We start from the raw sequence: 69,479 nt of genomic DNA, 5'->3' as shown, positions 1-69,479 counted from the left end.
ATTAAATGGGTGCAGCTGAGGACTGAGAGCATCATTCAGCAGCTGACCCCCAATCCAGCTGAACTGTGGTGTTTGCCTGGTGAGTGGTGAGTGGCAGGGTTCTTACACAAGGATGGGTAGAATGAGATGTAGTTCAGAGGCAATCTGAAAAATGAGCTTTCTGATGGAGTGTTGAGCTTTAGGAAAGGGAGGAATCAGTGATGACTCTTTGGTTTCTGTCTTGAGAAACTGAGAAGGAAACTGGGTGTGGGAACAGGCAGGCTGTGGGGAGCATTAATGGCTCTGCTTGCCACATATCTATTTGTAAGCTATGAGACAGTACAAATCAGCACAGTTCCAATCCGCCGTGTAGTAGAGAGTTCTAGGCCAAAGATCATCTGTTAGCTTACACCTAGAACTTAAGTTCATGGGACAAGTAGTACCACCTAGTGAGATAATATGGAAGAAGAAGCAATGGAGGTGACTCCAGAGCAGCCTCAACCTCTAGAAGTCACACAAGGAGCAATCAGCAAGCAGGATTGGGAACAGACACCTAGTTAGGTTGGGAAAACCAAGGCAGGACTTGGTGCAAAATATTTGGTATATGAGTAAAAGGTGTGAGGGGAGTGGGGCTGTTTCTAGCACTGTCTGAGGTGAAATGCCAGTGTCCTCTGGATTAGGCAACAGACAGAGGTGTTATCAATGATGCTCCAAAAATAGGTTTGGGTGGAAAATCAGACATAGAGTATGCTAAATAGTGAGTGGCTTATTAATAGGTGGTGAACAAATTACAATAACAATAAGATATACATCTGTTATACTGAGCTAACAAAACCCTTATAATCTAAAAGCAAGCATTAGGCAAGCAGGATTAAAGACACCTTGGAAGTGTTTAAATGGGAAAAAGCCATACCTAAGACAGAGAGCTTGAAAATAAAGAATGTACCTACTCCACCGCCCCTCAATTCACTCTTCTATTCTAAAGAAAGCCTTTCATGCATATGCAAGATATGCAGATCTGCAAGGAGGGCTTCAGGAGGATACACATTGCCACTGTTTATGACACAACCTCCCTGTCTATCTCTGAAGGAATGGCCAAGCAACTGACATTGAAACAAGCTTGTTGGAAACTCAGCAGCCACTGTGGAGAGTGGACTAAAGCTGTCCATGCCAGGATAGACATCTATTCAAACATATGGCTGAGTGGGGAAGTACATGTAGTCTATCATACCAACCAGGGAAATACATGGGAATAAGTAACACACAAACTAGAGACACACAACGGCACACAGAGAAATGCACTGAGTATTTTCTTTCTTTTTTTTTTTCTCCCTAGACAGGGTTTCTTTGTGTAGCTTTGGAACCTGTCCTGGAACTCACTCTGTAGACCAGACTAGCCCCAAATTCACAGAGATCCGCCTGCCTCTGCCTCCCGAGTGTTGGGATTAAAGGCGTGAGCCACCACCTGGCAGCATATTTTCATATTGAATGAACCAGAATGATATCAACACATAATAGTGGCTACCTCTGAGTTGAGGAAAAGAGAAATTAGTATTTGGGGGTATACAATTTAGATCTATTTGATGAATGTATTTTTAATAACAACAATATTTTAAAGAGTTACTACAGTTTTTTGTGTGTGTATGTAAGTGTGCATGTGTAGGTGTTCATGCGTGTGTGTGTGAAGGTCAGAAGACAACTTGCAGGCTTCAGTTTTCTCCTTCCACCATGCAGGTACTGGGGGTCAAACTCAGGTCACCAGACTTGGCAGCAAGCACCTTTACCCTCTGAGCCATCTCACTAGCCTGACAACATTTTTAAAGCGAAAAGAATGACTAGTGTAAAAAGAAATTAGCTTTAATAGAAGCTGTGAGTTTTCAAAACCTGAGATCCTTGCCATGTGCTTGGTGACTGAACATCTTCTAGTAAGATAACTGGCACTTGGTTACCTCAGCAAGGTACTGGGCAGTCATTACACACACAAATGACAATAAATGACGATGACAATGTGGAGAGGGGTAAACTAATGATGGAAATGTGAACTAATCCAGCCACTATGGAAATCAGTATGTAGGTTTCTCAAAAAATTAAAAGTAGATCTACCATGTGACTCAGCTCTGCCTCTCCTGGGTATTTACCTGAAAGGCCCAAGTCAACATGTCACAGAGATACTTGCACATCAGTATTTGATGCAGCAATATTCACAATAACTAAGTGAGGGAACAAGCCTAGGTGTCCATCCACAAAAGAATGGACAAAACAAGTGTAATAGACACACACATACACATATATGAATTTTCGAGACATCAAAGATAATGTTCTGTAACTTGCAGAAAAACTTGAGATACAACTTGAGATAATCATATTAAGCAAATGAAGTCTGTTTCAGAAAGACAAATATTCCTCTAGTTTGTGGCTCCTAGATTTTTTTATAGCTACATAAAGCATGTTGAGATATACATCATGAAAGCAGAAGTGAAATGGCCCTTTGAGACAAAGGTCCAGGAGGGGGTTGTTAAGCAACAGGAAGGCAAGCGGGTAGAGGCAGCATATGACCAAAGTACGTTATATACTTGAGTGCAAGTGTCCTTTTGTATGAAGTGCTGTGAGTAATGAATGTCTGCCAGTAAGAAGGAGAGGGAAGCTGTCACTTCTCCCTTATGCTAGGACTGGAAGATCTTGCCTTAGAGAAATAGCATTTTGTTACCACACATTTTAAGTTGACATGCACTAATATTCATCTTTATGGGAACACACTGTGATGCCTATGTGCATTTGTGCCTTGTGTGATGCCCACTTGTTTCTGTGGCTACTTCCCATCCCTAAAGGTGACCCAAAGGTGGCTTTTACTTCTTCAGCATGTCCACTTTTCCTCCTTCGTCATCGTCAATAGCGCAAATGGTTTCATTGCCTGCTGTTTATATTATATTATAAACAAAATCAAGATACTCTTCTTGACCCAAGTCAGTGACAGGGGTTGTAGAGACTTTAAAATGGATTTTCCAAATAACAAAGGAAATCGGATGTGAGGAAAGGGAAAGGTATAGATGTTATCTCAAACATATGGGAGGAAAGAAAAGAATAAAAGCCTATGGAACGGATTAAACGGCTTTGTAGTCAGGTTGCTGGATGGAAGAAATTCAGGAGGAAACTGGAACACAAGGGTGAATCTCCTCTCTAGACACACTCAGCAGTCCTAGGCTTGAATATGGTCACCATGCCTCCAGTTTAAGAAGGCAAAATAGCATCAGCATCTTTGCAGTATTAGACTATTTCATAAACTACAGGAAAAGTCATCAGGACATGTGAGTCAGAGATTAGAACCGGAGAAATGACACCATGCTGCATCCTTCCTCCATCTGTTTTTTCTTGTGCACAAGTGCGCATACACCAGTTCTCTTCAGGCTACAGACAGACAAGTAATTTGTCTTTCTCCTGCAAAGCTGAGGGCATGGCTTTATGGAATTGCTTTCAGACATTGACCATGCAGAAATCCATTACTCTTGAGCCTCCTTCTCTGGTCCCTAGCTTAAGCTCAAGTGACAAATACTGTATACATCAATCCAGTAAGGCAAAGGGGTTATCTGGACACTTCCTGAGTCTGGTGCTGCTCCCTTCTTTTTCCTCCTTCACCATGGCACCACCCTCCCCTCCTGTATCAAACACCGAAGATAGTTCAGGTGGACGGGTTGTCTCTCTCCTACTCATGTCCAGTGTCTATGACACTTCTGGACTGTTTATGGACACAACCCAGGACTACATTGTGTTTTCAATACCACTGGCCATTCTTTCTATGCACCCCTGGGCTTAGAGAACTCAAAATCTTTGTAGCCTGCCCTGCTGTGTGTTGGCCTTCATTGTTGGAAGTCCCTCCTGGTCATCCTTGGAGTCATCTTATTCTTAGTCCTTGCTCCATCCTAGAAAAACATTGTCTCAACGAATTCTTTGGACTCTTCCCCCATATCACTCGGATATTGTGCATGTACCTAAAGGTAAGTGACGGAGGGCTTGGACAAAGTACAAACCCTCAGACTATACCCAGAACACTCTGAGAGGCAGGCAGTGAACACTGTTTTCCAGGGAGGGAGCGGCTCCAGGAACAGTCAGTTCTGTTCCATCTGCACCCACCCACCCCTTCCTGGGTGGACATCCTTTCATGGCCACAGTTCCCTGGGGTCACAAGTACCATATGAAAAAGAAGATGAGGAAATGAAATGAGATGTTACTAAGCAGCCTTTCTGTGCTTTTCAGCTCTATGTTCCTTGAGGAGCTTAATATCTACTTAGACGTTTCTTGGAGTTGGATGCTGCCCCTGCCTGACATTACAATGTAAGATCTTGCCAACACACTTTGGTATTGAAGCAAGATGCACACTATGCCGTGATAATTTATTTTAGCGACATTTCTTGAGGAATTGTTGTGCAGCAGTCAAGAACAGTATAAAGCCAAACAAAAGAAATCTTCCATGAGAAAGTAAAATTGTTGTGACTTCAAAGAAGAAAAGGTGTTGCCTTTGGCTGGAGAGATGAAGTGTGGCCTCCAAACACTTCAGATTTGGCATGTTAAGAAGACCCTAAATAACAGGCATTGCAGGACAAAGCAAACAAAAGGAGCTGGCCATCTCTATGAAGAAGCACAGGGTAGGAGTCTCTCCCACATCCCCCAGCTCTGGGAATTCTGCACCAGGCCACAGTTGATGACCTGAAGCAGCTATATGGGGCTCGGTGCACAGATGAGAAGCTGCTGCTGAACCAGTGCCCCTTCCCTCTTGCTGTCACCCCTGCAGCCACCAGGAGGAGCCACAGTTGCTGGGCCACCACTCAAGCCCCAGCCAGAGCACTGTCCTGCAGCAAGAAACTCAGAGAAGAGCATCAGGACCATGAAGCAGCTTCTAGGAAGGGTTCTCAGTCCCAACCTTGGGTTAACAGACCCAGCCTACAGCATAGAGCCTCTATTGCTGTGGAGCTGCCTGAGGGCTGAAGGCACGTTGGTCATACCACGTGAGCCAGCAGCAGCCTGGAGCTCTAGCAGATCCTGTCCACAGTTGACCTGTCTAGCTGAAGGATCACCCTGACTCTGGGAAACAATAGGATATCCAAGAAGAGTCTTGGTAATAGTCCAGTATTTATGGTGTTTCAGAAACCAGAGACCTTGAACCAGACCAAAGACTAGTTACAATGACTATTTGCATGGGAAGCTCTTTGAACAATGCACACACACACACACACACACACACACACACACATATATATATGTTAATGTTCATGATGCATGCTAGGATTGTGTTAATGTCTGTGGTACATACTGCCTCTGGAGGTCAGAATGAGGTCCATGGTCTGTGATGCCACCAGAGACTGTCTGAATATGTGGCATACTGTGTGACACACTATAGTTTTCACTGCCACCTCAATAAATAATGGTGTGATGAGGAGATGGGGAGAGTGGAAGAACGGAGCTGTGTGTGTGTGTGTGTGTGTGTGTGTGTGTGTGTGTGTGTGTGTGTGACAGAACTAGAGATACAGCAGTGACAGGTGTTGGGAGCACAGCTGCTGTGGACCAGGGAGCATGTAGTTCCCAAGTAGGACAGTAGGACAGGCAGGGGGTGAGCAGCAGCCTGGAGCCCTCATAGGCTCTGCCCCTGAACACACTCTCCCTTGTGGTCACCCTGCCTCTGAGCAACAGCAGGATGTCCAAGATGGAGAATGGTTCATTTTCTGGATTGGGTCTTCTCAAAAAGCCCCTGTGGTCCATGCTGCCACCAGAGGCCAGGTTGTTGTACATGGTCCAGGCTAAAGCCCAGGCTGTGCTGCTATCTATGGTCTGGGCTGCCACAGCAGGCTATGTTGATGCCCGTTGTTGCTACCCAAGGCCATGTTAGTGTCTTTAGTCCAAGATGCCACCTGGTGCCATGTTGATGTTCATGGTCCCTGTTACTGTCAGAGGCCACATCAGCCTCTGTGGCCTGTGCTACTGCGGGAGACCTTATTGATGTCTGTAGCTAGAAGTTTTCCTGTGTCCCGGCTGGGCCAGCCAGTGGTCAGGACAAATTTCTCCCACTCACATCCCCCAAGTAAACACACAGAGGCTTATATTAATTATAACTGCTTGGCCATTAGCTCAGGATTATTACTAACTAGCTCTTTTTATTTTTTTAAAGATTTATTATGTATACAGTGTTATGCCTGCATGTATGTCTGCAGGCCAGAAGAGGGCACCATATCTCATTACAGACAGTTGTGAGCCACCATGTGGTTGCTGGGAATTGGACTCAGGACCTCTGGAAGAGCAGTCAGTGCTCTTAACCTCTGAGCCATCTTTCCAGCCCTGCTAACTAGCTCTTACACTTAAATTAACCCATAATTCTTATCTATTTTTAGCCACATGGCTTGGTACCTTTTCTCAGTTCTGCCTTGTCATCTTGCTTCCTCTGTATCTGGCTGGTGACTCCTAACTCAGCCCTTCCTCTTCCCAGAATTCTCCTTGTCTGCTCACCCCACCTATACTTCCTGCCGGGCTACTGGCCAATCAGCGTTTTATCTATCAGCCAATCAGAGCAACACATATGCACAGCATACAGAATGACATCCCACAGCAGATGTCAGTGGTCTGTGTTGCTGCCAGAGGTCGTGTTGCTGTCCAAAGTCCACGCTGCCATCAAGGGCCATGTTGATATTTGTGGTTTGTGTTCCTGCTGGAGGCCATATTGATGTCCTTGGTCTGTGCTGCCACCTGAGGCCATATTGGTATCCCTCATCAGTGATGCCTCTGGGGGCCATTCTGATGTCTGTGGTTTGCATTACTGCAGGGAGCCATGTTGATGTCAGTGACCACTGCTACTGCCAAGAGGCCTTGTTGATGTCCATGGTAGGTGCTCCCACCAGAAACCATATTGGTGCTCATGATTCATGCTAGGACTGTATTAATGTCTGTGGTACATGCTGCCTCCGGAGGTCAGAATGAGGTCCATGATCCATTATGCCACTGGAGACTGTATGGATGTCTATGGTCCATGCACATGTGGGAAACCATGTGCAAGTCCATGATCCATGCTGCCACTGGTTGTAATGAGCAAGGAAGCATCTGTTGCAGTGGTATTGATGACTGCAGACTCATAACTGAGAATGAAAGACATTGAAATCTTCTACAACAACCTCTACCCCTCCTCTGCCCCCAAAAAGAAACAGTCTAGACAGGAAACCAGTGAGGAGAGTTCTTAAAAATTGTGATAAAGATGCTGAGGCATTGCTCTTCACAGCTGTTGGCTGCTAGTGGGGGGATGGGAAAGGACTCAGTTATCTTTGAGGGCTGGCCACTAAGAGTTTGACCATGTTCCGATGGGCACATGGGCAACACAAATTGTATTTGGTGTATTTTGGGGGGCGGGGCACAAGGGTAGAAGAGTAGACCTAGTTGGAATGGGAAGTAAGTGTGATTGGATGCATTGTACGAAGTTACCAAATGATCCATAAAACTAACATGATGGGGACAAAGAAAGAAGAAGAGATAACAGGCCAGATGGTAGTGATGCGCATCTTTAGTCCCAGCACTTGGGAGACAGAGGTAGGCAGATCTCTGTGAGTTCGAGGCCAGCCTGATTTACAGAGCAAGTTACAGAATTTGCCAGGGCTACACAGAAAAAACCCTGTCCTGAAAAACCGAGAGAGAGAGAGAGAGAGAGAGAGAGAGAGAGGGAGAGAAGTCATAACAGTTGGGCTATGCAGCGGTGTATATGTTAGAGTCACATGTGAAGGCATTAGCTTCTGTTAATTTCTATACAGAGGGAAGAAATCCAACACGGGTATGGACAGTAGAAAAGAAAAATAAAATCTCCCTTTCCAGAGCAGATCCTGAGGTAAAGATATGTGAAGGCAAAGAAAAGTTATTCCAGGGATCCAAAAAGCCAGCTCACGCACCAGAGATGGATCCTGATCCTACTGCCAGGGGGCCCCTTAAGCAGATCAAGCCACACAACTATCCCACTTATGCAGAGGACCTAGTCCAGTCCCAGGGAGGCTCCACAGCTGCTGATCTAAAGTTCATGAGTTCCCACTAGTTTGGTTTGGTTGTTTCTGTATGTTTCCCCATCATGATCTTGATGCCCCTTGCTCACAGAATCCCTCTTTTCTCTCTTCGACCGGACTCCTGGTGCCACTACCTATGGTGGGACACCTTGCACAGCCTTGATGCAGGAGGACAGGCTTGGACTTGCCTCTACTGAATGTACCAGCCTCTGCTGACTCCCCATGGGAGGCCATACCTTGTTGGAAAGAGGGAATGGGGGATGGGCTGGAGGAGGGAGACTGGAGGGGCAAGAGGAGGGAAGAGAAGGGGATCTGTGGTTGGTATGTAAAATGAATTTTAAAATTCCTTCAATAAATAAATAAGGAAAGAAAGAGAGGGAGAGAGAGAGGGAGGAAGGAAGGAAGGAAGGAAGGAAGGAAGGAAGGAAGGAAAGAAGGAAAAAAAAGAAAGAAAGAAAGAAAGAAAGAAAGAAAGAAAGGAAAGAAAGAAAGAAAGAAAGAAAGAAAGAAAGAAAGAAAGAAAGAAGGAAAGAAAAGAAAGAAAGAAAGAAAGAAAAGTTACTCCAGGGAAGAAGAGTTGGAGCTAGGGAATTGAAAAGGAAAATGAGGGAGATCAATGAAGGGAGTTCTTCAGTTCAGTGTTTGGGACTCCACCTAACTCCTGCTGAGACCTGCTGAGGGACAACATAGTGAACATCACAGAACTGTGCTAGAGAGGAAGAGAGTAGCTATCCCTGACCTGTTCCCACATACATTGGTCAAGGGTTCTTCATAGAACACATCTGCATTTGTGCATGTGTGAGCATCAAGCAGGACCTGCAGCTGTCCTTCCCTAGATGTCCTAGGGAACAGGAAGAGATGACCAATGTGACTGAGATAGCAAGCTTCTGTGGTAGGTAATGTGAATATAATTGGCCCCCATAAGTTCATAGGGAGTAGCACTACTAGGAGTTGTGGCTTTGTTGGAGTAGGTGTGGTCTTATTGGAGGAAGTGTGTCACTGTAGGGGCGTGCTTTGAGGTCTATTTTGCTCAAGCTACACCTAGTTCAGTTCACTTTCTGCAGATCAAAGATGTAGAATTCTCAGTTCCTTCTCCAGCACCATGTCTGCCTGCACACTACCATGTCCCACCATGATGATAATGAACTGAACCTCTGAACTGTAAGCCAGTCCCAATTAAATGTTTTCCTATAAAAGAATTGCTGTGATCATGGTCTCTTCACAGAAATAGAAACCCTAACTAAGACACTGTCATATAATGCCTTCTTGAAGCTTGTTGCATAGAAATGACAGGACTAAGAGGTAAGCTATGAGATGTAAGGCAGGATTCAAGGAACATCCCAAACAGAATCACTGGTGATGCTGTTACAGGAGATAATGCCAACACAGGTTTTGGAACGTATTTCTCCTGGCCAAGAACATTGAGCTCAGCAGTGGGTTTGCAGCATGACAAGGCCTAAGGCACTGCTTTGCATATTGGGGTCTGAAAAAAGAGATGCCCACGCTCATGCTCATGTTTGTATTCAGGATTTCATAGTCTACTGCAATCCATGTGGCTTCTAGCTAAAGTAACCCTCTATCTTAGTCACTCACTGTTCTATTGTTGTGAAGAAACATCATGACCTTGCCAACTCTTATAAAAGAAAATGTTTAATCGGGGGCTTGCTTACAGTTTCAGAGGTTAGTCCATCATCAATCATCATGGCAGGGATCATGGTAGCATACAGGCAAATATGGTGCTGGAGAAGGGGCTGAGAGTTGTGTATCCTGATCCATACATAGGCAGAGAGAAAGACTCTGGGCCTGGCAATGGGCTTTTGAAACCTCAAAGTCTACTCCCAGTGACATGCTTTCTCCAACAAGGCCACACCTCCTAATTCTTGCAATCCTTTCAAACAGTTCCACTCCCTGGTAACTATACATTCATTCAAAGTCTATAGGGGTCATTATTATTCAAACCACCACACCCTCACACAACAGGCAACTGACTTTAAACTAGCCCACAGACACTCCTGAGATTCAAGAAAATATCAGAGCTGACCCTTCAACTTCCAATCACTTTACAAAGTTAAATAAAGACAGTATAATTAGTTTGAAATCCAAATAGATGTGAATTACTCTTTGAAATTTGGACTCAGTTTATATTCAGTTTGGTTAACAGTTATCATAATAAAAGTGTACATTGTGTGTCAAATTATTAGCTGATGATGTTCTGAATCTATTGTGATCATCAAGACACAGAAAATATTCTTTTATATTGCCTCATTCTTGATATTTACCTTTTAGGTATTTGTCATATTTACAACAAACATACATAAAGTTAAGAAGGAAGACTCTTGCATTGACTGCTTGGAATCCACATCTCTGCACCATGGGCTGCTGTGAGCACAAGGAGGGAGAGTTGCATGTAAGAAGACAGTGACTTGTCTGTACTTGGTAGCTGAACAGATGGTGGGGCAAGATCAGGAAAGGATGCAAGTGATTCTTGGGCTTCACGATGTTCAGATGAGTGGCATTTCAGAAATGGATGTCTGGAGAAGAGGTGACATGGTGGTCTTTTAAGATGCCTTGCTGTGTTTTCAAGTAAAAGATTCTCCAACCGTTTGAGTCTTTGTCCTGGGCTCAGCCACATATGTCCCATGCTGGATTCTAATTCTCAGGCTCTAAGTAGAAATTAGTGTTATTAACTTCACCCCTCTGCTGTGTGAGAATGATTGCCTGTCTTGCTGTGGAAGGGGTGGCTATGAACCAGCCAGGATAGGCGACTGACTGAAAGGCAGAAGTGGAGCCCTCTGTGCTGTGGTAGAAAAGAAAGGCTTTCTGTGCTTTACTCTCATTGTAGATGTCCATGATGTCTACATCCTAGGATAAGAAAGAGGCTTGTTAGTGAGGAGGACCAGGAAGGGGCTACAGTAACTGAGCACTAAGTGCACATCATGGGAGTAAATGCTATGCCCAATAGGAGGGACATGGGTTAGGGATGCAGCAAATGAAAAGACAGCAAGCTTTCAGAACAGGCACCTAATAGTTTCCAAATAGCCTGGCTTTTTCCAACCATCCCATGATACAAGGGGGTATGGATTCTTTGAGACATAGTGTTCCCTGGAAGAGAATGGGGTAGCAGTGGAGAGCTTCGGATATGCATCCATCTACAGTTTTGCGCCAGCCAGCCTGAATTCCCAACCTCTGAGTGAATTTATGCATTGCAATTTCCATCATTAGCAAGGGATGAGACTTTTATCTATAAATCTTTTCTTTTAGCACACAGATACAAATATGCATTATGAAAACTCCAGATTAGCAATCTTTTGCCTAAGTGTGGCATATTAGCATCTCTGAGGATGTCTAGGAGAAAGTTATTCATGACTAAGGATGGAGAAGCCACTGTTCCTTCACTTTTCAGAAACATTTCCATGGTTTGATGCTCTGCTTTTCACATTTAAATCCTGTTCTCTGGGGTTAGAAAAAAAAAGTGCTGTATCTACTCAGTGGCGTTGTTACTTATTTGGGGACCAGCCAGGTGAGAGTTCCTTTCCTACTCTGAAGAGTGCAAACTTGCAGGGATATCATTTTTATTCTGTAACCTGGTAAGCCACCTTAAATAAAAGTCTATTTGATATGCCTCCCTCGCCAGCTGCAGTTACTCACCTTAAGCTGCAAAGTTGGTGTGCCCCCGATTTCAGCGCAGAAGAGACTTTTGCTCTCGATTCCCAGGAAAACTAGATTACCTTTTTCATTGTCTTGGAATTCTGTATCTCTACATGCTATCACGCTAAGGATGACTAGAAACACAAGGAAAATGGGGAAGATGTCAGGCTCCCTGATAGGAATTCTAGCCACGCCCCCATGTTCACGCATGCCCCGATGAGACACTTAGTCATTTCCACCTGGTCATTTCTGGGTCATATGTCCTATGTAATCCATAAGCTGCATGGTCATGTAAATTGCATGCAGCGTGACCACGTGATCTATGTGCATGCGTGGAGTAGCCACGTGGGCCCATGTGTACATGTGCAGGGTAGTCCTTAAAAGGCAGATCCCAAGTACCCTCCCTCTCCTCTTCATATGTCTTCCAGCAGGCCTGATCACACCCTGTCCTTTTCTCCTTTTCTTAAAAAACTCTTGTTAGTGGGTTTTTGCTGTGTTCCGTGACTTTTCCTCAAAACAGGCCCTCCCGGTTTTGTGCCTGGGAACCTGTGCGGGGATTCTTCTCCATCCACAACTGCCCACTTTCCATTTGCCTGGTCACTGGATTCCTACACACACCACCAGCTACATCAATTGGTGAGTCCCCCACTTTTCAGCCAGCATTAACAGTCTCCTGGACCCGTAGTAACAACTATTGAGAGTCTGGCACCCCTCTGGTGTCCCTGAGACTGGGGGTACCCCTGGCCATGGCCTTCACTGGCTATGGTCGGTCCCTATCACAGGCTAAAATTTCTAGCCATCTCCCCTGTCTGCAGTTTGAGATATAATTCTTGAGGTCAGACCCCCATCCTCGGGCTGCATCCTCAGGCTGCGTAAGGCGGACACATTTTTCTGGCTTGACAAAGCAGTAAGTGCTGTCAGACTCCGGGGGAGTCCCCGCCTTCACACGCCTTGGCCCCCACCCTATGTCTGACGAAATGTCATGGTGGCTTGTGCCTGTTTGCAGATCTATCCTTAGCCTTAGAGACGCCTGAGGCTTTGGCTTTGGATCACGTTTGTTGTTGTTGTTTTCTCTCTCTCTCTCTCTCTCTCTCTCTCTCTCTCTCTCTCTCTCTCTCTCTCTCTCTCTCTCTGCTGCAGACATGGGAAATAAGGTTTCCAATCCCATCAGTCCCACCTCTCCCCTAGGATGCCTTCCAGAAGCTCTAAAACCTCTCAGCTTAATGCCTTACTTAAAGATTCCTAAGGTTGTCCACCTCTGTACTATGAGATGGCCCAAATGTGCCTTAGAAAGTAACAAAAAATGGTGACCAAGTGGTTCCTTACACCCCGACATTTTATGGGAATTATCTAACTACTGCCAGCAAACAGGCAAATAGAAGGAGTTGCCGTATACTATGGCTTTTTTCTATCTAAGCTCGAAACCTTCTCTTCTTGATTCATTCTCTCCTGCTCACATGCTCTTAGCTATGTACCCTGAACAGAGGAATCTCTGACTCCAGAATCTCTGACTCTGGGTCCTGCAAATGAACCTCTGCCTATCCAACCTCCTGCTCCCACTCCTGCTCCCAGGGTGCCTGACCCTTTGGCTCCTCCTCTGGCTTCCTCCTCCTCTTCAGCACCGGGCATTTCCAAAGGTCTGGCTCTGGCTCCAACTTTCATACCTCCTACTACCCACTCTCAGACAGCTAAAGGGTCTGACCCAGTCGTTCAAATCCACCAATCATTCTCCCTTTGTGAGAGGTGGCCGGGGTGGATGGACTGGTTAAGGTCCACATCCCATTCTCTCTCACAGAACTCTCTCAGATAGAAAAGAGAACGAGTTCCTATGCTTCTAATTTTGCTTCCTTTATTAAACAATTCCAATATATTACCCAATCTTATAGTCTCACCTTTCATAATTTGTATATGATACTTGCTGATAACCTACTTCATGAGAAGTGCAGGCAAGTTTGGAAGCAGGCAAGAATACATGCAGATGAGGTTCACCAAACTAACCCTGAACACCCTCCAGGGGCTGAGGTGGTTCCCAATCAGGACCCACATTGGGATTATAACACCCAGGGTGGATCTCTAGCCAGGGATAGGTTTATAACCTGCCTCCTGGCAGGCCTCCATAAGGCTGCCCTAAAACCAGTAAACTACAAAAAACTAAAAAATGTAATTCAAGATAAGGACAAAAATCCATCTCATTTCTTAGAAGAGCTTACTAAGGCTCTTCTTCAATATACTAGCTTAGTTTCTGAGAGCCCAGAGGGCAGGTAGCTCCTTACGACCCACTTTGTCTCACAGAGTTTCCCTGACATAAGGGCTAAACTTGGAGAGAGGCCCTCTGCCCCCACAGGCAGAAGTGTTAGTGGTGGCATTTAAGAAGTACCATGGGAGAGATGAAAAAGCCCAAAAAAGAAACTGCCAAATGCTGGCACACGCTATCTGACCAGCTCCCCGAAAGCTGCCGGGTCCCTGTTTTAAGTGTGGGAAAGAAGGCCACTGGATTCAGGCTTGCACCACCGCCCCACAGGGGGGCACCAATAGGGCCTTATCCGAAGTGCCACCAGGAGGGTCACTGGTCAGCTGACTGCCCTCGTGCACCTCGTGGCATGGGGACATCAAATCAGGACCACCCTTCGGCTGACTTCCTAGGCTTGACCTTCAGCAATGACTGAAGCTGCCTAGTTCCCAGCCCGGCCACTCCCATCTCACACAGGGAACCCAGGGTAGTAATAATAATATCTGGGTGACCCATCTCCTTCCTTTTGGATACCAGAGACACTTACTCAATCCTGAGGAAGTATTGGGGTCCTCTCGTTCTCATCTCCCTATTATCGGGATAGGGGGACAGCCTTACCTACCTCATCAGATCCCACCACTTAATTGTATTTTCAGGGGCATCCCTCTTATATTCTTATCCTCTTACATTCTTAGTGGTGCCAACCTGCCCTGTGCCTCTAATGGGAAGGGATTTTCTAGCTAGGGTAGGAGCATCTATTTCATTCGCTCCCCACATTTGCCTCACCCCACACTCACCAGGAGCTCTTTTCCTTCTCCTCCTAACCACCCACCCTACTAACTCTAACAGTTCATTTCCCATGCCAGTCTCTCAGGTGGACCCTAAAGTCTGGGGTACCCAGAACCCTTATATGGCCAGGCACCATCTGCCTATTACTATCCAGTTACAGGACCCTACCAGATATATTACCCAAGCTCAGTACCCTCTCTCATTACAGAGCCTAAGAGGACTTAAGCCTATTATTTCTAACCTCAGGAAAAAGCTGCTCCACCCAACCTCTTTGCCTTTTAACACCCCCATACTTGCAGTTAAAAAGTCTAATGGAACCTACCTCCCGGTTTAAGACTTCTGACTCATTAATTCTGCAGTGGTTCCCCCTCCATCCTGTAGTGCCTAACCCTTATACTCTCCTGTCCACTATCCCTTCAGGAACCTCTCACGTCTCAGTTCTAGACCTCAAGGATGCCTTCTTTTCTATTCCTCTCAGCCCTCAGTCTCAAAATATCTTTGCTTTCACCTAAACTGACACTGACACTCCTGTCTACACAGCTGACCTGGACTGTCTTGCCACAAGGATTCAGGGACAGTCCAGACCTGTTTGGTCAGGCTCTGGCCTCTGACCTGCTCTCTCTGTCCCTCCCTGACTCTAAACTAATACAGTATGTAGATAACATTCTGCTCTGCAGCCTGTCCTAACAAGTTAGCCAAACTAACACCTCTGCTCTCCTAAGTTTCTTATCCAGCCGAGGTTACAGGGTATCCCCTTCCAAAGTTCAGCTGTTCACTCCCCAGGTCACCTATTTGGTTCTAACTATTACTCCAACCCACAAGGCTATTACTGTAGATAGAAAGCATCTAATCCAGTCTCTTACAGTCCCTTCTACTAAACAGGAGATTCTGTCTTTCCTAGGAATAGCTGGCTTCCTACGGTCTTGGGTTCCATCTTTTTCTCTCCTTGCTTGCCCCTTACACGAGGTGTCTCGGGGCTCTCCACATGAGCCCCTCCTTCACCCTGTTACTAAACCTTTCCAGAAGCTCCAACAGGCTCTCCTGCAGGCCCCAGAGCTTCACCTCCCAGACCTAACCCATCCTTTCTCCCTCTATGTAGCAGAGAAGGAGGGATTTGCCCTCAGAACACTAGGACATCAGCTGGGACCCTCCTTTGCACCTGTAGCCTATCTGTCAAAGAAGCTAGATCTTACCACTCAGGGATGCACACCCTGCATTTGTGCCTCAGCAGCTGCTGAGCTCCTTTTTGGGAACCAAAGAAGCTCACCTTTGGATTACCTATTACTGTCTTCTCTCACCACAACCTGTCCCCTCTCTTAACTTACAAAGGCTTACAAACTTTACCTTCTTCCCGGGTTCTTTCTCTCCAGGTGGCATTACTAGAGGATGCCACACTTACTTTCCAGACCTGTCCACCCCTTAATATTTCAAGCCTCCTCCCTCAACCTAATGCTATTTTCCCTCTCATTCTTGCACTGAAACCTTGGAGGAAATTTACCCCACCCTTCACACATACAGGAGGGCACATTGCCTTAGGCAGATGATTAGCACCTTTTTACATGAGGGGACCCGTAAAGCAGGCTATGCCATAGTGTCAGATACTGAGGTGACAGAAGCACAGGCATTACCCATACACACCACTAACCAACAGGCTGCGCTGATAGCTTTTACCTGTGCCTTCCAATGGCACAGGGGCAATCCCTAAATGTTCACACAGACTCCAAATATGCTTTTATATCCTCCTGTCCCATACTGCTATCTGGAGAGGGCATGGGCTACTTACAGCAAAGGGAGGATCCAAATCTAACTCAGGCCAAATATTGGCCATGCTGAAAGCCTCCCATCTTCCCAAGGCTATAGGAATTGTCCACTGCTGGTCTCATCAGACTGATAGCGCCATCATCTCTAAGGGAAACAACCAGGCTGACCAGGCAGTCCAGGGCCAAGTCTCACCCCATCCACCTCAGGGAATCCATACAGTGCAGCTCACACCTTCACAGGGAACTCCTGACACTAGACAAATTCTTTTCTATCTACACCAGCTCTTTTACCCTAATAGTCTTGCTCTGTCTCAATTCGTAAAAGCCCACCTCTGAGGACTTACAGTTCTTAAGAACTATTACTGCCTCTTGTGAGATTTACCAAAGGACAGACCCCAATATCAGGTATAGAAGTCAGCCTTTTCCCACCCACCAGGCTAGAGGTTCCCTTCCAGGGACTGACTGACAGCTCTATTTTACCCATACGGCCTCTGTCAGGAGAATTAAATATCTCCTCATGATGGTGGGCTCATTTTCAAATTGGGTGGAGGCATACGCTGTTTCTAATAAGTGGACTCAGACAGTTGCAGATCTCCTTCTCTGAGAAATTATTCCTCCATTTGGGATTCCTGCCTCTCTTCAGTCTCACAATGGTCTGGAGTTCACCTCCCAGGTTTCCCAGACACTAGCTAAGACTCTTAACATTCCTTGGCATTTTCATATCCCATACCATCCTCAGTCCTCAGGAAAGGTAGAGCGTACCAAAGCTTTAAAATCTATTTTTACTAAGATGTCACAGGAACTTCACCTTGACTGGGTGAAATTATTGCCTCTAGCTCTTTTCAGGCTCAGGGCTCTTCCTAAGAAGCCTCTTTCAATGTCTCCATTTGAACTAATGTATGGAAGACCGGCTCTAACACCAAGTCTTCTATCCAACCCTCCAACTGTTCCAGACAGCCTGTTAACACCCCTGCTGTGTCACCTAAGGTCTATCCTGTGGAACTTCTCAGACCACTCCTTTTACCTCAGCCATGTGACAGTCCTTGCCCACCCCCAATCCACATTGGGGATCAGGTTCTTCTTTCCCCTCCAGGCCAGTGCCCTTCATCCCTTTCCCTTAAATGGCAGGGACCCTTCAAGGTAATTCTTGTAACCCCCACAGCTGCTAAGCTCGAGGGCTTTCCTCACTGGGTCCACCTGTCTCATCTGAAACCTTTTATCTCACCTCCATCCCAGAAAAATCTCTCTTCGTACACAGTGACACAGACAAGGCCCTGTACTCTAAAGTTCCAGAGGACACAAGGATCCACTGCCTTGTCACCAATTTCAGAAGAATGAGGTATCACCTCACAAGCTCTTCCTTTCTGGTTCCCATTCCTAATTAACTACTCAGCTAATTGTTACAGGATCATCATAGAGCTGGAGGCCAAGGACCATCAGACATATACAGGCGGTAAGGAACAATAACAGTCAAAAGGTATTTATACCCCCAGACCAAAAAAGATCTGGGCTCTGCAAAAACAGACTATAGCATAACAATCTATTACTGTTAAATGCTCTCAGCAATTGATCACCTGTGTCTCCTGGATGCTAAACTAATAAAGGAAACAGGTGCCTTAAAATAATCTGTCTCTGATAAAGCTTATCTCGGGTCTCTCTCTCTCACTAACACTAACCAATATAAGAAGAGTACTAAACACTACAATATCATGTCATGGTCACCAGCCCAAGACCTTAATTTTCTCATGACTGCTTCTTAATATGTTTAAATTTTTTTCAAAGCTCCAGTAACCAGCTTAAATCTATCTGGAGAGGTCGGATCTACTTCAGATAAGTGCCAAACCCAAACTTTCCTGGTCTTGGGACCTCGTCTCTCACCCTGGGAACCCCCCCCCCAAAGGAAAAATACAAATAATAATAATAATTCTTTTTTATAAACTTTTCTCTGTCTTACCAGCACTCTCCCAGATTCAAGCAACCAGAGTCCCAAGCCAAGAAAGATGGATGACTACAGGGCAGCAAATGACAGCCCACCATCCCAGGATGCCTAACTACCTCAGAAGCCCCCTTCCCTATCCCCCCAAGAGCCAACCAATGACCATCAAGTAAGCTGGAAGCAGTTTTCAGGAGAAACAAAGCTCCATACCTGCTCATCTGCCATCTTTTACAAAAACAAAGAGTCTGTGATGATAGGAATTCCAGCCACACCCCATGATCACAGATGCCCCAGCGAGACAGTCATTTCCACCTGGTCATTTCAGGGTCATATATCCTATGTAATCCATGTGCTGCATGGTCATGCAAATTGTGTGCAGTGGGACCATGTGATCTATGTGCATGCATGGAGTAGTCACACGGGCCCCTGTGCGCATGTGCAGGGTAGTCCTTAAAAGGCAGATCCCATGTACCCTCCCTCTCCTCTTCACATGTCTTTCCAGCAGGCCTGATCACACCCTGTCCTTTTCTCCTTTTCTTAATAAAACTCTTGTTAGTGGGTTTTTGCTGTGTTCTGTGACTTTTCCTCACAGGGTAAGAGTGCTGCTAAAACCAACATTCCCCCCCACAAAAAAAAAATTCAGTCCTTTGACCCACACCCTGTTAACCCTCCCAATCATCATCATCTTTATCATCATCATCATCATCATCATTATCATCATCATTTTCTCCATCAAAGCTCCCCACATTAGCCACATAATGATGATTATTAGTTGCTTTTTTGAGACCAATTTCCTTTTTCTTCTTGACACCAGAACCTTAGTTGTCACCTGGGCACATTGTTCTCAAAAATAAAAATAAGGTATTTTACTATCGTTGCATCTAAATATAGTCATGCACTTAATGTGGCCCCTGATATATGAGTGGAAGTATCCTTCTAGGGTTTCTAAAATTGTTTCTTCAGAGATTAGACTCACCTGGAAATACTTCATGTGTCACATCTTGTCACCTAGATCAAGTGATAACTTAAGTAAACTTAAGATTGGTGAAGCAGAAAGATAGAATACTTGGCCTCTGGTGGCATCATGGAACCAACATGGAACCCAGCCTGGCCTGACCCACTGGTTTCATATATGGAAGAAATAAAGCACTATCTTATTTAAGTTCCCATTGTGTGAGTTTTCTATCAGTCTTGGTGAATTTAATTATCTAATGATTTAGGAAGAGATTCCCAAGAGTTTGGGCATTCTGTATCTACTTCTTGACAGAGGACAGGAAACAAATCCATTCAAAAATTACTTACTAACTACCCACCTAGGATGAAGTACTATGTGGACATTGGAGATTTGGCTTAGGGCAAGATATGAAATACTCACCTCAAAGTCTCATATAATGAAGACTTGCACATAACCTGGTGGCACTATTGAGACATGATCAGATCATGAGAGTTCTAACTCCATCAATGTATTAATCCATTAATAAGTTCACAGTTGAATGAGTTATTAGATGCAGGACATAATTGGTCTCTGGTGATGTTCCTTTAAAGCAGCAAGGTTGGAACCTCCCCCCAACTTCCTGTCCACCATGAGGAGAGTAGTTCTTTTCTACCGTACCATGTGTCTGTCTTGGCACAGGCCTAAAAAGGCAATGAAGCCAGCAGAAGGCTCTGAAAACTCTGAATTTATTAGCCCAAATCAACCTCTAAGTATTTTTTAAATTATTTTTGGTGATGGTGAGGATAGGCTGTCCTATTAATGAAAAACCAACTATTATAAATGGTAGAAGGAATAGAAAGTGGGAATGAAGAGGAAGTTTTAGTATTAAGACTGGGGATATGGTATGAGAGGCCTCTCTGTGATGGGCAAGGTTAAGAGAGGAATTAAATAAAACATGGAAGTTTTTTTTTTTTTTTTTTTTTTTTTTGGTTTTTCGAGACAGGGTTTCTCTGTGTAGCTTTGCGCCTTTCCTGGAACTCACTTGGTAGCCCAGGCTGGCCTCGAACTCACAGAGATCCTCCTGGCTCTGCCTCCCGAGTGCTGGGATTAAAGGCGTGCGCCACCACCGCCCGGCCAACATGGAAGTTTTAAAGACGTGAGACAAGGCCGGGCGGTGGTGGCGCACGCCTTTAATCCCAGCACTTGGGAGGCAGAGCCAGGCAGATCTCTGTGAGTTCGAGGCCAGCCTGGGCTACCAAGTGAGTCCCAGGAAAGGCGCAAAGCTACACAGAGAAACCCTGTCTCGAAAAACCAAAAAAAAAAAAAAAAAAAGACGTGTGACAAGGCTAAAATGGATTTCCTTTTGATGGGAAGAGGGAATGTTTCACCATTATTAGAAGCAGAGATGCCAAGAGAGAAGAGCATGTAACTTTGACAGTGGAAAGATGAGAGAGTTTGAATCTATGGATGTGGGTAGTTGTGTAGTATGTATGTAGTATGTGTGTGCTAGTTGGAATGTAAAGGAACGCCATTCTAAAAAGAAACAGGGATTGTGAACACAAATCTTTCCTATTTGAAGACACTTTAGTGAGGGGAGTTTTTGGCCCGTGCACTGTCATTTCTATGTCTGCTTTCCTTTGTAGCAGGGGGACAATCTTTTTCTCCTTGCCTTGCCTTTCCTCTGAACATCAGATTGGTGACCAAGTAAGGAACGGCAGAAGGCTTGTGCAGGCTCATGTCCACTCGCAGTGGACCTGATGGGTTTTCAGGAGTAACAGTACCGTCGCATGTCACTTACCAGGCTTGACGTTGTTGCTAGCAGGCACTGCTATTAAAGAATTTCCTGTCAGGACCCACACCATATGTTGGGAGTCATGGATCTTGTAGGTTTGGGGATATAGTTGACCTGCCAGATAACAGAAAAGCACAAGACACAGGTGTGAGTATAATTAGCTTTAAGATTTGGGCTCCATTCTAATAACAATGAATTATGAATTTCTGTCATAGATATTGTTTTGAGAAGAAATGCCCATAAAAACAAAGGAAGGGAAACAGGGCAGGGCTGGTTTATGGATCAAGGCACAGAAAAGAACTGAATACATTCCTGGTTGCAAGAGATGTTCAACTCTTGCCAGTTCTTCTGAAGTTATTTTTTCCTGATTTACAAAGTCTCTGCATAGCAACAACAACCAAAACTACTTAAACCAGTCATCAGTATGTGTGTAATCCCCTTCTTTATCGCTTTAATCAAAATGAACATGCAATTCTTTTTTTACATAATCCTTTGTTGATTCTTTGGAAACTTCATATCATGCACCCCAATCCTGCTCTCCTCCCAGTCCCTCCATATCTGCACCTCACCCCTGCAGCATGCCCCTTCAAACTTAATTCAAAACAGACAAAAAACTCACTTCGCTCCTCCATCTTTCCGACACCTTCTTCATCCTAGTGGCAATGGGAGCTGCAGTGTGTCACACAGTACACCCTTTTGTCCAATCAGCCCCAGCAACAAAACGTTCATTGCAATGAGTCTGGTTCAAGACTTCTGGCCTCTGGCACACTATCATCACTGGGCCCTCACTGAAACTCCTCTCGGATATCCTGTTGTTGCCCCGAGTCATGGAGATCCTGTGGTTATCATTCCACAGGACCAGTCCCACATGGATGCCCAGGGTCTAGGCCACATCCTGTGGCCATGTTGGTGTCCTAGGGCCATGCTGCCGCTGGGGCCATGGTGTGGTCTGTGCCAGAGCTGCTGCAGAAGGCCATGACTTGGTCTGTGTGGCCCTACAGCAGCCAGGTCTGTGTTGATGTCTGTGACTCCTGATACCATCAAAGCCATTGCTAGAGGTCTAGGCTGCAGCCTGTGGCCTTATTGGTGTCCGAGGACCTCACTGCAACAGGGGCCATGCCAATCTGACATATACTGCCACCTGGAGCTATGGTGACATCCAAGTCCAAGCTGCTACCAAGGACCATGTCTGGGTCTGTGGTCCTACCACAGTCGAGGTCTGTGTTGATGTCTGTGGCCCAAGTAACCATCAAAGGCCACATGGATACCCGAGGTCTGGGCAGCAATTTGTGGCCATGTTGGTGTTTGAGAGCTGTGCCTCCACCAGGGCCAGGTTGATCTGGGTGGCCTACACAGCCACACAGGGCCATGGCGTCATCCAGGCCCAGGCTACTTCAGTGGGTCATGTCTGCATCATGTTCATTGCTCATGTTACCACAGAGGGTCATAGAAACTGTGTGTGTTGAAATCTGAAGGCTGTGCTGAGCCAGCTCTGCCCCTCACTGGTCCTGGGATAGCTGGCCCTGGCCCTTGCTGGACACTGCAGCAGGAAAGCTGATCCCATCCACCACGAGAGAAGGGACACTGTCCCCTCCTCGCCCCACCCCCTCACCACAGGCATGGGAGAGTAGGCCCCAATAGCATGGGCCTAGGAGAGCTGGCTCTGCCTCTCGCCTGAGGGGGTGGGATCCCAGTGGCCAGGACCAACCAGCTCAGCTACCACCCAGACCCACATCCCGGGCCTTGGATTGGCCCACCTTAGCATCTGCCCCATCTATGGCTTGCTGTAATGCGTGAAGGAACAATTCTACATATAACTAATAAGAAAAGAACTAAGTGCCTTGAGATTTCAATATGTAGGTTTCTGGGTATTTCAGCCAGAGCAAATAGATTTGTAGTTAAGAAAGTAAAACAGGCCAGGCGGTGGTAATGCACGCCTTACTTAATCCCAGCACTCGGGAAGCAGAGGCAGGAGGATCTTGGTGAGTTCCAGGCCAGCCTGGTCTACAGAGTGAGTTCCAGGACAGCCAGGGCTCCACAGAGAAACCCCGTCTCAGGGAGTGGGGAGGGAGAAAGAAAGTGAAACAGGGCCCTTCAACCCTATTGTCTTTGGCGAGAGTAAATGGAGATTGGTCCGAACTGGTTTGTGATTCACACTTACTTTCTTTGTGCATCTCACCCGCTTCAGAGTTTTCATGAGGAGGATAAAGTTCACTAAAGGGTGGACAGGAAGCCATCATTGCCTGGCCCTGAGAAAGAAAGAGAAAAGAAAAAAATATTCCTCTCTTATAGGCTCCTAGAATTGTATGAAAATTCTTTAGTAAGAGTTTCCCTAAGCCCTCACCCCATATTCACATTAAAATGTTTTAATGACTTATCTATTGTATTTATGTATATGAGTGTTTTGCTTGCCTGGATGTATGTGCACCAAGTATGTGCCAGGTGCCTGTGGAGATCAGAAGAGGAAGTGTGATCATCTGGAACCGGAATTATAGACAGTTGTGAGCTGCCCAGTGTGGGTGAACCCTGGTCCTCTGCAAGAGCAGCAAGTACTCTTAAGCACTGAGCCATCTTTCTAGTCCCCAGATTAATGTTTTAAAGTGTACCTAGACAGAACAAATTTCAAGGCCAGCAAGCCCTGAATAGACGCTCCCATCCCTTTAGTGACTGGTGTGGTCCTAGGTCTCCAGGCTGTGATGGCTTTGAAATGCCATCCACTGCCACATCTCGATGGTGAGGAAGTTCCATCACCCCAGGTTCCTTTTGTGCACCAGGCTTAGAGGAAAGCAGAGTGTGCATGTCCATCTGTGTTCTAGCTCTCCTCACAGCTAGTGAATGACTACACTTCCTGCTTTTAAGCTGAGAATTCCTGAGCATCTTTCAGCAAACCTGCCTCTCTGACTTGTGGTATTCCTTTACTCTTCATCCAGAGAGGTACCACCAAGGATTCTACAAGTGGACCAGGCAGGACCAGGAGATAACCCCAGCTACAGTTAATATTCCGATCCCGCCCCTTGGCACCACCCTATGCCCTGATGTATCTTAAGGGAAAACTCCACCCATTTCCCTCTCTCCCCTTCCGCTTGCCTCCCACAAGGTGTGCGCACCCTCGAACTCCCCCTCTCTCTCTTCCGCTCTCTCTCTCTCCCCCTCTCCTCTCCCTCTCCCTCTCTCTCTCCCTCTCTCTTCCTTTTTCTCTCACACCCCCCCCCAACTAAATACCTCTTCACTGAGCACTGTCTACATGGTGTTTCTGTGCTGGACACCTTGGCTCTCTACCCATCAGAGCCTTCTTTATACAATCATAACATCCATGGCAAGGTCTCCAGATGCACACAGGGCTAGATAAAAAGCAGTGAAAGGTTTCCCTCAGAAGGCTCAAATAGCAAAAATTACCTTTGTCCAAAGAGGTTCTTGTCTCTGGAATCAAAGCTTTGGCTGCAGCTGTATCTACAGGCACTGAGAACCAGTCTGGGACTCCAGGACTTTAAATTAGCAAGACCACAACCCTGGGTGTGCCTGCTTTAGCAAGAAACCTGCATTGGCAAGGAGGGCCTGTGAGACCTTGGAGGGGAAGCAGGGAGGCAATACAGGTGGAACTGGTCTGGGCTCCTGGAGAAACAAAAGCAGAGCACACACCAGAAAACAACAGTGAGGAAATGCATAGGCTAGAAGTTAAGTCAGGGTAGAGAACACAGGCTCTGGACTGCCTTGAAGCAGAGGTGTGGCTGTCTTGACTCAGTGAACAGCATGACACCAGAGCGCTATTTACAAGGCATATGTAAATGTAAATATGGCAAATCTCAGTCCTGATCTCAGGAGTTTTACATATTTAATATGCCACAGCTCCTGAGAGCTTATTGTCTCTGGTAAAGTTGTAAGGGCTCTCCTTTCCCAAGTAATCTTTTAACCCTCACAAAAGTCCCTTACAGGCCCTTGGTCTTTCTCACAGAAGAAACCAAGCCCCGAGAGATGACAAAAAAGCCACATAAGTCCCAGTCACACTGTCCAGCCAATGTGCAGGCAAGTGTTTCCTCTTGGGTACCGTATGATGTGTTCACTGAGGGGCTTGATCTTCTGTGTACTGTACTAGAAACACCAAGGAGGCCTTGGGCTTCACTTTGTGTCCAAGGGAGCAGATGAAGATGCTATGAAAGAGTTTCGGGCTTGTGAGTTCCTAACTCCGCGGCACAAGTCAGATGCAGCCTGGACATTGACGACAGAAGGAAACTTTCAGTCCTGGAATAATATTGTGGATCAGTGCTAAACACTAAAAGAACCCCACTCATTCTGCTCCAAAATTTGCCCTCAGGGAACTTCCAAATGTGGGTCATGGTTGTATTCTCTGAAATCTATCATTAAGTTTTCTTTTTGGAATCTCTCCATAGTCCCTAACTACTGTCCCTATCTGGCCCTAGGTCTACCCACTGAACCAAGAAACCTGGGCTGGCACAGAGGACCTGTGAAGATCTTAAGGGGAGGCAGGGAAGCGGGAAGCGGGAAGGTGTGACTGGTCTGGGCTCCTGGAGAACGAAAGCAGAGCACACACCAGGAAAGCGCTTTTCCCTGGATTTAAATGGCCACCCAGCCAGCACCAGGATAAGGTAGAAACATGGTCACATTGCTTCCGTGCTCAAAACTCACTAATAGTGTCCCTTCATCGAGGGTACTCAGAGCTCTTCCTGTGGCCGCCCCAGCCCACAGAACTCATCCCTGCTTCCTTCCCTTGCTGCTTCGGCTCCTACGCTAGGATTTCCCTGGCTTTAGTTCACACTGGACTGATGCTGATTCTCCCAGATTGTTCCTGGGTGTTTGTGTTTAGCTCTTGCTTTCTTTGAAAACAAACTCACCATTACAAAGTTTTTAAAATAACAGGTCATTGTTTTCTGTCTAGGATGATGGAGACTAGTCTGTTTATTTCTTGCCAACTGTTTTCCAGAGGTGCTGGATATTTTTGTTATCACTATGATTATTTGGAGGGTACAATTTATTCTGGCCTACAACTAAGGTATTTGGAAAGAACTTTATCCTTGTGACCTTTCTGTTAAGATTTGATAGGTGGACCTGGGAGCATTTGATTTAGGCCTGTTTTCTATTTCTTAAATAAGTCCTTCTAAACAATGTATCCCATGCTTTCTGAATTATGAGTTTTCCAGGCATTATGCTTTCTAAGCTTTTAGAATACTTGTATCTCCTTAGAGACAAGAGAGATTAGAACCAGACCATTATACAAAATCCTTATAAGACAATTTTAAATGACTTGAAACAATTTAAACTTAACCTTATTAATTAAGGACACATAAAACTAAGGGTAACCAATAAAAAAGGTAAAGATATAAGTAATAAGTGAATTGGTAAATTGAATCATAAAACAATGTTTACACAAAAAAGGCAGAAGATAATAAGAGTGGAATAAACAGAAAATAGCAAGATGGTAGATATTAATCCAGCCACATCAATATGCAAATTAAATGAGGATGCTGTAAACACACTAATTCAAAGACTGGGTTTTTCAGATGGCATAAAATGCAAGATGTAGTGGGGTGGTGGTGGTGCACACCTTTAATCACAGCACTCGAGAGGCAGAGGCAGATGGATCTCTGAGTTGAAGGCCAGCCTGGTCTACAGAGTGAGTTCCAGGTCAGCCAGGGCTACACAGAGAAACCCTGTGTCAAAAAGAAAACAAAACAACAACAAAAATTCAAGATCTAGTTGAGCATGGTGGTTTGTGTCCGTTATACCAGCATTTGGGGAGGTTGAGGCAGGTTTGAGGCTAGCCTGGGAGGATAGATAGCAAATTCCAGGCCAGACTAAGCCAGAAGAAAACCCTGTCTTTAAAAAAAAAAAAAAAAAAAAAATGCATATCTCCAAGAAACCTAATTAAAAATCTAAAATATAAAGACAGATTAGAGTGAATATCACGTAAATGCTAAACAAAAGAAAGTTGTGCCGACTCTATGGATGCTAGAGAGAACAGATGAGCAAGGAATGAAGAGGAACGGTCCATGGTGCTGAATGTGTCAGATCTCCCAGGCACAGAACAATTCGGAATGTTGTATTTGCCCAATAATGCAGCTGCAAATCATGTGATTCAAAAACCGGTGGGGCTAAAAGAACAAATAGACGTCACCCCCCACTTCTTTGGTGAACCGAGCACTCCTTTCTCCATGTTAATAAAACAAGCAGACAGGTAGTAAGGGATGCTGATGAGAAAAGATACAGAGCTGAGCAATGCTTTTTGCTGCACCAAAGTGGTATTAGACAACATTTCACCTGACGACGACGGGAAAAAGCATCCCAGACCTGGGAGTGGGGAGCAAGGGCAACACAGAGGGGGAGGGGAAGAGGAGGGATGAAAAATAGTGAGGATATTTGAAAAATCCAGAGGGAATCATATTGGTTTATGGTTATACAAATCACATGTACTATGTAGGTCTGTGTATATATGTGTGTGTATACATAATTTAATTGAGGTTATACTTAGGGTGACAGTATTCCCCCCAAAACTATAGACTATCTAACAAAAACCCCAATGCCAGGTGTGGGAAGCCTTCTTTCAAGTTGTTGGTCAGAAGAATCAAAGAAACTCCCAAAACATAGGCTATTGCCATAGCTTGGTGCCTTCCAGAGAAAGAAGGAAAGATGCCATTGCTGAAGGTACCACACACTTCAGCCATAGGACTTGGAGGAATCTACCTAGACCTGGCCTGAAGCTTCCTCCCTTAGAACTGGCTCTCAGCTTTGGAAGGAGTCATGTAAGCTGCTGAGGGAGAAAAGAAACCAATAGTCCTTCCTGGCTGTAACACCGACGAACCACAATGACCAGCATGGCAAGGTATTCCAAAAGGTGCAATAGTAGTGCTTACACCCTGGGAGCAACCAGCAGCCACCAAATTGGACTTAAGATCTGCTCAATAGGAAGCAATTCATGCCTGATACTGTAAATTTAACCAACTACCTGTGATTGGTTGATGCCATGGACACTATAGTCGCTAACTGCATTCTAAATATCTATCCTTATATCCACAGATAAGTGCCTCACCTCTCACCAAAGCAGACCATCACAGAAAGCCATAACTGGTCAAAAGGCAGAGAACAAATGACTGTGAGTACCAGTCCTCAATTAACAAATTTACAACAGAACCCTTACACTTGCCGCTCAGGGGACATCACAGAAGAGAGAGGCAGAAAGAGTGTAAGAGCCAGGGAACCAGGACATCTGCTTCAAGACAGTCTCTCTAAACAACCTGAGGGGCTGAGGAGAAGGGTGGATCTGGGAGGAATTCGGGGGGAGTGGGCATTGAATATGAGCAACACATGTTGTATTAAATCTTCAAAAATTAATTAAAATATATTATTAAAATAAAAATTTTAAGCCAGGTGGTGGTGGCCCACGCCTTTGATCCCAGCACTGGAGAGGCAGAGAAAGGTGGATCTCTGAGTTAGAGGCCAGCCTGATTTACAGAGCTAGTTCCAGGACAGCCAAGGCTACACAAAGAATCCCTGGCTCGATAGATAGATAGATAGATAGATAGATAGATAGATAGATAGATAGATAGATAGATAGATAAACAAACTTTTTAAGTTTAAATAAAAATGTACCATAGGCTCTAACAATTCTGTTTCTGTTTCTGGGTATATATTAGAAAGAATACAGAGCAGAGACTGAAAAGTCAAATCTTCATGTTTGTAGCAGGATTCTTTACAACAGCCGCTAACTGACAGAAGAATGACGCGGACTTGGTGTACACATTGAGATACCTCCAGACTCGAGAAGGAATGACAGTGTGATATTATCTGCAGCATGGAAGAACCTTGAGAACATGAACTTGGTGTACACATTGAGATACCTCCAGACTCAAGAAGGAATGACAGTGTGATATTATCTGCAACACGGAAGAACCTTGAGAACATGAACTTGGTGTACACATTGAGATACCTCCAGACTCGAGAAGGAATGACAGTGTGATATTATCTGCAGCATGGAAGAACCTTGAGAACACGACATTAAGGAAACAAGCCAATTCCAAAGGACAAACCGAGAGTCCACTTGCCTGAGGTACCCAGATAGCCAAATTCAGAGAGGAGAAGTATAGTGATGACTGTCGGGAGCTGAGGGTGAGGAAGAGGAGTGTGGGTGTTTGTTGAATGAGTGTCAGCGTTGTGAGAAAAAAATTCTGGGCTCAGATAACGGTGATGGTTTCAGAACAATGTGGATGAAAATGTAATACCTTTGTACATATAAGATGGTTAAAATAGCAACTCCGGTGATGTGTCTGTTTTGTTACAACTTAAAACTAACTTTGATGAGTTATATACGGCAATGCTGAGCATGTTTCTGACAGTGGAACCTGGAAACATGTGATACTGTGGTTCTCCAGAGGAACAGAATAAATATAATGTATATCATTATAAAAAGTATTATTATTTTGAAATGCATGAAGAAGTCAAGTGTTCAGACACCTACATAAAATACCAAAGAGCAAGTGAGCAAATGAGTGAGCAAGAGATGGAGAACATTAGTAATAGTGTAATCTTACCAGCCTAGATGACCACCAACAGATGAGTAGATAATGAAAACGTGAAATATATTCACAGTGGAATTTTATTAAGCTGTAAAGAAAAGTGATATTTGTAGGGAAATGAAAGGATTCCGGATGTATAATATTAAGTAAGATGATCCAAACTCATAAAGACAAAATTTGCATATTCTCTCTCATATATGGACCCTTCCTTGTAATATACATACATACATACATATATACCTATATATACCTACATATGATAATCTTATATATGTTTATGGGGTAAAATGGGTACTGAGGAAGGATTGAGAGAGGGCAAAAAGAGGTGATATGAAAGAAGAAAAGAAACTTTGGAGAAGATTATAAAAAGGAACATGGGTTGGGGTAAGCATTCAAGGGAGAAAAATATTAAAATATTTTGTTCAATAATGCCATAATAATGTCTAATACCTTGCATGATAATTAAAATTTGTTTTATTAAAAAATAATCTGTCATGGGGAGTTCATAGGAAGTGATGCTCCCATACTCCTCCCTTAGGGCCAGGCCTCGCTGATGAAGTCAAGGGGAGACGAAGCACCCTCAGGCACACCCCCATGATCCCAGGCTGAGTCTTTGTGTCCGTGGGTGTTCCCTGTCTGGGTGAGCTGTTCTGATCTTTTGCAGAAAGAAATGGAAAATTAGGTAAGTGAAGAATCATCATGTGGCTGTTGGGATGTGCACTAAACACAGCCTATCTAGTTTATACTGGATGACAGCGCCCTCTCCTGTCCAGTGTGAGACTGGCAGCTCAACATGCCTTCTGGTCCGGCCAGCAGAGCCAGCCTAGACAAGAGTGAATGAAGCCAGACTCAGGCTTTTCCTGACCCAGCAGCTTTTGCCTTTCACTTAAGGCTTATTTCAATTTAATATTAGGTTCCTCCCCAAAATGGACAAACCTTACAATCCACAGAAGGGTCCTCAAGGTCTGGAGACTGCTGAGATATTTATTACAAGGAAGTGCCTGGACTTCCTTACCATCTGACCTGGATCTCCAGTGGGGACCTTAGGATGGCCCTTTCCCTCGGTGACTCAATCAGGAGAAACTGCCTGTGGGTGTTGCAGACACCGGAGCCTCACCCACCCTGTGGGTTGTCTGCAGGTTCTGCCCAATCCTAGCCGGTAGAACTGGCTGTTCCCCTCACCACTTCCCTCCACCTACATCCCCTACGTGGTCACGATCGTAACAGCTGAAGTGCTGTGACACCACCCACCAGCTTCCCTATTTTTCATGGTCACCCTATCTTTCTCAAGTCTGTTCTCTAAAGCTGTTCCCTCACCCCCATCCCCATTGCCCCACAGGATGATTTTATGGTACAGCTCAATGGAAGAGGAGTCGTGGTGATAAGACATCCTCTTCTGCTCACATCTCCATGCTCTGTGCCTCAGCAACATCTCTTCTGTGCCTTTATTCACCAAAGCTGCCCCAATGAGGAGTCTCCCTACCCACAAGATAGCATGTTGCTGTGCTGGGTAGAGTCTTCTTTCTCTAAACCAGCTGAGTTGTTTTGCTATTGTTTCGGAAACCCCATTGTTTTCAAGTAGTCCATTGGTCCTTAGGGCAGTCATATTCCTGCCAGTGATGTGCCTTGGTTCATAGTTCTGCCCTTTATCCATCTCCATTCTGTTTATAATCTACAAAGTTTTTCTATTTTAAGGAATATAGGCTAGATGGCATGAAACTGAACTGCCACAGCAGCAGATCTTACATCCTACTAAATTTACGGCCTTAGGAGAGTCTTTTCAACTAAATGGGAATAAAAATAGCTCTTGCCGTCTATGACTGATGTGACTAGGACATAAGACAAGAGCTGGCTGTCCTTTAACACAGTGCCTGGCACAGTAAATATGTAGCAAAAGTTAACCCTTCTTGTCAGAGCTTTGAAGACCCACTAGCAAATCCTGTGGTCACTAAACAGGGAGAGTTGGGTGGAGAAATTGCCCAGGCACATGCAAGGTGGCATTTAGTCTTGAAACCTGCCTCAGATGTAGGTCAAAGTAATCTAGGCCTCTGCTATGTTCTCTTTAATACTTGGGGTGAGTGCAGAAGAGGTGGGGGAAACCTAAGGGGCAAGAAGTTTGTGACCAGGATCTGTACTACCTGCTGATCTAGTTCTTCACAGGCTCTGCCTCGTTCAGTCCTCTAAAGATCTCAGTGAAGAGGAAATTACCATCCTCTTCAAATAAAAACATGCGAGAGAGATGAAACAAATCTCCCAAGACTATGATGGAAATAGTGAAGGCTTATACTGGTGGTGAGGATGCTGGCGGTGATGACAAGGTTGGAGGTGATGCTGTTGCTCTTGGCAATAATGGTCCAGCTGTCATTCAAGTTCTTGCTATGTGCCAGGCACTAAGCACATGTATTGACTCACTCAACAATAATATTGTTATCATTTTAATTTGATTCTCAATTTATATATAAAAATTCTAAAATGTATAAAGACTAAGTAACTTGGCCAATATTCTAGGAAGTGACAGATTTAGACCTGATCTGAGGTAGCCTATAAATGGCCATGCAGTAGATACTTTTTTTTTGCAGATCACAAATATTTACATCTGTCTTCATAGGCAATATTTCAGCAAATAAACTTCACTGTATCACAGTAAAACTTTACTCATAAAGCAAGAGGTGGGCTGATCTTGACCCAAAAGCCAAAGTTTTCTAATCCATGCTCTTTTAAATTTGGTGGTGTGGGGCAGGGGACATGGTGGTGTAAGTCCTCAATCCCAGCACTTGGGAGGCAGAGGCAGTCAGATCTCTGTGAGTTTGAGGCCAGCCTAGTCCAAGAGAACTTTTGACGAGCCAGAGCTATACAACAAAACTCTGTCTCAAACAAACAAAAGGGATTTTTTTAAATTTGTGTTCCTGAATGTAGGTATGTACATCATGTTAGTGCTGTCCCCGTGGATTCCAGAAGTCAGCACTGGGTTCCAAGGAACTGGAATTACAGATGGTTATGAGCTGCCCTATAGTGCTAGAAACTGAACCCTGATCCTCTGTAAGAGCAGCAAGTGTTCCTAACCACCAAGACATCTCTCGAGTCCCCCAATCCATGTTTTTAACTACCACATGAAGAAAATGCATACCTATCAGCACTGAATCTCTCTGGGAAGTAAAATAACAATGATGAAATAATAGACAACTCTTTAGCCTTTGTAATGTGAGAAAGTACACAATTCATCCTGGTACAATATCTGTTTTATAGAAACACATTCCATACTAGGACCATCCAAAGGGCTTGGGTTTCATCCATCCACAGAATTGACAGGCAAACCTCTCCTAATGTGAGTTTAGCATCCAGCAGTATTAGGCAGGGGAATCTGATACTCACCATCGCATTTGATGGATTATACAATATGCTAAATGGTGGTGAGTACCACAGGAAAAAATGAAGAATGATGGGAGCGTGGGAGCACAAAACAGAGGCATACAGTGGCAACAGCAGATGGAGAAGGCGGCACTGAATCAGAGATCTAGAAGAGGCAGGCTAGGGAAGGCGCATACTAATGCGTTGGTGCAGAGTTAGCTGGGCAGGGAGATAAGTGGGTGCAAAGGTCTTGGGTGGAACATCCCTGGCTTGTTCAACAAAGAGAAAAAGGTCCATGTTGGTGACTCTTACTCTTCTTGATGAGGAAAGGAGGGGCTAATGTTTTACGGGAGCCTTGCTTTGTAGGGTCTTATAATCATAGTGAGGATTTATCTTGTGTTCACAGTGCTATGGGGACCAGAAAAATAATAAGGGTTGACTTGTGTAGTAAAAGGACTACTCTGACACTGCTTGGAGTCAATAGCTTCAGGTTCAGGTTTCTTAGTCTCAATTTTTGCTTTATTACATATCAGTAAATGGAATGAATCCTTCCGTGTCTGATTCTACACTCATAAAACAGATAAAGTAGTAGCCACACAAGAATGAGAATATGAAACGTCAGGCAAACCATTAGCCTAACTCCAGGGAACCCTGGACTGTTTGTGCTCACATGCTCAGAAAGTGAATGCACTATCTTACTACTTTATGTCTATCCCTTCAAAGACACTGCCATTCTCACGAAGGTGGTAATGAGTCACCTGGGAAACTTTGCCCCGTTTCCAAATCTGACACGATGTAGGACGTATGAAGACCATGAATAATTGAGATGTTTGCTGAGAAGGGGAGAAACCCACTGACTACTGTGGATAACGAAAAAACCAACAGTGACACAACTTCCAGTCATCGTGACAAGGTGTACCAGTTAGTATTTCTGTTTAACAAATGAGCCCCAAACCTAAAGCAAGAAACGTGTGACTCTGGAATCAGACGGCTCCTTCACCAGGTTCTCACAAGGTATCAGCTGGGGCTGCAGGCACTGGAAACTGTGGTGAAGGATCTGCCTCTGAGCTTGGTCCTCACAGAGTGATGGCTTGAGACCTCTGTTCTGCACTGTGTGGTGCTCTAACCTGCAACACTTGGGGACTGACCTGACTAGGCAACAGGGAATGGAGAAGCAAAAGACATGTATACAGAAAAGTTGGCAAAGAGTGGGCCATGGACTCTGATGGAGATGAGCCAGCAGGTGGGAAATTTAGAACATTTATTATATACAGCTGAACAAGGAGGCAGGTTTACAGTACACAGCCGAAGGAGGAGGGTTAGTTAGCTAGTCTTGGCATGGGTCTCTGTAGAGGAGCAATCCCAGGCTGCAGTCTTCCGAGACAAGGAAGCTATGCTTGATACTTCCTGAACATAGTGGTTTTTAGCTAAAAGTCAACTGTCCACCAACATCCAGGCCAGGGAAAGGACTTGCCATTGCCATGAGTCTGAGGCTTTGGGTCCTTGACATGGCTGTGTTTATGTCAACAATACACCTTCACTCAGGACATCACCTCTCCACAGTGTGAGGTCACTTGAGTGTCTTTGTCATGTGGCAGCTGACTTCCCCCAGGTGAATAATCCAGGAACAAACTAGGAGGAAGCTGCTGTGCCTCTTATGCCCTGGATTCAGAAGTGACACACTGTCATTTCCCACCACAGACCATATTTACTGAAGTCTCCGGGTTTAGCCTACTCTCAAGAGAAAGCAAATGAAGCATCATCTCTTGTAGGATTATTTTCTTTGTTAATTTTATTTGGCATACAAAATAATAGATTTCCATATGACATGTTCATGCATGTATGCTGTTCTGCTTTTTTCATGCCCACTTTCTTAAGTTGCCCCTCCCCCTGTGAGAAGCGCTCTCTGAAATTTCCAAGAATCCGTGGATATATTTTCTTTTGTTGCCTTGAATTATATGGAAAAGAGGATTATTTAACTCAATGACAAAGCCTAGAAAGTCAAGCTCAGCACGTGCATCTGGTGAAGCCCCACCCCCCCCCCCCCCCCCCCCCCCCCCCCCCCCCCGTGCTGGTGAAGATTCTTCAGGAACCCAAGAAGGTAGGTTAGGGCACTGCCAGGGAGAGAGGTCTACACACGAGATAGGGCCAAACTGGCTTGTATACCAGATCCACACCCTAGATAATCCAGCACCTTATGAACCTGTAATTCTTAACTAGATTAACTCATTCCTCTGCCTTCAGGACTCAATAACTTCTCAAAGGTCCCAACTATTCCCACTTCTTAATACTCACGATGAGGATTAAATTTCATCAGGAGTTTGCTCTCCATGTGCGTTCATTTGTTATGTGAAGTGATGGGTTTCGTCACGGCATTTCCACAATGCGTATAATGTGCTTGGATTGTAATCCTCCTTTCCATAACCCTTTATGGTCTCTTCTCCCTCTTCTCTGCTTCCATATCTCTAATAACCCCTCTTTTCCCTTCGTGTTCTTTCCATCTAGCTAGATTTCACAAGTGAGCAAAATCATGCATAATTTGTCTTTATAAGATTGGCTTATTCCATTCATTTTTTTTCCTGAAGTAACACAATCTTATTATTGTTTATGGCATAATAAGACTCCATAGTATGTGTACACATTTTCTTCACCCATTCATTCACTGATGAGTACCTAGGCTGATTCTATAGCTTGGACATTGTGAATGGTGTAGAAATCAACACCAGCATGTGTTTCAGTGGATATGCTGAACCATAGGCATACGCCGGGACCTAATCCATAGTAATTAACAACTCAAACCAGGCGATGTGTCCTAGAGAGAGCTAATTGTTAGTGGAGTCTGTTTCATGTTGTGCCAGAAGGAGATCCAAACCTCGTACTGACATCACTTTCTTTTTACATCAGCACATTTCACCGCAGCAACACGGGCAGAGACATCCCCCACTTGCACACCCAGCAAGCTTGCCACATCCCTGCAGGCCAGAAACATAGGCATCATTCTGTCTCAGGCAGAAAGTAGAGACAGCTGCGTTAGGGCCTCATGACACTGTTCACTGGACACTTGGGCACAGTTCACCGAAGCAAGGAGTCAGGGAAGGTGGCCTTAGCAGATGGTATTCTGGCTTTTTAAACTTTTTAACTGTGTATATTTTTGAGAATTTCATACATGAGTACTGTATTTACATCATGTCTGCTCCTCCTGCTCCTCCTTGTGACTGCTCCTATATACCTTCTATTCTCTCTCAAATTGAAGACTGCTTCTTCTATAATTATTATTGCTACACACACACACACACACACACACACATACACACACATGTATATATATCTAGTGTTACTTGTGTGTACATGCATTTAGAGCTGAGCATTTGGGACTGAATAACCTATTAGGGAGCTCATCCCTAGAAAAGCTAAATTCTCCATCTTTCAGCAGGCATGACTGCCTATAGTTCTTCATCTAGGAAAGAGGGCCTTGTGAATTTCCTCATCCACAATGACATGTCAGCTGGTATAGTCATTAAGCAGGTCTTGTTTAGGCAACCACATCATAGAGATTTCTCGGGTGCAGTATCCCTGTCATGTCTAGAAGACACTATCTGGCAACAGATGTCCTGGCTCTCTAGCTTTTTTAGGTGAAACAATGTTGTATTCTCTGACAGATAAGAACAATCTTGCTTAAAGCTCTGCTTTGCCTATGGGCTGCTTCTTCCTGGAATTGTTTTGTTTTTATATATTAGAGTGTAGTTCCTACTTAGTCAACTAGTAGTTCATCCGACAATTTTGCATAAGACCGCTTCTACATTAAATTTACTTTCCTGAGAGATGTTTGGCACAATAACAACCGATATTTCTCAGTAGTACTCAAAACGTCCAACTTTTTTGTTATGCAGTCATCTTTAGCTCTAATTCTGTCACAATTTGTGGAGGTATTAAAAACATATTCATTATTTTATAACTACATATTGTTTTACTAACCAAGTATTTAAGACAGACAAAGCATAGGATCATAGAGGTTTATCATAACATAGTATTGAATAGCAAAATCAAGTAAGCAAACAAACCCAGTTGTAGGAGGGACCAATGATAAGTAGATGAATGTACATGAATGATGCTACAACTATACATAAAATACTATCTAGCTATTCAGACTTATGATGTCATGTTTGGTATAGAAAGATATTCTGCTATGTTCCTACATAAAAATGGAGGTTGAAAAAAAGTACAGTTTCTATGGCATTGTCATATGGAAAGCTGCCTGTGGTTAAATGTGTACAAAAGAAAAGGTGTTGACATTTGTTTTTTGTTAATGTATTCAAAGACGAGTGAGCATGCATATTTTTTCTTTTTTTTTTTCTTTTTGCATGTCTGGATTTTCTGGTTTTTCTACAACTGTTGCCTAAACATTCCTAAACAGATCTCCGCCTCCACCAGTTCTATAGGTCTGGCAAAGGCAGGAAGGAGGGACTGGAGGAAGGGAGAGAGAGAGAGACAGAAGAAAGAAGGTTGCTCTGGCTTCCCGGATCTGCTACCTGAAGCAGCCGAGTGTTCCTGGAGAGCTGGGAAGACCAGAGGAAGTCCTTCAGAATCCTAGGAAGAAGACTGTCTATAGAAGCTTCCTTCATTGAGGGAGAAGGTGCAGCAGGAGGTGCTTTGGGGAGTTTGGGATGGTGTGAAATCATTCTGGGAAACCCTGCTCCTCCCTAGTGAGTTTCAGGGCTCCTCCCCGATCATTAGTGTGCTTCATGTACTTAAAGGACCAAGGCATCTTGGAAGAGCAGGTAACCACAGGTTCCTGCCTGGAGGAAGGAGAGATCTGAGGGTCACTTCGTGGGGTCTGTCCTGACTTCCAGATCCAGAATTTCCTGCTACAGACAGGCTCTTCACATGTTGACCGTCTTTGGAGCCTGCTTTTTCTCAGGCCTCTAATTCCCCAGCCTTTTCTTTGCCTAAAATTTCCCACTGTTTATTTTGAAATAGGGTCTACACACTGTGGCGCTCATTATGGTCCTGAGTGGGGCACTGTGCTTCCGGTGAGTATTTGTTCATCTGATTTGGTGGTGTTCTCAAAAAAACGAGTTCCGGGTAGGCAAGAAGGGTCCTTCTCCCAGCTGGGCTGTCACAGGTAGCTGGGAAGACAGGACCAATACTGCCCTTGGGGCTCTTCTGACTTCCTTCACACGGGGGAAGGACTGAGCGGGATTCTCACAGGTTCCCAATTCTAAATTTACTGGGTGGGACAAGGAACTAGGAAGTCTAGAGTCATTTTGGGTGAAAAGGAGAGTTGGGTGTCCCTTACAGAGCTCCACTATTGCCTCCCATGGCCATGAATTGCCATCGGGCCAGCCACTGTACTAATTCCTCCATGATCCTCTCTGGGGGTGGGAATAACACAAAAGCTCGTCCATCTGTTGCTCCCTGGTATGCACTGAGTCAGGCACCCTACTATAGATTTTACAGCATCAGATGAGGATGGTCCTTACTCTCACTGGACTCAGTTTAAAACTTGTCAACCCTCCGTATCTGTGGTTTCTTCAATTACAGATTCAACAAACTGAATTGAAAATATTAGGAAAAATTTGCATATGTGGTGAACATATGCAGGCTTCCTAGTTATTACTTCCTTAAATAACAGCTTACCTATTTATGTGCTGTTTGCCTGGTGTTAGATATTACAATAATGTAGAGATGTAAATGTAATGTAAAGTATTCAGGAGGATGAACACCAGTTAGATGTGAATACTACAGCCATTTTATATAACAACCTTAGCATCTGTGGGTTTGGCTAGCTGTAGGGGTCCCAGAACCAATCCCTGTGCTACCAAGGGGTTGGAGGATTTCTCCAAGTGTGTTCTCTGAGAAGCTTAGTCCCATGAGATAGTTCATGCAACAGTGTTCTCTGACTGACTAAGGTGTAGAATGCTGTTTCCTCGTCATATTTGGGGCTAGGGAGATGGCTCAGGGGATAAAGTTCATGTTAGGAAATGTGACTTCCAGAGTTCATATCCCCAGACTCTGCATAAAAGCCTAGTGGGTGTCTGAAGCCAGCCTCTAATCTCAGTACCTGGGATGGAGAGACAGGAGAACCCTGGGGCAAGATGGCTAGACTAGTCAACTTGGCAAGCTCCAGGTTCAGCAAGAGACCCTGCCTCAGGAAATAAAGTGATGCAAGATTAAGAAAGACACTCAAGGTGGAGTCGTGGCCCCCATGTACATGCTCAAACTTGTGGGCATGCACACCACATACACACACACACACACACACACACACACACACACACACCACACCACACCACACCAGATACACATACACGTGCAAAAAATAAATGTTTGGCCAGACATTAAAACAATTTTTACACTGCAAAGTTTTCCCCATATGACATCAGCAGAGGTCTACTTAAGTCTACTGAAGGTCTACTTAAACATATTTCACCCTACAGAGTGTCAAAAAAGCAGCTGAAAAGTAACTTTGAAAAATAAAATAGAGCTTTAAAGAAAGTCCTCAGGATGGAATATATGGTCCAGTGGAAGCAAATGTGATTTGAAATGCTCAGTAAGAATGGAGGGAGCCGAGAAGAAGAGTCAGGCAGAACTATGAGTCTGAGGCCAATCTGGTCTACATAGTGAGTTCCAGGCCATTCAGGGCTACACAGTGCGATCCTGTCTCAAACAACAAAACAAAACCAAAAAACCAAGCATCAGATTTTAATTCGGAAGAGTTCTAGGTGTTATTTAACCCACTGTCATGGTTTAGCAATGAAGAGAGTCATACCCAGAGAGGGCAAGTATTTAGTTTGCTGTAGCTCATTCCCAAGCCTTCCTGTGCAGAGTTAGCTCAGGTAAAACCCTCTTCTGCTCACAGGGATCCCACAGGGCTAAAAATGTCTAAACAACTTGAGGCTCATCAATACAGGTTTAATAAAAAGAAATCCGTGTGTCAAAGACATCAGAGAAGGTTAGAGAAGTGGTCTCCTGGCTTTGAAGAGCCCAGGGCTCCAAATCATAGACTCTTCCAACCTAGCAGAGAGGCGATTTTCTGGGATATGAAAGGTTTAATATGGGGAGAGAGCAGACCTCAGATACAGATAGGTGGCAGAGGGGTGATCTTGCAGAGCTAGGACTGAACGCTGGTGGTTGTGTCTGGCACAGTGGAAACAGAAGAAGAGAAGACACCTGAGTTTGGGGAGACCTTGTGGAGCCAGGGCAAGGGAGAGTGCTCATCCCTGCTCTTATGGAGTCTTGTCCCTTCCTGGTGTTTCAGAATGAAGGATTCAGCCTTGAAGGTACTTTACCTGCACGATAACCAGCTGCTGGCAGGAGGGCTGCATGCGGGGAAGGTCATTAAAGGTTGGTATCTATGAGTCCCAGGCCTCTGGACTCTCTGAGGAATGTGTTTAGAAGCCTTGAATGGCTCTGTAAACCAACGGTAGGCTTGCAGACCCAATAATTGCCATGTCAGATAGGGCAGCATAAAACAGGCTTCAAGGAAAGTGGGAACCCCGGGGAAGCCTCTGTGTAGAAGTGGGATATTGTCCAGGACAAACGACTTATGTTTCCATCACAGACCATTTTAGGTATTCTATCACCTTTGGAGACTGTACTGTGCAAAGGGCTGAAATAGTTCTTCATTCCCGAGTGAGTGGGCTCTGCTCCTCCATCCTTCCCTCTAGCAATCCTCAGTTACCTTCAATGCTGAGATCCGGATGGGGTTGAGGGGGAGCTCTGGCCTCTTGCTTACTCACTGTGCCCTCATACTTTGACAGGCCTTTCCACATTGGTGCATACATGTTTACTTGGGCACCCTCATGAGGTACTAGATCCATTTGCTGCGTTGTGTGTACACATGTGCATGTGGGAACATCACACAAGGGTACAGCTATATGTGAATGCACAAGTTCATGTACATAAGTGTGGTTATGTGCTTAAGTATGTATATGCATAGCATTTGCATATAAGCATTGTATGTGTGCCTATCGATATGTACATGTTTTGATTATGTGTAATATGTGTGGGAGTGCACACTTATGTGATTATAGCTATGTACATATGCATGTATTGATGTAATATGTGTGTGATTGTCTGTGCATGTATATGATGATGAGTGATGTACAGAGTGAAATCCTCTTCTGCAGAAATCCCACAGGGGATAAAGACACTACATAACTCTAACAGGATAAGACAAGGTCCAGAAAAGAGGCCTGGGAGTCAAGGGAGTTAAAGGGGGTGGTGGAAGGGGTAATCTCTTGGAATTTAGAGAATCTATCAAAGTTTAGCCCTGAGCAAGAAGGATGGGGTAGGAGGTCATACCTGGAGTTCCTGTGCTTTGGTTTACAACCTGGGCCAGGTGGCAGGAGATTAGCCTTATCCCTGTGTTGGAAGACAGGATGCCTCACACTGGTTCTAAGCCCTTTAAGGCCCTACTCCTGGGGGAGAGTGGGCAGAAGGACGAGCAAGTTCCCAAATCTTGCCTTTTTCCTCTAGGTGAGGAGATCAGTGTCGTCCCAAATCGGTCACTGGATGCCAGTCTGTCCCCTGTCATCCTGGGTGTTCAGGGAGGAAGCCAGTGCCTGTCCTGTGGGACAGAGAAAGAGCCAATTCTGAAACTTGAGGTGAGTCTTACTGCCGTGTCTTCACCTTCTGGGCCTGAGACAGAAGAGGCGAGCACACTCTGCCACACTACAGCCTAGGTACCTTCGGATGCTGGCGAGGGCATGCTGACGCAGCGCTGCCCCCTCTCTGGGGACCTTTCCCTTGCCCAGCTTAGCCCTCTCTCTTTCGCACTCCTGTGTCTCATCCCTCATGCCCCTTTTCTACAGCCAGTGAACATTATGGAGCTTTACCTCGGGACTAAGGAATCCAAGAGCTTCACCTTCTACCGGCGGGATATGGGCCTCACCTCCAGCTTCGAGTCAGCTGCCTACCCTGGCTGGTTCCTCTGCACTGCTCCCGAAGCTGACCAGCCTGTCAGGCTCACCCAGATCCCTGAGGATGCCGCCTGGGACGCTCCCATCACAGACTTCTACTTTCAGCAGTGTGACTAGGACTGCACGGTCCCCCAAACTCCCTAGGCAGAGGCAGAGTAGGCAATGCTGGGGGGGGGGGCAGGTAGTGATAGAGGAGCTCCCTGGTGGGTGACGTACTCCTCTCCCTCCCCTCCTCCTCCTCGGGACTCCCATTCTGACTTAGGAGGCACACAGCCATTCTCTTCTCCCGGTTCCCAACAAATTCTTCGGGTATCCGGAGCTCAGTGTGTGGGCTCCTTCTGCACTGGGTGGTACTACCTCTGGTGTGGAACCTATACAAACCACATAGGACAAACAAAGAATAGCATAAAAAGATTCTCGGGTGAGAGAGCGGTGGGGTGGTTCATGCATTGTGAAATCCGACACAGTGCCTCAGAAGCTCTGCCATCCCCTACTGGGCAGGAGAAGGAGGTATCACGGAGATCTTTGGCTGGCTGGGCCCCTTCCCTCAATCCTGCAGCTCACATCCACTGCCTCTTTTAACCCTGCCTTCATTCTCTGGCCCTGGACTGAGAGGGCGATGTCAGGATAGAGGACAGAAGGTGGCCAGGCACACTGTCCTGGTTTGAAACCAGAGGTACAATAAAAATCCCTGATTCTGATCTCTACTCACACAGAAAGATTCTCGTGAACATTGGGTGGGAAGAGCTTGCTACAAAGTAATGTATCTTGTATTTTCACCTTAATTAAAATATACTTATCTGTATTATATGTTTTAAAAGGGGTCTGGAAGTGTTTACATCAATTGTAGCAATGTCCAGGTGGGGGCAGTATAGGTGACGTTTCTTTTTATTTGTGTTTATTAACTTTTCCATTATGGAGATGCATTACTTACATAATACTAAGAAAAGGAACCAATATGGTGGGAACTGGAGCAGACATAACTTCTCATTGTCCTCACCCTCTCCTGCCCTGAAGTGAAATCCAAATAGAGCTCAGCTGCTCTGAGTGGCAGGAGCAGAACATAAGAGGCAAATCCCAGAAAAGTTAGGAAGAATGTAAAGCATTTGTGCTGGAAAATAAAAGAGGGAAGGAGTGGAGGGAGAGAGGGAGGGAGAAAGGAAGAAGGAACAGAAGAGAAGGGAAAAAGCTACCCTGTACTTTGACCTGGGATGATCGAAACCCCTGGGATTCTGAGTGACAGCCAGCTTCTGAGGAGGCCACTGTGCTGGTTAGAAAGTTCCCTCCTCAAATTCATGTCCTTCCCCAATCTATGAGGATCTTCCCTGGGAAGGGGCTTTACAGTTAAAGTGCTGGACTCAATCTCACTTGACTGGTGTCCTTCAAAAATGAGGACTTGACACAGAAGAGGCACGGGGGACAGACCCGTGTGACACAGAGGCAAAGGTTGACATGATGTTGCTGCCACCAGCAGGAGAGGGCCACGGACTGTGTGGACCACCAGAAGCAAGGAAGAGAGGAGTAAGGGTTCCTCCCCTGAGCCTCAGAGGGACTGCCACCTTGCTGATGTCTTGATTTCAGGCTTCTAGTCCCCTGTCACACTGTCCGCTTCTAGTCTGCACTATTTCTGCTGTTTTAAGTGACCAAGTGTGTGGAAATGGTCTCCAGCAGCTGGAGGGAGTGGATGGAGCTGCTAGCGATCCCTGCTTCCTCATGCTCATTCCCTCTAACCCTCTGCCAGAGTCATGGCTGGACTCTGGAGTACAGCAGAGGTGGTAGCGGGTTACTGCAGAGAGTGGATTGGATTATAAAAGACACCTTAGTGAGTTCTTTGGGGGCCTGCTCTTTCTCTGTACCCTGGGGGAAGCCAGATTCTATGCTGTAAGCTGCCCTAAAGAGAGGCCGTATGGGACATGGACAACAGCTCCCGCGGACAACAGCTGCATGTGTGAGCCCAGAAGCAGAGCCTGACCGACAGCCTTGCAACCCAGCTGCTGGCTTGAGTACAGTCTCATGAGAGACTGGAACAGAACTGCCCAACCAAGCTCCTCCAGATTCCTGCCTCATAAAAACACTGTAAAACGCCGGGCGGTGGTGGCGCACGCCTATAATCCCAGCACTCGGGAGGCAGAGCCAGGCGGATCTCTGTGAGTTCGAGGCCAGCCTGGGCTACCAAGTGAGTTCCAGGAAAGGCGCAAAGCTACACAGAGAAACCCTGTCTCGAAAAACCAAAAAAAAAAAAACACTGTAAAACAATCAATCTAGATTCTGGAGTGAGTTGATAAGCTGCAGTAAGTAATATTCAATGAAAAAGAATCATGTGCATTTACTTTATTATGATTAAACCTTTTTTCTCCAGTATTTTCATTTTCCTTCTCAAAATGAACACCAGACCTTTATTAACCCAAATAGCCTATTTAAAAGCTGAGCATGCTTCACTTGTTAATTGTTACCTGTTGCCATAAGGTTTCATTCATCTTTGACCATCTCTGCACCTCCCACCTCTAATATTCCTGTCTAAAACATTGGGGACTAAGAGTGAAAGCAAAAGAAGGGGTCCATATCTGAGCCCCAAGTATTCAGCTATAGCTCACTTGTCAAGCCAGCTTGGCAGGTTTAGAGTTGGCAGGCTAGTAGAAGGAACAGCAAAGAGGTGGCCAGGACAGAAGAGACAGCCTCCATTGTCCTAGAATCTTCAGTCCAGATGCATTTAGATTTCCTGAGCAACAGGCAGCACCATTTCTACCACAGGCCCTTGGGGATACTGAGGACACCGGCCTCGGATGCCAGGCTGTCTTTCTGCATCCCCCATTCACAATGTCTGTCTGTGAGTCAGAGAATCTCATGGTGCATTTTCTATGTGAGGACATTACACCCATCCCATCTGCCCATAGAAATCACTCACTTTTCAATACCCTGCTAAGATATCACCTCCTGTAAGAAGTATTTGAAGAGATGAGCTCCCTGATCATTTGCTATGACGACACTCAGTGCTTATCACAGCATAAAAAGTTGGCTTGGGGTCTGTGGAACCCAGATGACCTTAAGGTTGGAGCTGGATCAATATGTTTTTGAGCACCTAGAATAATACTTGGCAAACTTTTGAAACATGGTGTGTACAGAATGTAGAAACTCACAATTCGGGAAATCCTCTCCCTTTCCTCCACCCATCTAAACCCTTATGAAAGAGTAGCTCAAATCCCACCTATTCTCAAAGGTCAGAGTGGTTGATTCATCCTTTGTAGGGTGGCAGAATTCAAAAAGACTTTGGCCTAGATGAGCTGACACTTCCTTCTGAAGCCGGAGGGGAAGAAGGAATAGAAACACGTTTGTTTTGTCATTGCTACAACGGTAACAGAAAAGAGAGGCATGTACGGCCTGAGAGAGTCTGGCGTCATGGCTGTTCAGATGAAAACAACCTAGTGTTTTAAGATTTCTGTAATTTTGGTAGAAGCCTTATCTTCTTGTAGGAAGGAATGGGGGTGGGTGGGAGGAGGGAAGAGGGGGGAATCTGTGACTGGTATGTAAAATGAACAAAAAAATTTCTTAATAAAAAGAAAACTGAACAAGGCAACCCAGTATGACCAAGCTGTACAACTGTAACACAGATGCAGAGGACCTAGGTGAGTCCCATGCAGGCTCCCTGGTTGTCAATTCAGTCTCTGTGATCCCAGGCTAGTTGATTCTGTGGGTTTTCTTGTGATGTCCTTGACCCCTCTGGTTCCTAAAATCATTCTTCCCTCTCTTCAGAAGGAGTCCCCCAAACTCTGCCTAATGATTGGCTGTGGGTCTGCATCTGTTCCCACCAGGTGCTTGATGAAGCCTCTCTGATGACAATTGGGGTAGTCACCAATCTATGAGTATAGCAGAATATTGTTAGGCATCACTACATTGGCATTATAGTTTTCCTCCAGTCATGTTTGGTTCTATCCTAGGTCTCTGGGTCATCCAGCCTGTGGGCTCTGGTATTCCAGGCAGTGTCAGGGATAAGCTTACTCTCTGGCATGGGTTTTAGGCTAGGCCATTCCCTCAGTCTCTAGGTCACCCTCACCCCAGCACATTCCATAGGCAGGACAGACTGTAAGTCGAAGGTCATGTGGCTGGGTTGATTTCCCACTCCCTCCACTTGAAGTCTTGCCTGGTCACAGGAGATGGCCAGTTCAGGCTATGGATCGCTATTGCTAGGAGTCTTAGCTGGAGTCATCCTTGTAGATTCCTGGGAGATTCTCTTGCGCCAGGTTTTGACCTGACCCCAAAATTCCCCCCTTTCCAGTAGTCTCTTTCAGTACTCTCTCCCTCTGCCCCCCAAACCTGATCACTCATGTACCCATCCCCACCTCCCCTCAGTACACCATGAAATCTCTTCTATTTCCCCTTCCCAGGGAGATCTGGGTGTTTTCCCTTGAATCCTCCTTGTTACCTAGTGGATTGTAGCATAGTTTTCCTTTATTTTATAGCTAATATCCACTTATGAATGAGTACATACCATGTTTGTCTTTCTGAATCTGGATTACCTCACTCAGAATGAATTTTTTCTAGTTCCATTTGCCTGAAAATTTCATGATGTCATTGTTTTTAACAGCTGAGTAATGTTCCATTATGTAAATGTACCACATTTTCTTTATCCACTCTTCTGTTGAAGGACATCTAAATTCTTTCCAGGTTCTGGCTATTATGAATAAAGCTTCTATGAACATAGTTGGGTAATTGTCCTTGTGGTATGATAAACAGGATGAGAAAGAAATCAGGAAAACAACACCTTTCACAATAGCCTCAAATAACCAAGCAAGTGAAAGACCTGTATGACATGAACTTCAAGTCTTTGAAGAGAGAAATTGGAAAAGATATCAGAAAATGACAAGATCTCCCATGTTCATGGATTGGTAGGATTCATACAGTAAAAATGGTCATCTTACCAAAAGCAATCTACATATTCAATGCAATCCCCATTAAAATCCAAACACAATTAGTCACAGACCTTGAAAGAAAAATACTCAACCTCATGTGGAAAAACAACAAACAAACAAACAAACAAAAACCATGATAGCTAAAACAATCATGTACAATAAAAGAACTTCCAAATAAAAGATCACCATGCCCGATCTCAAGCTGTGCTACAGAGCTATAGTATTAAAAACCAATTGGTACTGGAATAAAAACAGACAAGCAGACCAATGGAATCTAATCGAAGACCCTGACATAAATCTACACACCTTTTGGACACCTGGCTTTTGACAAAGAAGCTAAAATTATACAATGGAAAAAAGAAATCATCTTCAACAAATGGTGCTGGTCTAACTGGATGTCTGCATGTAGAAGAATGTAAATAGATCCATATTTATCACCCTCCACAAAACTCAAGTCCAAGTGGATAAAAGACCTCAACATAAATCCAGATACACTGAATCTGATAGAAGAGAAAGTGGGAAAAGCCTTGAATGCATTGGCACAGGAGACAATTTCCTGAGCAGGGCACCAATAGAGCAGACACTAAGGTCAACAATTAATAAATGGGACCTCAGTAAACTGAAAAGTTTCTTTAAGGCAAAAGACACTATCAAAGAAATAAAATGGCAGCCTACAGAATGGGGAAAGATCTTCACCAACCCCACATCTGACAGAGGGCAAATTACCAAAATATATAAAGAACTCAAGAAGCTAGACATCAAAAAACCAAATAGTCCAACTCTCTAAACAGAGAATTCTCAATAGAGGAATTTGAAATAGTGGAGAAATACTTGAAGAAATGTTCAACATCCTTAGCCATCAGGGAAATGCAAATCAAAATGACTCTAAGATTCCATCTTACACCTGTCAGAATGGCTAAGATCAAAACCACAAGTGATAGCTCATGGTGGAGAGGATGTGGAGTAAAGGAAACACTCCTCCATAGCTGGTGGGAGTGCCAACTTACACAGTCACTTTGGAAATCAATATGGCAGTTTCTCAAAAATCTGGGAATCAATCTACCCCAAGACCCAGCTCTACCACTATGCCAGTCATATCATTCTTGGGCATATACCAAAGGATGCTCAATCATACATTAAACACTTTATCTCCTCAGAACAACACAGTACATGGAAATGAATGGTTGCGAAATATAATTCAAGGAAAAAGTGAAATTTTTTAACAAGGAATAAGGATTTTGTTTCTCCAAAAATGCTTAAGATAGTGGAAAACATTAATTGGGTTCTAAAAGAATAATGAAAACCTATCAAAGTTCTATAGTAGCTTCCATTACCTCACACAAAATAAATGTTTCTAGACATAAATGTCATTGACAAATTGTTAACTCAAAACAGCAACAATAGTAACAGCAACAAAAAAAATGAAACTTAATAATATTTGAGATCTTATCTTTTCTCATTTCTTATTCTATGGTCATCTGGGTCTTCCTCATCAAGTCCTTTGTGGAAATTTGCAAATGAACCAAAAAGAAAAATTTCAATAAGGCAGTTAATCTCCAGAGAACATTCTGTCCAATTTTTTACCCCTAGTGGCAGATATATAAAAGATGGACAAATGGTTTGATGTACAGATGGATAAATGAATATGTAGATGGTTGGATGGATAGAAAATTAACTGGGTAGGTGAGTGGATAAATTGGGGAAATGGATGGACAGATGGACAGAGTTATGTAATGTCAACTAGAGAATTGAGTCTATTGACCCTGCACTGTTCACATTCTCATACTCCCTAATAATCCAGGGCACATGGCTCCTATACAATCTCCATACAAATCTAAGACCAATATCTTCTACAGCTGTGTTTCCTTAGATACTCTGTCTGAGTAAGTTTGCATCAACTAATTAAATCTGAAAAGCAAAGGGTTCCTTCTCATCTTCCCAAAGAGAGCCACACTCATGATATAATCAGCACCTGCTTTATTATGGCTCTCTGGATGCTGCTGGCATCCAGCAAGCAGTAGACTTTCTATTCTTGGTCCTTCAGACCTCTCCAAGTCTCAGATGGAGCATCAAAGATGTTTGACCCCAGCATTGTTTATCTAGCAGCAAAACCACTAATAACACAGTCAATGACAGTAGCTACAAAGACAGGAGGTCACTGTCTGGCCTCTGTCAAGGCTTTATGGGTGACTCTCTCCCCTTCCAACAAACACTCATTAATCTCCCCACCTCCTTATTATTCGTACTGTGTTAAAGATATTATGAAATCTCTGGCCTCTTCTTTCCTGATCTGGAGTCAATTACAGATTGCTGTAGGCCTGACCCACCCTGACCAGACATTATAAACACAGTGTTGATTCCCTGAAGAAATCAGTTGAAGGTTCCAGGCATCAGAGGTCCAGACACCAGGATCTACAGGTCAGTGGTGACAGATAGACACTCTCTCTCTCTCTCTCTCTCTCTCTCTCTCTCTCTCTCTCTCTCTCTCTCTCTCTCTCTCTCTCTTTTCTCTCGGTCTTTCACACACACACACACACACACACACACACACACACACACACACACACACACATTTTGTTAATGCCTTCAGAATGCCTAGGCTCTCTAAGGAGCAAGGAATGCCTTTTATAGAAGGTTCTGTGATGCTCTACAAGTCTAGGAGCACTTGGTAGAATTTAAGAAGTATAGATTGGGTCAAAGCAAGGTTATTATATATATATGGAACCACAGAGTTTTGAAAATCATCTTGAAAAAAATCATCTAGGTCAGTGGTATTCAGTGTTTTGTTTGTGACATATGGACATTCCTTAGAGATATCCTGTGACAACTTCAGTAGACAATAGGAATGCCACCAAGGTGCTAGTGTCTCCATTACCTCCTCTGAAGCCGTCTCCATCAGCCTTTATCTATCATATGTCCAACTAGTTTCTTTGTTAAAAAAGAAATAAAGAAGGAAGGAAGGAAGGAAAAGGAAAGGAAAGAAAAGAAAGAAATCTTGTGAAATTTAAAACAGTTTTGAAAAAGTAATAATCTCACCCAACATCTCATTCCAATGGGAATAGATTGGAGACCCAGGGACAAAAAGAATCGAGATGAATTGGTAGAAGAGTTACTTCTGGAATCCAGCCTTGCAGTCAAAGCCTGATCCAGTCTTAAGTCTTAAGTTCCTGTGTGTGTCAATCATGTGGTTGGATAGAGCTTCAGATGAGCTATTTACACCATGCTTCATGATTTCAAGATCTTATCAATTTTTATAAGACAAACAATTGCCTTAATGTGCACTAATAAACAATATAGCAAAGTTTAATAGGAGCTCGGGGTAGTGTTACAACAGTAAACAGGAGAATTGTTAAATTTTGAGTCATGGAACCTTAGTTTGACCTAGAAAGAACCTTGACAACCACGTAATCTAATGCCGTGAACCTGAGGGGTCATGACCCTGTGTGCTCGAGCTCTCATTCTCAACTACTGTGTAACTGGACGACAAGATACTGAGCCCATGTGTGTTGAAGCCATGTCCAGTGACCTTAGTATGAGTGATGTGAATGGTCAGTGATGAAGGGGGTGGCTTTTGAGCAGGGAAACCAAAGGCAACTCGGTGTATGCCCTTGGAGAGGATGAGGAAGGAGTCCTGGAAAGAGAAATGAGATACTATTGCACAAGCAAACTAGGGCCAGATGGTATCAAAATAGGTGACCATTGTGGATTCTAGAACTGGGCAGGAATGTGGTCAAAGATGTATTTTAAAAAATTAATTCCATATGCTTTACATAGGTTGGGTTGAAGGTACAGCAACCAGGAGTGCTAACATGTTTACAGTAGTGACTGAAAACAAAAACAAAGTTACATTTGAAAGGAAGAATTCCCGAAGAGGAGGAGAGGCAGATTTTCAGCTTCCCAGGGTTTGAGGTTCACTGTTGAGAGGAGTGTTATGAAAGTGAGACAAGCAGACTTGAGAGAGATAAGTGGGTTGAGAGGAGAAGATAGCTAACTCAACCTTCCTGTGACTGTCGACCCTGGGATGACCTGATGAAAGGGACTCTACCATGTGCCTGTGACAGATAGAAGGAGAAAGGTGAAGAAATCAACTGATGTCAGATTCCAAGGAGGTAGTGAGAAATAGAAAAATAATGCTTAAGATGCTTTTGGTTTGGCTCCATGAAAGTTGATGTCCTTGGGGACAACAGGCTTCGTATAGACAACGTACAGGAGAAAGAGGAGAATGTTGAGGGATCTCAGCACTATCTGTTGGTGGCACTTGATCCAGGACAGGAGAATTAGAGAAGTTTGAGTCAGCCAAGGTTCACGGCCAGGAATAGATTAGAAAAAGGAAAGGGGGCACGGGCCCAAATGGAGTGAACGGCTGTTTGGGGTTAACAAGGAAGGGAAAACTTTGGGAATCCAGTGTGTGGCACATTGGGAAGAATATCAGGCCCCCAGGCTTCCTGTGTGACCACAAACTAGCACAAGCAAGTAACTTCTTACTCTTTTAACACAGTCTAGCCATAACCTAGGCAGAGAGACGCTACATGGGTGTCTATAGGAAACTTTGGAAGTCTGGGCTGTGCCAAGATGTTGAGTTCTCGAGCCCCGAGGATCCAGCTTGACTAGATCAACACTGGACTTCTGTTGCCTGTTTGAGCCGACGCTGACCAAGAGTTGAAGCCCTCAGCCTGGATATGCAGCTTCACACACACCTACCTACTTCATTGGTCCCTCTTGGACCTCAGTCTAGCTTCCTGGCTGCTCAGACTTCTTCTGCCACAGCCAGAGGAGCCTCGGTGGTCTGGCTCAGAGGGAGCATGTCATCAAATAGGCTGGCCTTGAGGCTGTGCTGTTATTAGTCTACCTGGGCTAGAGGAATTCACTGTTCTTTCCTGCTCCAAGTGTGGTCTGGGGACCAGCAGCATTATCAAGACCTGGCTGAATGTTTAAAAAGCAGTCTCAGGCTTCATGCCAGACCTGGAGAACAAGACTCACTATTTCAGCAAAAATGCAGGATATAGAAATATGCGTTAGAGAGTGAGCACTGAGGAAATGACTTAATGGGTGAAGCACTTGCCATGCAAATGTGAGGGTCTGAGTTCGGATCCCCAGAACCCACACAAAGCTGGACACAGTAGAACACATCTATAATCACAGTGGTCCTATGGTGAAATGGGAAGTGAATCCAGAGATGCTCTAGATGCTATGGGCTAGCTAGCCTGGCATGCGTAGCAGTAAATAAGAGACCCTGTCTTAAATGGCGTGAAAAGCAAGAACCAATACCCAAGGTTCCCATGACCTTCACATGCACAGCATGGCACATGTGTGCCCGTACTCACACACACAAACACATTACACACATGCACACATATGAAACCCACAGAGTGAGGATGACTGATCTGATGTATCAGTTCCTAAGCCTGGCTCATTATTTGAATCACTTCAAGCACTAGAGACTAAGGACAGGGGAAAAAATACTTACCGAGTGATTCAGATGTGCAGGCATGTTTTGGCATCTATGACTTTAACTAAACACTTCATATTTTTAAAGAATAATACTTACATTACAAAAGGAATCCAATCTACTGCAGGAAAAATGTTAAGGAATGTTAGCAATCATTGACAATGCTGTCAGTCATGAATGAGCGCTGTGAGAGCACCAACAGTCTTTGTTCCCATGTGTGTGTCTCTATACAGCTATGAATTTAGTTGTAATTATAATGAGCACATTATTTATAACCTACACTTTTCACTTCATATATTTGGAAATTTTGTGCCATAAATGTCATCATTAACGAGCATATACTTCTTATTTACTGAATGTGTTGTTCCCTTTCAGCCAATTACCTATTATTAGACGTTGAGGGTATTTCCAACATCCCAACCTTGTAAAAATATTCAGTTGAACTCTTTTATAACTAGACATTTGGGCGATCCCTTACTTCTCCCTGGAACATGGGCAACAACACATGCAATCACAGAATAGACAGAGTGCTTGGTGCCTGACTCACAACACCAGCATTTGTGCAGAATCGGCACTGTTATCAGTGCTCTGTTATCCTTCACTCTCAACAGGTCTTAAACTTTTGCCCAATTACTTCCCATGGTGACAGAATCATAATACCAGTAATAAAAGCCACTTGGGCTACAGTCCCATTTCTTATCATATCAGACCATGGATCTCAGTGACACCAAGGTGTCAATTCCTGCAATCAGCATCCACCTTGTCTTCCTTACCTGGCTTCCTCAGTATCACTTCTTCCATCTCCAAGTCTCCTTACTCCCCACATTCTTCTTTTCTATCTCATTTTCTACTTTCTTACATAATTACTTCTTTTTTTTTTTTTTTTTTTTTTTTTTTTTTGGTTTTTCAAGACAGGGTTTCTCTGTGTAGTTTTGCGCCTTTCCTGGAACTCACTTGGTAGCCCAGGCTGGCCTCGAACTCATAGAGATCCGCCTGGCTCTGCCTCCCGAGTGCTGGGATTAAAGGCGTGTGCCACCACCGCCCGGCAATTACTTCTTTTTTATCCCCCTTCCTGCTTGGCATGAATCAGATCTACTCAGTAAGCCTCAGGCCCAGGCATCCCTGCATTCACTCTTGGGAGCTGTTCTGCTTAGATCTGTTCTGAGTTTCTTGTGTGCTATTCTGGATTGGACTTTCTGGGTGATCATTTTAGCTGGAAACTCTGGGATAGGATACTCCTCCAGGAAAGAACACAGTCCTGGGAATCTTCTGTGGCTTGGGGTTTATATAGGTCACTCTCTTCACATCACAGTGCTCATTTTCAAAAGCACAAGTCTCGGTTTATCAACCCTGTTCTGATTTTCACCTGGGGAAAAAAAAAAAAAGAGAGGCATTTGGACAGACTCTTCACACATGTCAGCAGCTCCAGTTCCCAGGAATGATGCTTCCTAACCTTCAAACCCTGCTTATCCTCCCCGGCTGAGTTGTTCTTCCCTAGGCTAAGTGTTTTACTCCCTGCTGGGTGACTGGGACAGAGCAGGATGACTGTCCAGCCAGGCTGGGAAATGGGACTGGATCTGCACTGAGGTTATCCCCAATCTGTGGAGCACCCACCTCTGAGCCTGGGAAGTGAGATGGTAGGCTATTCAGGTGAATCTGCTCTCTAGATTCTAAGAGCTGGCATCAGCAGACGGATGAGTCCTAGGCTCACACCTCTGCCGGCAAAACCTGCTCTAATGGCCAGGAATAAGGAAAAGGCAGAGCTGCCTAGAGCTGGGAGGGTGGGGAGACCATAGTGGATTCCGTAATGCCTAGGGGTGGGGACGGCTTGTGGCTGGGTAACTCTGAGCCTCGGGATGGCTGCCCCCAAATACGCACCTCTGCTTTTCTGACAGCTTTTTTCTTCTTTTCCGCAGTAAAGACCAGACACTCTCACTAAAGGAATGTGCTCCCTTCCCATGGCAAGATACTACATGTAAGTAATTTTTCTCAGTCAAGGGGTCGGGGGAATCACACGAGAAGGGAAAAGGCTGAGTCAAAGGAACGAAGCTCCCTCTGGCCGCAAAAACTCAAGCATTGAATAATCACTCTTCATCCTTCGTCATTCTTGGTGGCAGACTAAGAAATTTGTAAGGAGAGTATTGCTAAGTCCATTTCACAGATCTGGAAATTGAGGCTCCAAGAGGTTGCATAATTTTCCTCCATGCCATACAACTACCCAGAAGCCGAGGGTGGGCTCAGACTCCATGTTCTCTGAACTGATATATCTAGCTTTAGAAAGCTCAAACAATCTTGAGTTCCAGTGGCAGCATTTTTAAGGTGACCTTAACTGATGCCTGGATCTTAAAAAAAAAAAAAAAAAAGTTTCACTATAGCCCTGGCTAGCCTGGAACTTGCTATGTGCATTCGGGTGACCTCAAACTCACAGAGCTCTGCTCACCTCTGCCTTCCAAGTGCTGGGATTAAAGAATTTACCACCACACTGCTCCCTTGACACACTTAGTGGTGTCTAAATAGAATGCTCCAGCAGGTGAACTATTAAGTCCCACCCAGTTCCCCAAGTCTGCAAAGAATGCCAGGTGGCAAGGTCTTCACTGACCTTTGTTCTTAATGAACAAGTGAGCCTGCTTTAAAAACAATAGTGTTCTTAAACAGCCATTACCAGCTGCGGCAGAGTCAGAAGGGCTCCTGGAGGTGGTGGCATTGTTCCAGATGTTCTGCTCTCAAAGGTATTGGGAGCTCCCTGGGCTCTGAGAGCAATTGATGGGCATCTCTGGAACCAGCTGGGCAACTAGGCTAATAACAGGCATGGTTTTGATGTTTCACGTGCGTGACAGTTTCTCCCCAGCTTCCCTGATGCATACTTACCCTCCCAGGCAGGTCATTAGATACACAGCCATCCCCAATGACTAATCAGGCCCTGATCTAGTTCTGGTTCGGCCTCCTATATTTGGTCCACCCAGAGTTTACCTCACCATGGCCAGAATGGGGTCAGAATCTAGTGACATAGACTTTATTTTCAGATTTCTCTTTTCTTTAAGTTTACAAAGCAAATCACACTTATTACATCCTCAATTCCTTCATTAATGAGTGGTTCTGTCAAAAAACAAAACAAAAAAGCAGGCCCAGAAATCTGGGATAAGACGCACTGTGTTCCCAGGATACCTGAGTCTCAAAGCAACTACTCAGACAGCCATAAAAACATCCTCTATCTCTTCACCTAGAAGGCACTGGCCACTGTCACTTACGGGAGCCTCTGACTATCATGAGCCTAGGAACTGTTTCTGCCCTTATTGGAGCAGTGTCTCTCTCCTCTCTGGAAATGGTGAACTTACCAAAGGCTCAGTGTGGTGGTCCAGAGTGCAGGGATTGAAAGACACAATGATCCCTGAAGACAGTAGGCCATTAACCTTGCCCTCCTATTTCAGAATCAAAGATGCGCATCAAAAGGTTTTGTACACACGGAATGGCCAGCTCCTGGTGGGAGACCCTGATTCAGACAACTGTAGCCCAGGTGAGCCTCCGGGGGGCCTCTCTTCTGGGACTTGCCCAATCTCTGCCTGTTACAGGCCCTTGACTCATTTCTTCTCTCATGTCTTTAGAGACATGAGAATGCTGTCCCCATGGTAATGAGAAGAGGTGAGGGGCAGCTTCAGCCTGTCCTGGTGAGTTCTGCTCACCCTACTGTCTCCATGCAGAAACAGGCCGGCTGTTCCCGGGCCCAGCTGCTCCTTGCTGAGTCCTATCTTGCTAAAAGCCTTCCGTCTGCGGTCCCTTCACTGCCTGAATTGAACTCTCTCTTACCTCCCAGAGAAGATCTGTATCCTTCCTAACCGAGGCCTGGACCGCTCCAAGGTACCCATCTTCCTGGGGATCCAGGGAGGAAGTTGCTGCCTGGCGTGTGTTGAGACAAGAGAGGGGCCATCCCTGAGGCTGGAGGTGAGAGACCCCTCCTCCTTCTGGAGGACACACCAAGTCAGTCTTGCCCCCGGATTGCAATAGCATCTTGCATGTGTCCCCCCCCCCCCTCTTGTCCTCCATCTCTCTCTTTGCCTCCAGCAAGGGGATCCTCGCCTTTTGGTATCTGCAGAAGGAGCATCCTTGAGTAAAGCTCTTTTCTATTGAGTTCTTTGGCCAAGCTCCTGAGCCGTTAGGACCTGACGCCCCAAACAGAACGCTCATCTCATCTCACAGCTGGCTCTCTTCTCCCCGCAGGATGTGAGCATCGAGGACCTGTACAAGGGCGGTGAACAAACCACCCGCTTCACCTTTTTCCAGAGAAGCCTGGGCTCCGCCTTCAGGCTCGAGGCTGCTGCGTGCCCTGGCTGGTTCCTCTGTGGCCCAGATGAGCCCCAGCAGCCAGTGCAGCTTACCAAAGACAGTGAACCCTCTACCCGTACTGAGTTCTACTTTGAACAGAGTCGGTAAGGAGGCATGAGACTGAAGTCCAACCTAGTGCCCCCAAACTGAGCCCATCTTGCTCAGAGTCTGTGGGAGGCAGAATGATGGTCCACCAATGATGTCTGAAAGCCTTACTCCCCAGAATCTGTAACTATGTTACATTAAATGGCAAAAGGGACGTTTCCTTCGTGGTCCGTTTGACCCAAAGAAATCATATGAGGCCTCATGAGAAAGAAGGAGTCGGAAAGAGACTGGGATAAACGTCGCTACTAAATTTGAGGGTAGAGATAGGGACCATGAGATGATGAATGTGAGTGATTTCTAGAAACTGGAAAAGGCAAGAGCTCTCCTGACACCGATTTCAGAGTTTTCTGGCCTCCAGAATTGTACAATAATATACTTCCATTGTTTCAAGCCGCTGAGTCTGTGGTAGTTTATTGAAGCAGCCGTGTTTCATATGCAATTCAAAGGGTATAGGTACCCTGGTGATTTCTTGGAAAGACACCCACAAATTGTCTTGGATGTTGGGTCCAGTGGAGTCCCTGTGTCGAGGGGATGCCACAACCCAGAATATCAGGCTGGACTCTTCTGAGAGTTTATGGTTGCACCCTTTGCCCAAGAGCCCCAGCAATTTTTCATTTCTTAGAAAATCTATGTCCCTGCTCTAACATGGCACCATCTAGCCTGTACTGTCCTGGTTCAGTGAGGGGTGAGCTGCTGGCACTCTTGTGTCACCAGTGTCTAGAGCAGTGCTGGAGTACAAAAGGTTCTGCATACAAGATCTTGACTGGGAAGGTGACCGTGAGGTTCTCGTTAGATACTCAGGATATGATCCAAAAAGAGATTTAGTGCAAGGTGGACTGATGAGGAGAGCTACCCGGAAAGAGCAGGGCTGCACAAAGGGGCATCTAACCCTGGACTCAAAGGAAAACAAGTTTTCCTGTCAGAGAATATGAGGTCAGGCATTCTAGGTAGAATCAACAGTTCAGGAAGGTGTGATGGAGGGGAGCCCCAGGCATGTCTGGGGTATGATGTGTCATCCATTTGGCTGGAACCCAAGGCTTGCGGTTAAGGAGTAGCTGAAAATTAAAACAGGAAGATGGGTGGAGTCCAATTGTGAATGACTTGCAAAGGACTTTAGGCCGTATCTGGGAGGGCCACAGGAATCATCTGGTATTCCATGCAGGGCTCCTGTGATCATCCCTGAACTGACCTAGATGCTACCAGAGCCTCCCCTCAGCCCCGCAGCCTCACCCCACAATCAGGTACCTCCAGAGGTCAGTTTCTGTGCTCTGGTCCCATGGGTAGCCTGACCCATCACAGTGGTGCATGCCTCCTTCTATTGTGAGCTAGACGATAAAATCATAAGCCTAGGCATGTTAGAGTTTATCTGAGTGATTCGTGAGCCAGGCAGCACCAAATGACAAGTTGTTTAGGGATTTACCAAGGGGGGCTCCTTGGAGGATAGGGGGAATAGTTTTAGAAGGCATTCAGGAAACAAGGGGAAGAAAAATTTGATTGCTTCAAGTGGAAAGTCCCAGCTTAAATGTTAGTCAGTAGTTTCTAATTGTTTGAGCTTCTAATTAGAGGTTAGCTGGCAGTTTCTGGTTAGTTAATCTAAGTTTCATTTTCTTAGACTATGACCATTCTCTGAGCTGCACATTGGTGTGGTAAAGTAGGAACTCAAGATTTAGAATAGGCTCCCAGTTAATTATTTTAACAATGATCACTCATTCTTGGTGGCCTCCTCGATCTGTGCCCATGGGCCACCCAGGCACATCAGGCCTCCTGGCACCAGCAGAACCCCATTCTCTGCACAGACAAAAGATACTTTCAGGATCTGGTATTTGCTAAGTTTACATTGGTGCTGGGAAGAAGACCCAAAGGCCTTGAAGGCATGGCCTCTGCCCTTCAAGGACACACAGTGTACAGGAAGGAGAGCTGACATTATGAAGCAGATCACCTTGTTTCAGACTGGGCAGGAATGAGGCTGAGAGCTTAGCTTAGTGGGAGATCACTTGCCTGACATGTCCAACACTAGGGGAAAAAACACACTCTGGGGATGTTGAAGTGGCTTCCTTGGAAAAGGCATTCATTTGCTCATGAGCTTGATGATCTGAGTTTGATTTCTGGAGCCCATATGGTGGAAGGAGAGAACCAACTTCCGGAAGTTGTCTTCTGACCTCCACATGTGGGCCATGGTGCATCCCTACTGCCACCCCAATACACCAAGATAAATAAATAAATCAGAAAAATCAAGAAAAACTCACGTCCTGCAGAGCTCGGGTAAAATTAGTGGCAGGGGGGAGGGTGTCAAAAATCAAAAATGGGGGAAGCTACTTCTGACAGGTAGAATTCAGGAATTCCAGGGATGCTTTTCTGCCATATACCAAGACTCGTACTTAAATTCCTTCTCCTCCCTAGAAAAAACACACCATCTTCTCAACCAGGCTACAGATGTTATAATTATGTAAATGTGTGGGAGAGGCACACTCAAGATCTTATCCACTCTTCTACATCTTAGAATGGTGGGTGTGGGGACAGGAAGAGCGGCTGGTACACAGCGTGAAGACCTCTTAGGTGGCACTCAGGAACTTGGTGGGTTGGCAAGGAAATGCATGTGGCTGTGTGTGTATGGTGTGCATGGTGTGTGCGCACACACATGAGTGCCCTGGATGCAGACTGTGTATATCTGCCAAAGAATTTAATGTATGCAGCAGTTCACTTACAGGATTCATTTCAAGAGGTTCTAGATCAACTCTACCCTAGAGGGCAATATGTTCAAAGTCTCCTAAATCATTCAACCCAAGATTGAAATTTTACATTGACTGATATTTCTCTTTGGACCAGATTTTTATTTTAAGAAACCAACTTGAACATCACTGTAGACGCAGTGAACAACTACATGAAGCACACACAAAACATCCCTAGATACATGACACACGTTAGGTCAAGCGAAGGCAATCCAGGCTTAGGAAAGAAAAAGTAAGTAAAGGAGCATCATGTTATCCTGGGTATCAGTCAGCAAAAATCAAAAAGCTGATGTATTGGCATTTGGATTATTTGACCACATTTTAAGTTGGATTTCACATTTGCATAACTAAACAGTTTACTGTGATGCTATGTGAACAAACAGTCTACCTACTAGAGAAATCCCAGTATCATCTCTGCCTACCAAGGTGCTGACTCCTAAGCAAGGTCAGATCCTTGAAGCCTAGTTCTAAAATGGGGAATGTGCAATTTACCATTTGGACTCAAGGTGGCGACAAAGTTCAGCTTTGCTCTGGGAGGCTGTGAGTCCTGGTGAGCAATTTCACCGAATTTAATTTGAATGCTTCATAACGCCTGTCTTTCAGCCTGTGCCCCATCTCGCCTCGCTTTCAAACAGGAAGTGTAGCTCTACATCGCTGAAGAAGCTCTGCCTCACTGTTTCTGCCATTAAAAAGTTTCACACCATGCCTGTGACAAGAGACCTGTTCTCTAGAAGCCCGGAGCCGTGTGTGTGTGTGTGTGTGTGTGTGTGTGTGTGTGTGTGTGTGTGTGTGTGTGTGTGTGTGTGTGTGTGTGTGTGTCTGTGTGTGTGTCTGTGTCTGTGTGTCTGTGTCTCTCTGTGTCTCTGTGTCTGTCTGTGTGTGCATGTGTCTGTGTCTGTGATATTAAAACACAAATTCACTCTTAGTTCACTCTTAGCATTGGTTTTTTGTTTGTTTGTTTGGTTGGTTGGTTGGGTTTTGTTGTTGCTGGTTTTTTGTTGTTGTTGTTTTTTGTTGTTGTTGTTGTTGTTGTTTTTTGCACAGATGTCCTCAGACAACACATACGCCTTCCTCCCACATGAGCTTGTCCACACAGAAGGCTGCAGACTCAAGTGTCTCCTAGCTATGTATTTTCCAAACTGATTTTAAAGAACCCTGCACTGAAGGGTCATGCCTGTATGGGAAAATGGGTTCTCTGTGATCTTTCTTGCGTGCTCTTTTCTGTTCCACCCTGCTGCCGCCACAGTGGCCGCTGTACTGTTCTCCAAAGACAAGTCCACCAGACACCATGCTGTTATAGGTGTGTATCTGAGTCCAGAGGACACCTGCTAAGACCTCCAAGTTTTTATGTCATGGGATGAAGAGTTGGGGTGGGAACACACAGGTAGTGAACAAAAGGGAAGCAGTTTGTTGAGGAAACACACTCCTGAGAATGGAAGTGGCCTGGACCAGGACTCAGGAGCCCCTGCCACAGCAGCACCCTAATCCTTTATGTGTCATTTAATAGCACCCAATTTTCCCACACTGGAATTCAAAGGATTATTTTTTTAACAATTCAGTTTCATATAGTCCATCTAGGAGAGATGTCCAGGCTTCTGCTGGCTTCTTTGACACATCAATCTTGATGTCTCTCTACATCCTGCTCTCATGACCCAATTCCACCCCTGAGAGCTGTAGCCCAGAAATATTTGGGGGGCACTTGAATAATAGGCTCAGTCTTCTATAATTTTGTCTGTGCTGATGAGGGACAGAGACTCTGCCTAAGAGCAGCTGTTTAACTCTCTCCATACTTTATCTCCTAACTGGAGAGGAGGGCTTGAACCACAGCTAGTAGAAGTTGCATCATGAAGAACTAGTTTGAGACTATCATATCCTGGAAGACACAAATTTTACAAGATCAATGGTACAAGGCCTAAGTAAGAGTAACATAGGTATGCCAATCTATGTCTCCTGAAAAGACAGGATCCAAGGAAGCCACTGCCATGCTTGGTCCAGAAGAGCCATCTTTGGTTAGGTTATTCCTAGGGGCATGGTCCCTTTGACTATTGAAAAACACTTAATGATTGAGAATGTGGAAAAACCCAAACCTACAATTTTTAAAAAGGAATCTAATGGTAGAACAAATCAAAAGGAAGCTAGTGTGGGGTTGCAACAGAATATCAACAGTATCAAAATATAAATACATAAATAAAACTAAAACATTGTGAGTTTATAGCTATTTGCTTATGAAAAGATCCCATCTTTGTATTTAAGAAGCTAAGATAACCAGATGGCATTGGCGCATGCCTTTAATCCCAGCACTCAGGAGGCAGAACCAGGCGGATCTCTGTGAGTTCGAGGCTAGCCTGGGTTACAGAGCAAGTTCCAGGAAAGGCACCAAAGCTACACAGAGATACCCTGTCTCAAAAAAAGAAAAAGAAGAAGAAGAAGAAGAAGAAGAAGAAGAAGAAGAAGAAGAAGAAGAAGAAGAAGAAGAAGAAGAAGAAGAAGAAGCTAAGATATCCTTTGGTTGAAGAGAATCTCGAAGTCTTTTAGCCTTTTAGCTGTCTGTGCAAGTGGCCTTGTCCTTAAGGTGTCCCCAAGGCTGTAGAAACACAAAAAGGTAAAGAATTCAGAGCGTAACTATTGAGTTCGTTTAGTCTGAGTAGGATGGGTCTTTATCCACCCTAATGAGGTTCTGTAAACATCAGAAGGCATTTATATTTGTGACAAGAGTCATCTATCAGAACTGCTTTAGCTATTCTAGTTTATAAGCATCTTAGATATTCACTTGCTACAAATTCCAGGTGGTGAAGTAAGCTACGGGTCTGAGTTTTGACACTCCCAATGAGGGAGTCCACTGTTATTGTAACAGGTATGGGGCAATTCCCAAGGGACTGATGGCCCTAGCTCCTTTGGCTTTGGGGCAATTTTTTACTAACACTGGTTACTATACAAGTTCCTGAGTCACCAATTAAGTTAGAGAACAAAGCCCTGATATTGGGAAAGAAATTACATTTGGGGTGGGGGAGCTTTTATTAGGGAGCCATGAGTGTCATTGATCTTTGAAGGGATCCCAGCCTCCTTTCAAACAATAGGACCTCTTCCTTTGCAGAAAGTGAAAAGATGTTTCCTAGTTCCCTACTGAGGGCAACTCCTTTCCAGCACCCTGCTTTCCCATAGCTGTGGCAAGTATTGCTTCTGTATAAATTTTCTCCAATCTAGTGCTTGCTTAAGGTAGTAAGCGCTTATCTGTCTATGGAAATATTTCATTCCCTGGGGCAAAGCTATCAAGTGAGCTTGTAACTTGCTTCCTCTGGGCCTTAGCTATCTTTATTTTGTTTCTGTTGTTGGAATCACCAAATGCCAAATTTATTTACTTATTTATTTATTTATTTATTTATTTCAGATCTATTTTCTTTGGTGTGTGTGTGTGTGTGTGTGTGTGTGTGTGTGTGTGTGTGTGTGTGTGTAGGTCAGAGGACAACTTGGGAGACTTGGTTCTCTCATCTACAATGTAAATCCTAGGGATCAAACTCAGGTTGTCAAATTTGGCAACAAGTACCTGCCCCTGCTGAGCCGCCTCACTGGTCCCCACAGCTTGGTTTTTAAATGACCTGATTGTTTTTAGTTTTAAATTGGACAAGAACTTTGCAAACCTATTTGTTTGGTTTTTGTTGTTAAAAGAAACACAGGTAGATAGACAATAGTTTTTATATCTCAATGTCACAACTTTACTTCAATTTTTTTTTTTTTTTTTTTTTTTTTTTTTTTGGTTTTTTGAGACAGGGTTTCTCTGTGTAGTTTTGCGCCTTTCCTGGAACTCACTTTGTAGCCCAGGCTGGCCTCGAACTCACAGAGATCCGCCTGCCTCTGCCTCCCAAGTGCTGGGATTAAAGGCGTGAGCCACCACCGCCCGGCGTTAAATTTTTTCTTAAAATACAAGATATTAGTTATTATTGTTTTCTTAAAAATGTAGTAAATGAAAGTTACTACATTCTTTTTTTTAAGTATAGAATAAACTTACCTAGATTCTGAATTTTATTGCTTGTTGGGATTACATCACCTGAATTTTGATTCTGAAAAGGAAATTTAACATAAAGGTCTTTGACAAGTATGTACACATAACCACCATTTTACATATATTATAGTCTTCATAAAATCTTACATTTATCACTAGTAGATTAAGAATACTCTTGAAAAAGAAATCTATAGGAACTAGTCTAACAGGAAGATTTTAATGTACATCATTTGAAGGTGTTTTGATTAACATAAAGTATTTTATGTCCTTTTATTTTTTGCTATCCTTCACTATTAACATTAAAATTTTTTCCAGAACCTAATTTGAAAGGAAATCCTTACCAAAAATCTATATCCAGTGTTAAATTTCATAGCTTAATAACTCCATTGAATATTGGATTTCATAAACAAGTAGCATTTTAAGGTTTTATGAAACACTTAATAAATCCAAAATACCATTCAGTGGAGTTAAAGAAGAGTGCCTAAGCTTACAAGGCAGCATGTATTTATAAAGCCTTTTAAGATAATCCAAAACACACATGTACACATGCACACATGTGTGTATGACACACACACACACACACACACACACACACACACACACACACACACAGGCATGAATGCACTCATGCATGCACACTTTTTTAAACATAATTCTTTATTGATTCTTTCAGAATTTCACATCATGCATCTCAATCCTGCTCACCTCCAAGTCCATCCATATCTGCCCCTCACCCCTGCAACAAGCCCCCCCCCAATTAATTCAAAACAAAACAAACAAAAAAACTCACCTCACTCCTCTGTCTCTCCAGCACCTCTTCATTCATCCTGGTGGCATTGGGAGCCGTGGCCCGTCACACAGTGTACCCTTTTGTTAATCAGCCAATTGTACCCAATCAGCCCTACCCACAAAATGTTCACTGCGATGAGTCATTGGTCTGGTTCAAGGGCTCTGGCTTCTAGCACACCATCATCAGTGACCCTCACCAAAACTCCTCTCAGTCATGGAGATCCTGCGGTTATCTTTCCAAAGGACCAGTCCCTTCAAGAATTCCAGCAAGTCATTTTTTTTTAATTAACCATGCCAAAATATGTTTAAGCCTGAAATAAAAACCAAGGAGCAGACTGACCTCTGTCCCGTGTTGTTTTAACATAAAAATGACATAGAAACAATTACATGAGTACACAGGACACGATTGCATTAACCATGTGAATGGAGGTTGGTTTGGAAACCTGCCGTCAGCTTTTGTGTCAGCTTTTGTGTCTGCAAGACTGTTTCCCTGGGCACCTTTACTTCTGTAAGATGTTCCCACCAGGAGCTGGTCCTCTCCTCTTCTAGGAGCAGGGCCAATCCTCTGGATCCTTACATAATGGCATGGTCATAGAGTTGGGGCACATTTGATACATTCATGTGTCTGGTGGCCTGGGTCTTCACATTTGAAGCAGACTGAGTTTCTGTCATTTGAGGCTTGTGAGAGAGATCACTTGAAAGATGGGCTTGGCAAATGGCATCTACAAGGGCAATCACAATCATTTGGACTCCTTTCTCCGTTCCTTTTTGCTCGGTTTTGAATACAGAGAAGTCTGTTTATTTAACACTTGAGTCTGTGTAGTCAGAGGTTATATCTGTGATTTCTGAAGCTTTCTATACCTGTCAGGAGCTGACTGGCTATTAATATGGTGGCCCAGAAGAACTTTTCCTTTGTGGTGTGAGGAGCCCAGATTGGTGGATTTCCTGAAAGCTTCAATTAACCTCTTGAAAATGGGACAAGGAGGACCCAAGGGGAGACTCACAGATCTCCCTGGGGAAGGGGAAATAGAAGAGATCTTCTAGGTGGACTGGAGGCAGATTGGGATGGGAACTTGGGGACTTGGGTTGGGGGAGGGAGAGTACTGAAAGAAATGACCAGAAAGGGGGGTCAGGTAGAAACCTGATGCAAGGGAAACAAACTCCCATGAATCTGTAAGAATGACCCCAGCTAAGACTCCTATGATCAGATTGGTGACTACCCCAATTGTCATCAGAGAGCCTTCATCCAGTAACTGATAGAAACAGATGTAGAGACCCACAGCCAACATTAGGCCTAGCTCGGGGAATCCTGCAAAAGAGAGGGAGGAAGGATTGTAGGAGCCAGAGGAGCCAAGGACATCACAAGAAACCCCACAAAAACAACTAACCTGACTCGTGGGAACTGAGAGTCTAAACCAACAACCAGAGATCCTGCTTGGGACCGACCTAGGCCCTCTACATATATATGACAGATGTAGCTTGTTCTACCTGTGGGACTCCTAACAATAGGAACAGAGGCTGTCCCTAATGCTTGGACTGGCTCTTGGGACCCTATTCCTCATACTAGATTGCCTTGCCCAGCCTAAATACAAGGGAGGTGCTTAGTCCTACGGCAACTTGATATGCCATGCTTTGTTGATACTCATGGGAGGGCTGCCTTACTGAACAGAAAAGCAGAGAGGGAGAGGGAATGGGAGGAGAGGAGGGAGGGGAAACTCTGGTTGGGATATTAAATAAATAAATAAATAAATACAATGGGGCAAAGTCACAGTCAACATGCTAGTCAATATAGTTTTTCATTCCTTCACTAATGCTTCCTGTCATTCTCTTATGTCTCTGGGTGCCTGCTGGGACATTACAACCCCAAGCAGTGGGTTTCTGATGGAGAACGTGCACTCTGGACAGACAGTCATTAGCAAATAACTTGGAGCAAATAGCTCATCTGCATGCTGGTTTTAAGAATCTTCCTCTCAGATCTTCTGCCCCCTCCCCACCCCCCACATCGGGGATACAGCAAATAGTCAGAACTAATCATAGGCAATAGAATCGGTATCCCTAGCCCTGGGCAGGAGGGGGTCTCTGGGAAATGTTCTTGAGTGGAAGGTGCAAGGAAGAGCTGCTGCAGTGCAGGAACGAGAACCCTGTGGGAATCTGTGTTTCCTGTCATCCCAGTGAGCCCACGGGGAGTAAAAGGAAGAAAGAGAGAAGAGAGGAAGTGAGTCAATGCTAGGGACACAGGAAGTCTCAGGCTCTGTGGTGGTCATGTGGTCATGTGGTGATGTGGTGATGTGGCTCTCAAGCTGCTGCGTGCATGTTGTTGTTTTATTAGCACCATCAAGGCCACCCCCACATGTGGCCACCATCTTAGTTGTCCTTGTGATTGCCACCTTAGTTGGCCATGCCACTGTTGTCCTATTTGATTGCCCACACGGCTGCCTGTGGTCAGTGGTCAGCTCTGTGCATGCTCGAGTCCGGTTACTAGTAGAACATGAGTCCCCAGGAGCATCACAGCTCTGTTCATCTCCAGGCGTGGTCAAGGGCAGTGTGGCTCTGTGTGGGGGTCTCCCAGTTTAAATGTGGATCTTCCTGGGTAGCTGCTTCTCAGTCTTAGGTGTGAGACTGGCAGCTGCTGGGAAATCCACACACTTCTTTGTCTGGCATAAGCCCCATCAACATCCCAAAGGGTCTTTTGGGAAGATCACCCCTAGGCTCCAAGATTTGGGGTTCCATTAGGCAAAGAAAGAAAAGGCATGGAGAGGGAAGGTTTGAATCTGGTGCTCCCAGGAGCAGCACAGATTCAAAAGCCCAGGCCAGGAATGTCCTGATCCTTTGCAGGTCATTTCTGTAGTTTATGTCATCTTCCTATTCAGCGATCTCAGGGCTTTTCTTGACATGTCCTCTGTCTGATAACATAGTGTAAGGAGGAGTTTCCAGTCTTCCTCTGCCAACCGCTTTCTTTATTTGTCAATCTCGATACCTCTTTCCCCCATCACACTACCCACCTGCCTTGATGCTACCCCCAGGGCCTTTGCATCAGTCTTCAGTTTGGAAGAATTCATTGTTCCCTGTACCTTCATGCCTCACTTCTTTGGTGAAGGCTACTCTAGTTACTTCACTTAAAATTATAATGTCCCCAGCGCTTCAAAATCACCTCCATTATAGCAGAAAATTACCTTCTATGACATTCCAACACATTCTGAATTATTTCTTATTCACTCTCTGTCTGTCCCTTCCCCGTAATAGAAGATCCGCCAGGCAGAAGTTTGAGTCTTCTCAGTTTATATATCACTAGCATGTACAAGTGTTTAGGACACGTGGTAGGTACATTTTTGAATGAATAAACACACAGGCAATTTGGGAGAACACTTGGCTAGTCAGGGCACCAGTCCCAGAATAACCAAATAGGAGAACCAAAGAGTCCAACTTGGGGGTCTGGCCCTCTGGAGAACTGAGCTTGGATGCCTGTTCAACATCATCAGAAAGGGCTGTATCAGTAGGTGGAAGTACTGAAGAAAGAGTCTAGTCTCCAGAAAGATGGGTACAGAGGGTGGTCTGGTCATCCAGCTGTGTCTGAAAATTTGATATGCACCACAACTCAATTATCTACTGCTGTGTAACAAAACAACCGAGAATTTTGCAAGTTAACACAGCAGTTTATCACCTGTTCTTACCTGTGGGTTGTGTGGGACACTCACATTCATCTAGGGGGGTCTAAGTTAGATGGTCCAAGGCAGTTTCAACCACATGATTAGCAGTTAGTGTGACTGTTGTTTGTGGACCCTAGGTCTCCCTTGGGTGTCCTCATGTCCTGCAACAGACTGAAGTGACTTCCTCATGTGACCATCTGAGTGCTACCGTTCTAAGGGACAAAGGTGGTTGTTATGGCTCCCCTCGAGGTCTGAGCTCCAGAACTCACGTAACCAAGCCTGTCACATCCTGTTCAAACAAGTCACAGGACCAGGCCTGAGGCGAGTGGGTGGGGAAACGAATTCTGCCTCTGGAAGGGAAGAACTTTAAGGAATGTGAAGTTCTCAAAGTCATTGTGAACAAATGGGAGAGAAGAGGTCTAAACCCAGACTGACCGTCCCTGAAACTACACCCCCGAGCATCTTGTTCCATATTGCCTTTACGAGAAGCTTAGCTGTGGGATGTGCAGCAGGAAATCCATTGTGCTTTTCATGAGTGAAGGCATGAGTCAGCCCCAACAGAAGTCAAATCCCAATCAGAATATATGACACAGTGTGTGTATGTTTCCATGACCGAAAGGGAATAATTAAATAGGAAGTTGACAATCAAAACATAACTGCCCTCTACAGAACCATGTGCCGCAATTGTGACCCAGCATGGCATGCTCTGCTCAGCTCATTAGTCACAGAAGATCATGGAAAATCATCTCCATTTTGAGAAGCTGCACATTGGTCATTACTCCCCCACACACTTCCTCAAGGGAGGCAAACAGATGACCTGATAGAGAAATTTAAGGAAATGTGATTCTTCCCCAACATGGCAGGCAGGGGGAAAGCAAGGATTTGGGGTTCACTTTGAGGAAGGAGATGTTTTTCCCAGGCTGGATTGTATAGGAACAGGAGTGTGGATTTTTGGTAATAGTTCTAGGTTACGCTGCTCCCTTCCCTGTTTGGAAGTCAGGCCCTTCTCCTTACTCTATTTCCCTATTCATAGCTTTGCAATCCCTTATAGATAGCCCTCCCCAGGCCTAGCCAATAACGTCACCAAGAGTACGGATGTTCTTGCTCTGGAGAGATCCTGACAACCAAACAAGGATGTATCGGTGCTTATCCACATGCAGTAATGCAGATTTCCCCATGATCAGCATACTAGTTATGTGGCACTGGAGCGTGAGTTCCGAAGGCTGGGACTTTGGCACTTTCTATTTATATATGCTTATAAATCAACATGAAGCTCTTGGGACCTTCCTGGAGGTGCACAGACTTCACTGCATAACTCTTGGGGTCACCACTTGCATTCTGAAATCGTAGACTTGAATGCCTGTTATAACAACTTATAACAGTTATAAGTTGGTGTGTGCTAAAATGAGAAGACTTTCTAATGGTTTCCTAGTTGATGGGAATGAACATAAGAAAGGACTGTTGCGCTTAAAAAACCTAACATGGGCAGAGCAGAATGTCACCAGCTGATGAAATTCATGAAGGTGCACTGACAGCCTTGTCTTTATCAAGGAAGTGTGATGCCCCCACGGTTGACTTTAAGTGGGGCACCAACACAGTGAGAATTGCAGCCTAAAATAATTATTCTACCACCCTTGAGAATAGGCTGTT

The 69,479-nt window shown here is 44.8% G+C and overlaps 3 protein-coding genes across 3 annotated transcripts; 2 read left to right on the top strand and 1 right to left on the bottom strand.

The window, feature by feature from the left end:
- Positions 1-9,877: 9,877 nt before the first annotated feature.
- Il36b (interleukin 36 beta) lies at positions 9,878-24,690 on the bottom strand. The gene is made up of 5 exons (XM_052725806.1): positions 24,486-24,690; positions 23,251-23,338; positions 21,096-21,203; positions 11,649-11,782; positions 9,878-10,862 (listed from the first exon to the last, which is right to left on the bottom strand). The coding sequence occupies exons 2-5, from the start codon at positions 23,327-23,329 to the stop codon at positions 10,650-10,652; spliced, it is 534 nt and encodes a 177-aa protein (XP_052581766.1). The 5' UTR covers positions 23,330-23,338; positions 24,486-24,690; the 3' UTR covers positions 9,878-10,649.
- Positions 24,691-37,464: 12,774 nt separating this feature from the next.
- Positions 37,465-42,604, top strand: Il36rn (interleukin 36 receptor antagonist). Its single transcript, XM_052725552.1, has 5 exons — positions 37,465-37,607; positions 37,940-37,992; positions 40,221-40,306; positions 41,441-41,568; positions 41,776-42,604. The coding sequence occupies exons 2-5, from the start codon at positions 37,964-37,966 to the stop codon at positions 41,998-42,000; spliced, it is 468 nt and encodes a 155-aa protein (XP_052581512.1). The 5' UTR covers positions 37,465-37,607; positions 37,940-37,963; the 3' UTR covers positions 42,001-42,604.
- Positions 42,605-54,182: 11,578 nt separating this feature from the next.
- On the top strand, positions 54,183-56,667 carry Il1f10 (interleukin 1 family member 10). Its single transcript, XM_052723148.1, has 4 exons — positions 54,183-54,214; positions 55,668-55,753; positions 56,051-56,178; positions 56,455-56,667. Exons 1-4 carry the CDS (start codon positions 54,183-54,185, stop codon positions 56,665-56,667), a joined length of 459 nt encoding a protein of 152 aa, XP_052579108.1.
- The last annotated feature ends 12,812 nt before the right edge of the window (positions 56,668-69,479 follow it).

This window comes from Peromyscus californicus, unplaced genomic scaffold, assembly GCF_007827085.1.
Source record: "Peromyscus californicus insignis strain IS unplaced genomic scaffold, ASM782708v3 Scaffold_7__1_contigs__length_154581171, whole genome shotgun sequence".
NCBI lineage: Eukaryota > Metazoa > Chordata > Mammalia > Rodentia > Cricetidae > Peromyscus > Peromyscus californicus.
This window is presented reverse-complemented; position numbering and strand designations above follow the sequence as displayed.

Bases quoted from the DNA above. Each gene is read 5' to 3' on its own strand.
- Il36b (XM_052725806.1), bottom strand. From the start codon at position 23,329: ATGATGGCTTCCTGTCCACCCTTTAGTGAACTTTATCCTCCTCATGAA. The intron at 21,204-23,250 runs GTAAGTGTGAAT...GTTATCTGGCAG, and splicing joins GGGTGAGATGCACAAAGAAA to GTCAACTATATCCCCAAACC. The intron at 11,783-21,095 runs GTAAGTGACATG...TTGTGTTTCTAG, and splicing joins TAGCAACAACGTCAAGCCTG to TCATCCTTAGCGTGATAGCA.
- Il36rn (XM_052725552.1), top strand. From the start codon at position 37,964: ATGGTCCTGAGTGGGGCACTGTGCTTCCG. The intron at 37,993-40,220 runs GTGAGTATTTGT...CTGGTGTTTCAG, and splicing joins AGTGGGGCACTGTGCTTCCG to AATGAAGGATTCAGCCTTGA. The intron at 41,569-41,775 runs GTGAGTCTTACT...CCTTTTCTACAG, and splicing joins AGCCAATTCTGAAACTTGAG to CCAGTGAACATTATGGAGCT.
- Il1f10 (XM_052723148.1), top strand. From the start codon at position 54,183: ATGTGCTCCCTTCCCATGGCAAGATACTACAT. The intron at 54,215-55,667 runs GTAAGTAATTTT...CTCCTATTTCAG, and splicing joins CCCATGGCAAGATACTACAT to AATCAAAGATGCGCATCAAA. The intron at 56,179-56,454 runs GTGAGAGACCCC...TTCTCCCCGCAG, and splicing joins GGCCATCCCTGAGGCTGGAG to GATGTGAGCATCGAGGACCT.